The sequence below is a fragment of the Suncus etruscus genome, chromosome 3 (assembly GCF_024139225.1).
Source record: "Suncus etruscus isolate mSunEtr1 chromosome 3, mSunEtr1.pri.cur, whole genome shotgun sequence".
Classification (NCBI taxonomy): domain Eukaryota; kingdom Metazoa; phylum Chordata; class Mammalia; order Eulipotyphla; family Soricidae; genus Suncus; species Suncus etruscus.
This window is the reverse complement of record NC_064850.1, coordinates 19,482,322-19,550,575: the sequence shown is the minus strand read 5'-3', so window position 1 is coordinate 19,550,575 and position 68,254 is coordinate 19,482,322. Positions and strand designations below refer to the sequence as shown.

The 68,254-nt window shown below is 46.2% G+C and overlaps 1 protein-coding gene across 1 annotated transcript; it reads right to left on the bottom strand.

The window, feature by feature from the left end:
• Nucleotides 1-7,704: 7,704 nt before the first annotated feature.
• BATF (basic leucine zipper ATF-like transcription factor) lies at nucleotides 7,705-33,774 on the bottom strand. The gene is made up of 3 exons (XM_049770518.1): nucleotides 33,712-33,774; nucleotides 30,549-30,653; nucleotides 7,705-7,914 (listed from the first exon to the last, which is right to left on the bottom strand). Exons 1-3 carry the CDS (start codon nucleotides 33,772-33,774, stop codon nucleotides 7,705-7,707), a joined length of 378 nt encoding a protein of 125 aa, XP_049626475.1.
• Between the last annotated feature and the right edge of the window lie 34,480 nt (nucleotides 33,775-68,254).

Here is a 68,254-nt window from a genome sequence, read left to right as displayed (position 1 = left end):
GGTTACTCCTGGCTGTCTGCTCAGAAATAGCTCCTGGCAGGCACGGGGGACCATATGGAACACCGGGATTCGAACCAACCACCTTTGGTCCTGGATTGGCTGCTTGCAAGGCAAACGCCGCTATGCTATCTCTCCGGGCCCTCTTCTTTGCAATTTCAACCAGCTGCCAGTCAATCTGCACCCACAACTTTTAGTCAAACTTTTTATTCAAACTCTACCTCTAAGTGTCAGTCTTAGTTCATTGGCCTCTTTCCCCCTAGGAATTCCTTAGCAGACCTGCTGGGAAGAAGGGCTTGTTTACCCCTGGAAGAAGTGGGGTGCTGGGGTTCATTTCACTTACTGGAAAGCTGCAGCCGCAATTGGGTCATCAACTTGGAGGTATTAATAGACACTGCTGGTAAGTTTGGGTCCAGGGGACGGCAACCCCCGTCTGCGGGACATGCCTGCCTTCTCTCCCCACCCACACTTTCTCGCTCTAAATACAACAGATCTGGCTTTCCTGTCATTGGTTCTGGGGCCAAGAAGGCAGCAGAAAACCTTGAGCATAGCAAGTGGCTAAAACCAGCAACCCAGTGCCTGCTCAGTAATGGGCTGTGTTCTGGGCTTTCCAGGGAGATGCTGAGTGCCTATGTCATTTACAAAGCAGCATATCTTTCCCTACCATGCTCAGATTTGGAATAAACACTCCTTGCTCAGAACTCTGTTTTTTTCTCTCTCTCTTTTTTTTTTTGGGGGGGGGGCACACCCAATAGCACTCAAGGGTTACTCCTGGCTCTGTGCTCAGAAATCGCTCCTGGCCGGTACGTGTGTGTGTGTGTGTGGGGGGGGGGGGGGTGGGGGACGACCATATGGGTTGCCAGGATTCGAACCACCATTGGTCCTGGTTTGGCCGCTTAAAAGGCAAACACTCTACTGCTGTGCTATCTCTCTGGCCCATGGAATCTCTGTTTTCTCAGGGCCAAAGCTCTTCCTGTTTGTTACAACCTTCCCATCAGGGCCAGGAGGCCTCAAGCTTGAGGGAGGGCCTGTAGAGCTTCCTCCTTCCTTCCATTCTTTCTTCTTCCTTTTCCCTCCTTCCCTCCCTTCCTCCCTCCCTCCCCTCCCTCCCTTCCTCCCTCCCTCCCCTCCCTCCCTCCCTCCCTCCACTTCCCTCCCTCCCTCCCTCCCTCCCTCCTTCCCTCCCTCCCTCCCTCCCTCCCTCCCTCCCTTCCTTCCTTCCTTCCTTCCTTCCTTCCTTCCTTCCTTCCTTCCTTCCTTCCTTCCTTCCTTCCTTCCTTCCTTCCTTCCTTCCTTCCTTCCTTCCTTCCTTCCTTCCTTCCTTCCTCCCTCCCTCCCTCCCTCCCTCTCTCCCTCCTCCCATGATGTTCAGATGTTCAGGACTTACTCCTGGCGCTGCACTGAGGAATCTATTCTGGTGGGGCTGTCTTGCTGGGGATCAAACCCAGCTTTGTTCAGATGCTAGGAAAGTGGCCTATCTGCAGTGCTATCTCTCTGGTCCTTTTATTTTGGTGCTCAGGAGACACAGCAGCCCCTTTTCCAGGGATTCAAATGGGGCCAATGTGAACGCCTATGGATGCAGTGCTGCTTGGCCCTAAATGCCAGGCTTTACTGAGGCCACCCCTGAGGAGGTGCTCAGGGGCTTCCAGGGTCACATCTCAGTGCTGGGAGAGGAGGGAGAACCTCCAGGGCTGTATCTGATGATGTTTAGGATAATCTGTAACACCAAGAATGAAACTGGAGTGGTAATGTGAAAGGCATACACCTTAACTCTATTTCTCTCCAGTCCTTCTTCCCTCCTACTTTTTTCTTTCTCTTTTCATTTTTCCTTTAAAAAAAATTTTTTTTATTTTTGAGCCACACCCGGCAGTGCTCAGGGGTTACTCCTAGCTCTGCACTCAGAAATCACTCCTGATAGGTTCAGGAGACCATATAGGATGTCGGGGATTGAACCCGGGTCCATCCCAGGTCAGCCGCATGCAAGGCAAATGCCCGACTGCGCTGGTTCCTTTAAATATTTTGTTTGTTTTGGGGTCACACCTGGTGGTTCTTGGGCTAACTCATGGCTCTACCACTCAGAAATCACTCTTGGGGGGCTAGAGAGATAACATGCAGGTAAGGCTTTACATGCAGAAGAATGGTGGTTTGAATACCGGTATCCCATATGATCCTCTTTCTTTTTCTTTCTTTCTTTCTTTCTTTCTTTCTTTCTTTCTTTCTTCTTTCTTTCTTTCTTTCTTTCTTTCTTTCTTTCTTTCTTTCTTTCTTTCTTTCTTTCTTTCTTTCTTTCTTTCTTTCTTTCTTTCTTTCTTTCTTTCTTTCTTTCTTTCTTTCTTTCTTTCTTTCTTTCTTTCTTTCTTTCTTTCTTTCTTTCTTTCTTTCTCTCTTTCTCTCTTTCTTTCTTTCTCTCTCTCTCCCTCCCTTCCTCCCTCCCTCCCTCCCTCCCTCTCTTCCTCCCTTCCTTCCTTCCTTCCTTCCTTCCTTCCTTCCTTCCTTCCTTCCTTTCTTTCTTTCTTTCTTTCTTTCTTTCTTTCTTTCTTTCTTTCTTTCTTTCTTTCTTTCTTTCTTTCTTTCTTTCTCTCTTTCTCTCTCTCTCCCTCCCTCCCTCCCTCCCTCTCTTCCTTCCTTCCTTCCTTCCTTCCTTCCTTCCTTCCTTCCTTCCTTCCTTCCTTCCTTCCTTCCTTCCTTCCTTCCTTCCTTCCTTCCTTCCTTCCTTCCTTCCTTCCTTCCTTCCTTCCTTCCTTTCCCACAATGGTGGTGCTCAGGGGTTACTCCTGACTGTCTGCTCAGAAGTAGCTCCTGGCAGGCACGGGGGACCATATGGGACACCGGGATTCGAACCAATAGGAGCGATTTCTGAGCGTAGAGCCAGGAGTAACCCCTGAATGCTGCCAGGAGTGGCCCAACCCCCCCCTAAAGAAATCACTCTTGGGGCCAACCATATTGGGGGGGGATGCCAGGGATCAAACCTGGGTCACTTATGCGAAAGGCTTTACCCACTGTTCCATTTCTCCAGCTCTAAAGAGATCACTTTTTTTTTTGGTATTTTTGTTTGTTGTTTGTTTTTTGGTCACACCCAGTGATGCTCAGGGGTTACTTCTGGCTATGCGCTCAGAAATTGCTCCTGGCTTGGGGAACCATATGGGACACTGGGGGATAGAACCGCAGTCCGTCCTAGGTCAGCCATGTACAAGACAAACACCCTACTGATGCCACCACTCCAGCCCAAAGAGATCACATTTTTTGTTTGGTTTGGTTTAGGAGCCACATCTGGTGGTGCCCGGGGCTTACTCCTGGCTCTGTGCTCAGGAATTACTTTCAGCGATACTTGAAGAACCAAATGGGATGCTAAGGGCTGAACCCAGGTCATTCATATGCCTTACCCACTGTATTCTCACTCCTGCCCCTTCTTCCATTTTTCTTTTCTTTTCTTTTTTTTTTTTTTTTTTTTGGTTTTTGGGCCACACCCGGTAAAGCTCAGGGGTTACTCCTGGCTATGCGCTCAGAAGTTGCTCCTGGCTTGGGGGACCATATGGGACACTGGGGGATCGAACCGTGGTCCGTCCAAGGCTAGCGCAGGCAAGGCAGGCACCTTACCTCTAGCGCCACCGCCCGGCCCCTCATTTTTCTTTTCTTTTCTTTTCATCTTTTTTGTTTTTATTTTTGGGTCATACCCGACAGCACTCAGGGGTCACTCCTGGTTCTACGTTCAGAAATCGCTCCTGGCAGGCTCGGGGGACCATATGGGATACCGTCCTTCTGCATGCAAGGAAAATGCCTTACCTCCATGCCATCTCTCTAGCCTTTTCTTCTATTTTTCAATGCTCCCTACACCAGGACGTGAGAACAGAACACTCCATTCTAAGTGACCCCAATCTGCTTCTACAGGCTTCAGTCCTGTCCCTCCCCTGGAGTCTGAGTGTCAAGGGCAGATCAGAGCGGGGCTCCCTGACTGACTGGTGTTGGGGAGAAGAGGGTGAGGACAGCGGGGCTGTGATAGGGGACAGGGTGGGCGTGGATCCAGAAAGGAGTAGCCAGATATCATCATTCAATGGGATCTTTCTCCCCTGGCTGCTGGGACTAACGAAGACTTCTTTACTCTTGGGGCTGTGACCAAGATGCTTTTGTGGGGACTTAGGAAGGGCACAGATTTTGTTTAACCGATGAAAAGATTTGAAGTCTTTTTTTTTTTTTTTCTTTTGGTTTTTGGGTCACACCTGGCAGCCCTCAGGGGTTACTCCTGGCTCTCTGCTCAGGAATCACTCCTGGCAGGCTCAGGGGACTGTTGTGTATGTAAATATTTTTGGGATTGTTATGTTACTGACCCTATCCTAAACAAATGGGGGAATTGTTGTGTATGTAAATATTTTAGGGGGATTATTATGTTACTGACCCTACCCTGATCGGTGATTGTACCCCCACCATTGGGTGGTACCTGATTCTGGGGGATAAAAACAAGGGTCTGAGGAAGGCAAGTGGCTTTTAGCTGGAACTTATGCTGAGTCTTTGGACTTCAGTCTTGTCCACTGAATAAAGCTAATATTTCCACAAGCCTGACTGTCTGCGAGCTTTTTACCCACTGTTTTACCTCAGAACTGTCGGCTGGACAAGGTGGCAGACGCGTGCTTCAAGCTGGAGGGGAAAGATCTCATCCTCCATCCCTCCATCAGTCAACCTCTTCAGGGGCTGACTTGCAATATAATGGCGCCAGAAAAGGGACCCTGTCCAGCCAATGGTTCTGAGGTGAAACAGCAGGTAAACAGCTCACAGACAGTCAGGCTTGTGGAAATATTAGCTTTATTCGGTGGACAAGACTGAAGTCCAAAGACTCAGCATAAGTTCCAGCCAAAAGCCCCCCACCTTCCACAGACCCTTGTTTTTATCACCCAGAATCAGGTACCACCCAATGGTGGGATCAGATACCACCCAATGATGGAAGCAGAATCAGGTACCACTCTAGGGTGGGGGCAGAATGCCAGGTCAAACCCTAGGTTAGGGCATAATCACCGATCAGGGTAGGGTCAGTAACATAATAATCCCCTAAAATATTTACATACACAACAGGGGCCCATATGGGATGTGGGGATTCGAACCACCGACCTTCTGCATGAAAGGCAAAGGCCTTACCTCCATGCTATCTCTTCAGCTAATTTTGCATTTTCTTGGGGGAACTAAAGCCTCCACAAAACCTGGCCTGGATTCCCACCTGGCTAAGATGGGGTAACTGGCTGTTCTGGGCAGGTAATTTTTTACTCCTGGGTTTGCCATGGTCCCCACCATTCCAACTTGTAATTCCTCAGAGGGAACTTGAGAGCCTGCCTGGAAGCATTGGAGGGTGGCGAGACCCTCTCGCCTGGGTGACTATCCCTGGTGTGAACTGAGAAAACCCTGAAAGTGCAACTTTCCATTTAGAGGACATGAAGCTGGTACCAGCATTGACCCAAGGTCAAGCCTTCTGCTGGACCAGGCCGCCCAGAAAAGGGGAAGTAGAAGTGGGAGCTCATTAGAAAGTTTTGACAAAAAGGGGAAGAGGAGTTCCGGTGAGATGGAACCACACACGTGAATGTTGGTCGCTGCCCCCCTGAGATGTATGCACCCTCCACCCGCATCATGTTTCTTCTGGAGGAGTTTTTTGGGGGAAATCACTGTTGGAGTAGGGCAAGAAGAGAAAACTCTGGTAGCAGAGAAGTTGCCCCAGTTTTTTTGGGGTAACCAGGTCCAGGAAGAACTGGCCCCAAGGGAACTGAAGTTCTGCTCATCAATGAATGAAAATGACTTCTGTTTCCTGCAACGCCCACACTCGCCATTGGAACCAGGAAACCCAGAGATAGGGACAAGATCCCCAGAACAGGGCCTGTGGGAACTGGATATGAGCTTTCTTCTTTTTTTTTTTAATTTTTATTTTGATCATATTGGCTTACATATCTTTCACAGTAGTATTTTAGGTACATATTAATATTGAATGAGGGGAATACCCAGGATATGAGTTTTCTTTCTATGACCTCTCACCATGTTCCCAGTCTATACTGAGACCCTGTGCTGGCAGAGTTGACCCAGCTTTCTTTCTTTCTTTCTTTTTTTTTTTTTTTTGGGTCACACCCAGAAGCACTCAGGGGTTACTCCTGGCTCTATGATCAGAAATCGCCCCTGGCAGATTCAGGGACCATATGGGATGCCAGGATTCGAACCAACATCCTTCTGCTTGCAAGGCAAACGATTTACAGCTGTGCTAGCTCTTCGGCCCCCCCCAGCTTCCTTCCTTCCTTCCTTCCTTCCTTCCTTCCTTCCTTCCTTCCTTCCTTCCTTCCTTCCTTCCTTCCTTCCTTCCTTCCTTCCTTCCTTCCTTCCTTCCTTCCTTCCTTCCTTCCTTCCCTCCCTCCCTCCCTCCTTCCCTCCTTCCCTCCCTCCCTCTCTCTCTGCCAAGCACAAGCGCATGTTCTCTCACTCAGTCACATCCCCACTCTCCCTCTACTGAACTTGATGCCCTGAAGATAAGCCTGTAACCAGAGCTATCAAACTGGTCAACACAACAGCTCACGAATGACACCTTTGTTCCTTCTTCTTCTTCTTTTTTTTTTTTTTTTGTTTGTTTGTTTTTGGGTCACACTTGGCAGTGCTCAGGGGTTACTCCTGGCTCTATGCTCAGAAATCTCCCCTGGCAGGCACAGGGGACCCTTTGGGATGCCGGGATTCGAACCACCGACATTCTGCATGCAAGGCAAATAAATACCTTACCTCTATGCTATTTCTTCAGCACCTTTGTTCCTTCTTAACCACCTCCCAAGAGATGCTCATCAGCAGCAGGACGCACACACGGTGTGTTTAAATAGACCCATGTTGAGTGGGGCAGCCTGGATGAAGAGATGAGCCCCCTGAATGGTCATAGTGTAGTAGATAGGGCACTTGCCCTGCAGATGGCCAATTCAGTTCAGTCCGTGACACCATTTATGGTCCCCCATGTATGGCCAGAGTGAGGTGACCTGGAGCAGAAAACTACGAAGATGGGCCAGAGAGACAGGATAGTAAGTGTAAGGCTCTTGCCTTGCCTGATGATTCAAATTTAATCCTCAGCATGTAGAGTTCACCCAGCACTCTAGGAGTTAAGTCCTGAGCACTGTTGAATGTGGCCAAAAAGCTGAAAGAAAAAAAGAAAGATGGGAAACCAAGAAGATGCTGCAGGGAGGGCTGGAGATGCTTTGCTTGGAAAGAGAATCCCACTTCCCAAGCAGGTGAGCAAATCGTGGAGAAGCAAAAGAGGTTGACAGATTCTCTGGAGCAAGCAGGATTTTGAGGGCCCAGCACAAGGAAAGCCTGTACCCCACAGGACCTCAGGTCTCCAGGGGAAGAGTAATGGAAAGAGGGAAGAGCCTTGACAAGTTGGTTTCTTTTAAGACATTTATTTAGAAAAATAAACACTCGTTGTCCTTCTCTAGCTGTGCCATGAGACTTGGGCATTGAGCTTGATTTGACTCCAGATGGGCGTCCCCACCCAAACAGGGGTCCAGCACATTCGAGACAGGCTTTGGGGCTGCCAGAGGGGCTGCTCTCATCCACAGTGGCTTTGTCCTGCACGCCCTCCTCATCCGGGCCTCAGCCTCCTGGAATCCAGCTTGAGGTATGGTCCAAGGTCTGACAGCTGCCTAAGGCCTGAGGCCTGCGGGGCAGCTAGCGGGTCAGGTCTCTGCTCTCTCCTCCATCTCTGGAAGCTTAGGGCTGGAAGCGCGGGGCGCTGAGGTGGGGTTGATGGAAGGAATGGGCGCTGTACACCACTTCGGTAGGCGAGGGCGTGCTGGGGGTGAGGACGGAGCACAGAGGCTCATGGCTGTTCAGCACCGACGTGAAGTACTTCATTTCCTCTGTGAGCTGTTTGATTTCCTTGCGCAGGGCTGCATTCTGTTTCTCCAGGTCTTCGCTTTCCTGTGAGGGGGGAAGAACAAACAGGGACAGCAGATTAATTAATACCTCTGTGGAGAGAGAGTGGGTGGGCATGGAGTTGGCAACAGAAGGATTTGATTTTGGTTTCCACTTTAACAGCTGTGCAGAAAGGCGCCTGGAGCGTCTCTGCACTCACACAAGTTGGTGCACTCTTATTTATAAAGTGGCATGTATGTGCATCTACTATGTGCTTATGGGTGCCTGCAGAATTACTGGGTTGAACCATACACACTTGCTAACATCGCCTCGCTTGACCTGCAAGCACAGCCGTTTCGCACTCACCTCCCAGATACGTCCATGTGAATGCACACGCGAGTGGGGCAGGAGACTGCCCTGTGCCTGCCCGAACTCCCAGGACCTCTGACCAGGCCTGCTCTCTGCAAGTGTGGCTGTGGGTAGCCCAGTCTAAAATGGTCTCCCTCATTTCTACAGGCCTTACCGTGTTTGCTTTCTTGCAGAGTTCATGCTTATTACTTCCATCCAGGTTCCAGAATATTAAGGCTCTTCATAAATAGGAAATGATCCGCCCACCACAAAATTCCATTTTACTCCTTCTATGCTCACCAATGTTTGCTTTCTAACATTCTGGGGTATTCCAAATGTGTGGAGTACCCCAGAATGTTTCTCCTCCCACCATTAACATTTCCCTTATTGCTTAGGGAAGCTATCAAATCTATCCTAACCAAGAAAGAGATGTCCAGGTACAGACCACTGAGTATGGACCACAGGGATCATTGTGTGTGTGTGGGGGGGAGGACTGCATTCTGGGAACAAGTATTTACAGGAAATGAACCCATCTTCATAATCCCAGCATCTTCTTTAAGACATCTTGTTTTTGTTTGTTTGTTTTTGTTTTTGGATCACACCCAGCGGTGCTCAGGGGTTACTCCTGGCTGTCTGCTCAGAAATAGCTCCTGGCAGGCACAGGGGACCATATGGGACACCGGGATTCGAACCAACCACCTTAGGTTCTGGATCGGCTGCTTGCAAGGCAAACGCCGCTGTGCTATCTCTCCGGGCCCATCTTTAAGACATCTTAAAATATGATTTTAAGGTTTATTTTCCTTAAAACGGATTATTGCTGCTACCTTTGGTGTCAACTTGGGGAGGGGACTTGCAGATATGTTTTGGATTAAGTAACAACCTAGTATTTGTAGAGTAGACCTTGTTTTTCATGTTGTATTTGATTTGAGTAATTTATCAATGTTACCAGTCTTAGAAATATTTTGAGGTTCAGTTAAAAATATGATTTCAGGGGCTGAATTGATAGCACAGTGGTAGGGTGTTTGACTCATATGTGGCCAACACAGGATGGACCCCAGTTCAATTCCCGGCATCCCCTGAGCCTGCCAGGAGTAACTTTTGAGTGCAGAGCTAGGAGTATACCCTGAGCACCACTGGATGTGACCCAAAAATACAAAAATAAATAAATAAACAAATAAATAAAAATAATTTCGATGCTGGAGCAGTAGCAAAGCAGGTGGGGCACTTGTCCTGCAGACTTGATCCCCAGCAGCCCATATAGTCCCCCAAATATCTCCAGGAGTGATCCCTGAATACTACCAGGTGTGGCCTCAAAAGTAAAGCAAACAACCAAAATGTTTCAGTCTATTGAAACTTTGAAAGTCTCAGCCCATTCCTGAAATCTAGAGATTTTTAGCTCAGTGGTTTGGAAGTGGGGGTGAATTCTAGAAATTTCAATATTAAACAAAGGTACCAGGTAATTCTAATGATCAGATGACTTTAAAAACAAGGTTTAGAGACTGTAGAGATAGCACAGTGGTTAAAGCGCTTCCCTTGCAGGCACCTGGCCTGGGCCCAATCTCTGGTGCTCCATTTAGTTCCCAGAGCCCCACCAGAAGTGATCCCTGAACATAGTTGGTTGTGACTCTAAACAAAATAAAACTCCAAACAGATTAAACAAGATTAAATTTGTTTTGATTATCTAAGAATTCATTTTTTGGGGAGGAGCAGATTTTGGGCAACATCCAGCTGTGCTCTGGGCTTAACTCCTGGCTCTGTGCTTAGAAATCGCTCCTGGTGGTGCTCAGGGGACTAGATATGGTGCCAAGATTTTGAGCAGGGCCAGTTGCATTCTAGTCAAGTGCCTTAACCCCTGTGCTATCTCTCTGGCTCCCATCCAAGCACTTAATAAACTCCAGACACATACAATGAATGCAACTGTTAATGGACAGGTGACATCAATGCTGCACTAGAATTTGATTGAAAAAAGTCTGGTAGCTTCTAAGAGTACTTGACATTTAAAATTTGGGGCCAGAGAGATAGTACAGAGGTAAGGCGTTTGCCTTGCACACAGCCGATTCAGGGCGGATGGTGGGTTGAATCCCAGCATCCCATATGGTCCTGAGCTTGCTAGGAACGATTTCTGAGTGCAGAGCCAGCAGTAACCCCTGAGCACCACTGGACGAGACCCCAAAACCAAAATCAAAAAAATTGCCTTCACAAAAGTCCACGAGGAGCCTGAGCTGGTTTCACTGCCATTTCCCCCAACTTCTGCACTTGAGGCTCCTGGTACTTTTTGTTTTTATCTCTTTCATTTGGCTCACATGCAACAGTGCTCAGGAGCTACTCTTGGCCCTGTGCTGGGGATTGAACCTGGGCCTCTTGCATGCAAAGTGAGCACTCAGTCCTTTGGTGTTCTCTCCAATTCCAAGGACTTCTTTTTTTTTTTTTTTTTTTTTTTTTTGGTTTTTGGTTTTTGGGTCACACCCGGCAGTGCTCAGGGGCTACTTCTGGCTCTGCACTCAGAAATTGCTCCTGGCAGGCTCGGGGGACCATATGGGATGCCGGGATTTGAACCACCGTCATCCTGGATCAACTACTTGCAGGGAAAATGTCCTGCTGCTGTGCTATCTCTCCAGCACCTGTTTCTTTTTGGTTTTGGGCCACACTTTGGGTTTGCTCCTGGATCTGTGCTCAGGGAACATTCCTGGCAGTGCTCAAGGGACCATGAGACTGTGAGGCGCTGGGGATCCAACCCTGGTCAGATGTGTTGTGCAAGGCAAACACTGTACCTGTTGCAATATGTATTATGGCTCTGGTCCTGGTGCTCCCTTGCAAACCAATGATGGGACCTTCCCTACCAAGCCAGTTTCACCTACAGATAAGATCCTGTTCAACTTCCGGGTCTGATCCTCAAAAAATACCTAGGTCAGTCCGAAGGAACCCCTTTGCCCTCCATAGTGGGGCAGAAACCAGTCGGGTGCCAGCGCCCAGGAGATGGAGACAGACTCTATGCTGTTCGTTCACCTTTCCCTCTGATTTCCAGGCACATCCTGGAGGCAGGGCATCCCCACTTTCCCGAAAGGTAAGAGAGATTAGTGGGGGACGTTGGTAAGACGGGAACTGGGGTCCTGGTCCCTTTCTCTAGCCCTTGTCTTCACCCCCTCTGAGAGTTTCCACTGGTGTCAACATTTACTGTAACCTCTGCTTCTGCAGAGCTTGGGCAAACCCCAGGCACCAGGGTGGGGTGGGCGGACCGGGCCCCACCGCTCAGAGGGAGGCCCCCCAGTTTGCGGGAAGTGGTAGGCTCCCTCCTCCCTCCTCCTCCCTTCTCCTTTCTGGCTTCTCTGTGGCTGCTCCCTGTCCCCCATATGGCAGAGCCAGGCTCTTGCAGCAGTGTGTGTGTCCCTGAAACTGAGCATTGCCTTGGGCTGCACTTGGTCAGTGTGTGTGTGTGTGTGTGTGTGTGTGTGTGTCCCTGAGACTTAGCTCTGCCTTGGGCTGCACTTGGGCTGGTGCACACACACACACACACACACACACACACACACACACACACACACACAATCCCCCACTCCCCCACCCTCAGCTGCATCCCCTTGCAGGAGGAAGTGGCTGCAGACCTCTCTCGCAGTAGCCCTCCATTACTCTAACCTTGGAAGGAATGTCCAGGGAAGCTTTTACCCAAGAGAGGGTGCTCAAACTCCTTCACACCCCCATGGAGACCTAGAACCCTGGACAAGAAGAAGAGAGGGGCCATCTGGGAAGGTGGGATGGACTGCTCATTTGCACTTGGGAACCAGTTTGCATCTGAGTCCCCAGGAACCTCGAGTGCAACATCTGGGGACTTGCTTGTATCTAGGTCCTGCAGTGGTCCAGGAGCCCAGCATGCTGCATATTGACGGCTTCCATGGGAAGACGAAGCCCACTGAGACTCTGGGACCAGCCCTGCCTAGGTGTCACCCCCACAGTCGAGGCCTGGCCTCAGCTGCCCTGGAAACCTGCCTTGTGGAGCCGGTCTCAGGTCTTATTTTCTCAGCTCCGGAAGCAGCAGCGGGGGGCTGCTTAGCGGCCCCTTAGCCCTTGGCAGGAGCAGCTTGGGGGACTTCCCCTTTCTCAACCCCAAGCTCTCTGCTACCGGGAGGGTCGAGTCTTGCAAGGGACGCTTCTGCCTTCCACAGGCCTTAAACTAGTGACAACCCAGGAATCCTGCATTGGTTGCATTTGCCATCTCAGAGCCCATCCTGGCCTTCCTGGAGTGGAGGGCTTGGCTCTGCAGAGAGCTTGTTCCACCACTGACTCTAGGCCAGTCCAGCTGCAGAAGCAGGTCTGGATTCCAAGAGAACCCTGAGACAGTGCTGGGTGACTTTTAGCCACTCGTTTTCTCCCTCTGGAGACCAGAAGGATGAGTCTTCCTTGGAGCAGCAGATCACTTATGCCAGCAGTTGGCTTCTGAATTAGTTTGGGGGACAGCCTGAGCAAGGGGGATCCCGCTGTATGTACACCAAAACAGTTCTATTTGAGTACAGTAACTAGCTAGAGTAATTTCCAGAGAGAGAGAGAGAGAGAGAGAGAGAGAGAGAGAGAGAGACAGACAGACAGACAGACAGACAGACAGAGAAAGAGAGAGAGAAAGAGAGAGAAGAGAGAGAAAGAGAAGAGAGAGAGAAAATTTGGGACAGGGAGATGAGAATATGCAGACTGAATTTTTATTTAGTTAAAAATAAAAAAAATTTTTTTGCAACCACACCCAGTTGTGCTCAGGGCTTACTCCTGGCTCTGCCGGCACTCAGAAATTACTCCTGACTGTGCCTAGGGGACTATATGGGATGCGGGGGGATCGAACCTGGGCCAGTCGCTTGCAAAGCATGCACCCTACTGGCTGTGCTATTTCTCTGACTTACAGACTGAACTTTAGGATCGCTTGACTTCAGGACTATTTCCTCAAATGCTGGTATTTGACCATACTGCAGTTGCCATCATTCCTCTAAGTACATTGGAGTCATACTTTAGTACTTTAGAATTATAATAACATTTACTCTTTCAGCAGTGACCCACTGTGATAGATGACATTCTTGTTTGCCATTTGTGGTGGGAGTGGGGGAACACTCAGCAATGCTCAAGGGTTAATCCTGGCTCTGCACTTTGCACTTGGAGGTGCTTGGAGAACAATGTAATGCTGGGGGTGGAACTGGGGGTAGATGCTGGGGGTTAACTTCGTGCAAGGCAAACCCCTTACTGGCCACAGTATCTCACCTTTCACTGTACTTTACAGTTAATGCTTGTGGTCTGGCCTCAGCAGTGTTCAGGACCTCAGCAGTGCTCTTGGCTCTGCACTCAGGATTTCTCCTGGTAGGCTCCAGGGTCCATATGGGGTTCTAAGGATCGAACCCTGGTTCACCATATGTAAGGCCAGAACCCTTCCCATTCACTGTGCTATTGCTCCAGCCCCTCTCCACCCTCCCTTGCTTCTGACACAGTTTGAACCTTTGCTCATCAGAGCTCCACTCCATTGACTTTCCAGTTTCATTTTCCTTCTTTCCCATTGTATGCAAAATAGATGAGTGTCCCCCACACCTGTGGGGTCCTCTGGTGCTCCTTTCCCCCCTTATTATGAACCATAAGTAGCTTAGTGGTTGGAGGAGGAGGCTTCATGGGGGTGTGGGAACCTGCTGGGAAATTCCCTACTGGAGGGGCCATGGAGGGGGTCACTTCAGAGCTCTTGTAAGATGGGGAATCCCCAGGCAGGTCCCTTACCCACAGGAAAGCCACTGAGGATGAAGGCCAGAGAGGATCTCCCGGCATTCTGGCCTGGGCTTGTCCTCCACCTGGTCGGCCACCTAAACTTTCTCCTCAAATTTTCTTTTTTTTTTTTTTTTTGGTTTTTGGGCCACACCCTGTGACGCTCAGGGGTTACTCCTGGCTATGCGCTCAGAAGTTGCTCCTGGCTTGGGGGACCATATGGGACACCGGGGGATCGAACCGCGTCCGTCCTAGGCTAGCGCAGGCAAGGCAGGCACCTTACCTCCAGCGCCACCGCCCGGCCCTCTCCTCAAATTTTCTAACCATAATTTCTAGAAGGGGGGAAATCAGCCCCTGTGTTATTTTCCTCAAGAGTTTGTGCTGTCATGTGTTGGTGGGGTGACCTTTCAGCTCCCGCCCACACACTCAATAAATGGTGTAGGAAGCTCAGCCCTCAGGCCGGGCTGCCACCAACTCTTCTCTTCACAGTGCAAGTAGAGGGGAGGTCCACATTCTACAAGAGAGACCTGAAACACCTGCAACCTAAGAGGTGCATCTCCAGACCTTTGGAGACTGAAGGTCTCTCTCACCAATCATGGGGAAGCGAGATGCTGTGAAGGAAGAAATCAGGAGAACTTGGGTCTTTGCACTGAACCACTTGCTTCTAGAGAAATCATCACCTTCCTGCCTTCCAGCTTCATCTCTAGGTCTTTAAGGGCCTTATTATCTGTCTACGAGGAGTTGGCCACATCCTGGACTCTGTGGTCTGGAGCATACCTAGGCCATGAGGCCTACTATGACATTGCTTTGCGTTGACCACGTTAGTGACCAATATCTCAACTCACTTCACATGTGTCCTAAGTGCCTCCCCTTGGCAGAGAGAGAGAGAAAGAGAGAGAGAGAGAGAGAGAGAGAGAGGAGAGAGAGAAGAGAGAGAGAGGAGAGAGAGGAGAGAGAGAGAGAAGAGGAAAGAGAGCGAGCAACCATTTTTATTTTATTTTATTTTATTTTATTTTTTGGGCCACACCCGGCGATGCTCAGGGGTTACTCCTGGCCTGTCTGCTCAGAACTAGCTCCTGGCAGGCACAGGGGACCATATGGGACACCGTGATTCGAACCAACCATCTTTGGTCCTGGATCGGCTGCTTGCAAGGCAAACGCCGCTGTGCTATCTCTTTGGGCTCCCATTTTTATTTTCTATACCTGGCATTCCTTAGGGCTTACTCTTGATTCTGCTCTCAGGGATCACTCCTGGACTTCGATGACTATGTGGGGTGCCAAGAATTGAACTTAAGTAGACTGGGTGCAAGGCAAATGCTGTACCCACTCTACCTCCAACCCCCAATGTTGTTTTTTTAGTTTAGTTTAGGTTTTTTGTTTTGTTTTGTTTTGCTTTTTGGCCACACCGGCTATGCTCACTCTTAGCTCTGGGCTCAGAAATCACTCTTAGCAGTCTTGGTGGACCATATGGGATGCTGGGAATCAAACCCAGCTCCATCCTGGGTCAGCTGTGTGCAAGGCCAATGTCCTACCACTGTGCAATCTCTCTGGTCACTAGTTTTGTGGGGTATTTTTTGACCTACCCAGTGATGCTCAGGGGTTATTCCTGGCTATGTGCTCAGAAATCGCTCCTGGCTTGGGGGTCCATATGGATGCCTGGGATTGAACTGAGGTTCGTCCTGGGTCAGCAGAGTACAAGACAAAGGTGCTACCACTGCGCTATCACTCCAGCCCCCTTAGTTTTGTTTTTTAAATGAAAACTTTGCACTATCCCTGTTCTGTACACTTGTAAACATTATGTTATCTAGAAAAAAAAAATAAGCTGGGGGCCAGAGAGATAGTATGTAGGTAAGGCATTTGCCTTTCATGCAGAAGGTCATTGGTTCGAATCTCTGCATCCCATATGGTCCCCTGAGCCTGCCAGAAGCGCTTTCTGAGTGTAGAGCCAGGAGTAACTCCTGAGCACTGCCAGGTGTGACCCCAAAACAAAACAAAACAAAACAAAAAGCTAAACAAATCGGCCAACATGACTTCCCAATGCTAATTTATTACTTTGAACTGAATGCAGCCCTGGTTGGAAATGTTAGTGAGTGCCATTCCGGAAAACAAATAAGCAACAGGTAATGACCATCAGTGCAAAGTCTAAGTTTACATGTTTGGATTGTGCACACAGCCTGTGATGCTCAGGGATTACTCCTGACTGCATTCAGGAGTTACTCTTGGCATGCTTAGAGACCATAAAGGGTGCTGGAGATCGAACCTGGGAAGGCTGCATGCAAGGCAAACAACTTACTGCTGTACTATTGCTTCAGCCCTTTCTATTTCTAGTTCTTTCTATTTCCCTTTCAAAGATTTTTTTTTTTTTTTTTGGTGTTTGGGCCACACCCGGCGGTGCTCAGGGGTTACTCCTGGCTGTCTGCTCAGAAATAGCTCCTAGCAGGCACGGGGGACCATATGGGACACCGGGATTCGAACCAACCACCTTTGGTTCTGGATCGGCTGCTTGCAAGGCAAATGCTGCTGTGCTATCTCTCCGGGCCCCCTTTCAAAGATTTTGAGCCACATCCAGCTTATTCCTGGCTCTGTACTCAAGGTTCACTCCTGCCAGAGCTTTGGATGTCAGGGATTGAATCTAGTCATGTGCAAGGCAACTGCCCTACCCTACTTGCTGTACTATTATTCCAGCTCCTGTATTCACATTTTTTATTTAATTATTAATTTTCGGGGGAGTCACACCTGCAAATGCTCATGACTCACTCCTGAGTCTGCACCGAGGGATGCAGACTTAAGGTTTAAGGTTTCATATGGGATGCTGTAGATTGAATACAGTTTGGAAGCACTAAAGAAAGTGCCCTACTCCCTGTGCTATTGCTCAAATAATTTTATGTAATTGTTTGTTCGGGGGCAACACCCATGCAATGCTCAGGGATTACTCCTGGCATGTTTTGGGGACCATAGGTGGTGCCTGGGATCAAAATTGGATTGGCTAGAACCCTCCCTGTTGTACTATTGCCCTGACCTCATGTTAAAGGCTTGGTTCCAGGCTTTTTTGTTCTCTGAGGTTGATGGTTGGGAGTAGTGATGAGGCCACATGAGAACGCTGTCTGTAGTTTCCAGAGCTCAGGCTTGACTACCCCATACCAAGCATAGGGCACTGAACTATCTGTGGTGCCCAGACCAGTCATTTTGCTTTGTTTTGTTTTTTGGGCCACACCTGGTGACACTCAAGGGTTACTCCTAGCTATGCGCTCAAAAATTACTCCTGGCTTAGGGGGCCATATGGGACTCTGGGGATTGAACTGCGATTTGTCCTGGGTCAGCCGCATACAGGGCAAACACACTACCACTGTGCTATCACTTCAGCCCCACAGACAAGTCATTGAAGCAGTTTATGTTCTGTCAGAGTTTATGAACAACTGAAAAGACGGGCATCATGTCTTCAAGAGGAAAATTTTAGTCCCCTAAAAGATTTCTAGGAAAATGACAGGCTTTCCACATGAAACAAGCAAAAAGAAATTCTCCCTGGAGCTGGAATGATAGCACAGTAGCAAGCATTTGCCTTGCACGTTGCCAACCTGGGATCGACTTGGGTTTGATCCCTGGTATCCCATATGGTCCCGCAGCCTGCCAGGATCAATTTCTGAGCACAGAGCCAGGAATAACCCCTGAGCACTACCACCAGGTGTGGCCCAATAACCAAAAAAAAAAAAAAAAAAAAAAAGAACTTTCTCCCCAATGCAAAACAAAATAAACAGAAAAAATGAACAATATGGGAACTGATACTATAAAATTAAGGCACTTTTCCTCACATGAAGCCATGCCAGTGATTCTGATTCATTCTCTAGCACTGTATAGGGTCCTCTGAGTACTTCCAGGTATGGTGCACCATCCCCCCCCCTTGTATAATATGGCTTTGTTTCTACATTTCCTCTCGTCTAAGTCCTTGGATATCTCAGGGAGATGCTCCCCCTTCTTTTTTGTTTTTGTTTTGGGGCACACCCAGCATGCTCAGGGGTTACTCATGGCTCTGTACTCAGAAATCACTCCTGGCAGACTCGGGGGACCATGTGGGATGCCGGGAACCAAACCTGGATTGATCCCTGGGTTGGCGGCTTGCAAGGCAAACCCCCAGCCGCTGTGTCATCGCTCCAGCCCCATTGTTTCCTTTTTCATAGGTAAGAATTGAAGCAAGATTTGAATTCTCTTTGCTGCCTCCTCATGTTGGATTGCAGCCTCCCCTAGCATTCCTGGGGGGCAAGGGCTCATCCCTCCCTGGCCTTGCAGGCTGCACAGACATCTTGCCACCTTTTGGACATGTTTTATATGGCCCAAGATATCGCTGAGAGCTTCTTTCTTGTCTTTTCCCTTGGCCTCATGTTTCATCTCCTTTGTCAGTCTCCATGCAGTCCTTCCTATAGTCATTTGCAGCATTGCACTGTTTGATATTCTCCCAAGCACACTCCATGGCCTAGGGTGAGTATATGCGTCTACTCTTGGGTCTGATTATCAGTTGAATGGAAGACCTGGGAAATCAGTATTTCAGTCTCTCTTCCTCTGCTCTGTTCTTGGCTCAGGGAACACACCACACTTGACACTAAGAAGATAATTGATCTTTCATGAGTGAAAGAATTGTTTCTTTTTATTTATCCATTTGTTTTTGGTTTTGAACCATCCATGGCAATGCTCAGGGTTTGTTCCTTTCTCTGTACTCAGAAATTACTCCAAGCAAGCTTGGGAGATGATAAGGAATGTTGGGGATCAAGCCTGGATTGGCCGTGTGCAAGGCAAGCTCACCTACTACCCACTGTATGATTGCTCTGGCCCTAGATTTTTGTTTTATAAGTCCAGGACACCCTCCTACACACAATGAAGAAATATAGAAATAAAAATGTCTATAGTGCGAGGGTTGAGAAACCCTCAGTTTATATTCTGATTGCACAATCAGAATAGAAAATGTAGGAAAAATGTTACATCAACTTGCTGTTTATTGCTTCTGCTCACTCACCTATTAGAGGCCTGCTGTTTTTCTTTAAAAGGATATTTATAAAGTATAAATACTAAATCTTTATTTATTTTGTTTGAGCCTGATAATGTTTATTGAACAGGCAGTTGTTAAAAAATGGTATGGGATCTTAAGTATTATTTGGACAGATTTTCTTTTCTTTTCTTTTTTTTTTCTACCTGCCCTCTCTGTCCCTTTCCTGCCTCTGTGGTATTCTGTCTTGGACAGATTTTCTGTAGGGAAAGTCTAGTGTGAACTTTCTTTCCACCCTGCCCCCAACTTAACCGGACTGATCCTTCATTCCTGAGACCAGTGCACAGCCTAGATAGGCTTTCTGACCCAAGTGAAACTAGCCTCGGTTTTAAAAATAAATTTAAAATAATATGCATTTGTCATTAGAATACAGAACATTGATAGAAGTTAAGGTATACAACTCAAACATAGTTATTCAGAAAGAAACATCATTTAATCTCTGGTACTACTGATGGTTTTCTTAAGTCCTACAAAAAAATGAAAGAAAAGAAAGGAAGAAAGAGAAAGAAAAAAGAAAGAAAAGGAAGGGGGAAAGGAAGGAAGAAAGAGAAAAAGGAAGGGATAAAGAAAAAGAAAAAAGAAGGGGAGAGAGAAAAAGAGGGAAGGAGAGGAGGAAATAAAGAAGAAAGGAAAGAAAGAAAGAAAAGAAAGAAAGAAAGAAAGAAAAAGAAAGAAAGAAAGAAGAAAGAAGAAAGAAAGAAAGAAAGAAAGAAAGAAAGAAAGAAAGAAAGAAAGAAAGAAAGAAAGAAAGAAAGAAAGAAAGAAAGGGGCTGGAGGGGCTGGAGAGATAGCACTGTGGTAAGGCGGTTTGGTGTTTTTTGTTTTTTTGTTTTTGTTTTTGGGTCACACCTGGCTTGGGGATTACTCCTGGGTCTGTGCTCAGAAATTGCTCCTGGCAGGCTTAGGGGACCATATGGGATGCTGGGATTTGAACCACTGTGCTTCTGCATGCAAGGCAAATGCCCTGCCTCCATGCTATCTCTCCGGCCGCTGGTAAGGCATTTTGCCTTGTATGCGGCCAATACAGGATGAACCCAGGTTTGATCTCCAGTATCTCTTATTGTCCTCCAAACCTACCAGGAATGACTTCTGAGCTCAAAGCCAGGAGTAACCCCTGAGAGCTGCTGGGTGTGACCCAAAAACAAAACAAAAACAAAAACAAAACAGAACAAAACAAAAAAAGATTGGTTTGGAGCAATAGCACAGCAGTAGGGCATTTGCCTTGCATGTGGCCAACCTGGAACGGACCCAGGTTTGATCCCCGAGTCCCATATGATCCCCTGAGCCTGCCAGGAGTGATTTCTGAGCACCGACAGGTGTGGCCTAAAAACCAAAAAAAGAAATAAAATGAATGAATGAATGAATAGAATAGAAGAGAAAGAAAAAGGAAAGAAAACAAAAAAAAAAAGTAAAGAAAGAAAAATACCTAATAGAATTTGGAGGAAAATTTTCCAGACATTTCTTCACATCCCTCGCCCTCCTTCTCTAAAGCACCTACTATTAAACTCTGGGTCTCATACATGCAAGAAAGATATTCCACTACTGAATCACATCCCTGGTTTCAGACAGCTCTTTATGTATGCAAATATCTCTTTATTCCCCCAATTCACAATTTACATGAATAGGATCATAGTCTGCATTTTCCATGTCATTTGTTTTTTTCACTCAGTGCTCTATCACTGACATCTCTCTGGGTTGGTAAATATAGGTCCACATAGTCTTTTATTGTCAGCATAAAATTCTATTGTATGCATGTCATAATATGCTTCATATTTGTTGATTTACATTTGTCCAATTGTGTATTACTAATGGTTATTATTCACAAATAATAAGGAATTAAGCATCTTTGTGTGGCCTTTTCCCCTTCATATCCTTTCTAACTGAAATTTCTGCCTAAGAGGCATTCTCAGGCAAGATGTTGCTATTTATTTCTATATAGATTTCTGAAAAAATGACTTCTGGGACTGGAGATATGGGTTAAGACTCTTATGTCTTGGGGCTGGAGAGATAGCATGGAGGTGAGGTGTTTGCCTTTCATGCAGAAGGTCATTGGTTCGAATCTCGGCATCCCATATGATCCCCTGAGCCTGCCAGGAGCAATTTCTGAGCACAGAGCCAGGAGTAACCCCTGAGTGCCACCGGGTGTGCCCCAATCCCCCATAAAGACTCTTATGTCTTGCATACAACTGATTTAGGTTCAATCTCTGGCACCACAGGAGCTTTGCCAGGAATGATCCCTGAGCACAGAGCCAAGAGTCAGCCCAGAGCACATCTGGGAGTGGTCACCAAACAAAACCAAAACAAACAAAAAGTTTCAAGGTTGGGGAGATAGCTCAAAGGGCTGATGTACATGATTTGCGTGAAGGATGTCAGAGTTGGTCTGGAAAGCAGTGCCAGGACTGACCTCTTGAGCACTGGACTAGGAGTAGCCCCTGATCATCAGTAGTTGTTAACTTCCCCCAAAAGGTTTTGAATGCTATAGTTATATATTGCATAGAGCTATCTCAACCAGGCCTCAAAATAGAGGAAGTAAAGTTTAAGTTTTAAAGAATGAAAATATGGGGCCAGAGAGATGGTGCAGCAGTGGGGCATTTACCTTATATGTGGCCCACCTGACAGGGACTCGGTTTGATTCCCAGCATCCCATGTGGTCCCCCAGCCTGCCAGGGTTAATTTATAAATGTAGGGTGAGGAGTGATCCCTGAGCACTGCTGGGTGTGGCCCAGAAACCAATCAATCAACCAATGGATAAAGTTAAAAATATAAAAATATGAAAATATGCAGTCTGGAAGAGAAATAAAGAATATTAGGGGAAATGGATAGATTCCCTTCCTTCCTTCCTTCCTGTCCCAATTTTCTTTCTTTCTTTTTTTTTTGGGTTTGAGCCCATACCTGGTGGTGCTTGGGAGACCATGTGCTATTGGGGAGCAAACCTGGGGCTCCCACATGTAAAGCATATTACACTCCAGACTTGGAGCATTCTCACCCTTGGAGCCATTTAAACTCACTTTGAAAACAGACACTTTTCCTGAAAAAGACAGAGTTATCATAGGAAGCAGGAGATGGGTCTTGATGTCAGGCAAATCTATTGATTAACTATACAGCCTTAGACAAATAATTTCATCTATAGTATGAGAATTATAAAAAAAGGGGGTTCTTGTATAAATTAAATGAGGTCAAGTTGAACTCAACACAATGCTTTGTCCATAGTCATATGTTTAACATGTATTTAATAAACTTAAGTTAATAGAAATAGAAACCTGAGCAAAGTGCTTTATTTCACAGGTGGCTCAGTGATTTTACACTTTTTTTTTTTTAAAGAAAAAGGGGGGTGGTTAGCCAAAATGTTCCAATTGCCTGTGGTTGATGTAGTTTTGGGATCATTTATTAAATCTTATGATATGACCTCTCAGAAAACCAAAAAGCTCCCAGGCTGGGAAAGCACCATAAACAGGCTTTTCTTCCAGGCCTCCCTAGAAGGCCAAAAACAACAGTGTCATCCTCAGGAGGTTCAGGAGATCATTTCTGCTCAACTTCCTTTTCTCCAGGACTCAAATTTCCTTCTGTGTGAAGTACCTTATTTCACACAGGATGCTCTGAAAGCTTCACTTCATGCATAATTAACACTCATAATATCACATATATGTCTATATTTTTTTCACAATGCTGGGGGTTGAATCCAGAACTTCATATAGGCAAGGAAAGTAATCTACCAGTAAGCTACACTCCTTGGCCCTCATATTTTTTTAATATATAGCCTTAAAGATTTACCTTGGAACCTGTAATTTCTCTTTCTCTCTCTCTCTTTTTTTTGAGCCACTCCCAGCAGTGGTTAAAGATTACTGTACTTCTAGTGAGCTTGGGGGACCATATGGGATGCTGGGGATTGAACCCTGGGTTGGCCGCATGCAAAGCAGCTGCCCTCCTACTATACTATTGCTTCAGCCCCTCTTTCTCTTTTCTTGAATGAGTGTGAGACTTTCTCAGGAGCTGCCTACAGGCAAGCAGCTGCCCTCATCTGCAGAACATCTGAAATCCCAGCTGCTATTCTACTTTGTTTTCAGTTCCATCTTCAAAGCGAAATTGGACCTGTTAGACATATGAGCTCTCCTACACTCTCCTCTGTGCTTGATATATATATATTTTTTTGGTTTTTGGGTCACACCCGGTGGTGCTCAGGGGTTACTCCTGGCTATCTGCTCAGAAATAGCTCCTGGCAGACACAGGGGACCATATGGGATGCCAGGATTCGAACCAATCATCTTAGGCCCTGGATTGGCTGCTTGCAAGGCAAACGCTGCTGTGCTATCTCTCTGCCCCTCCCCCCCCCTTTTTTTGTTTTTGGGTCACACCCGGCAGCGCTCAGGGGTTACTCTTGGCTCTAAGTTCAGAAATCACTCCTGGCAGGCTCGGGCACTATATGGGATGCTGGGATTCGAACCACCATCTTTCTGCATGCAAGGCAAACATCATGACTCCATGCTATCACTTTGGCCTCTGTGTTTGATATATATATATATATATATATTCAGTTTTTGGGCCACACCCGTCATTGCTCACGGGTCACTCCTGCCTGTCTGCTCAGAAATAGCTCCTGGCAGGCACGGGGAACCATATGGGACACCGGGATTCGAACCAACCACCTTTGGTCCTGGATCGGCTGCTTGCAAGGCAAACGCCGCTGTGCTATCTCTCCGGGCCTGTGTTTGATATTTTGAGTACTGTTTCTTCGTCGATATCAGTTCTATTTTGTCCTGACCTAGACACTGACTCAAAACCCTTCTGGTTACAAGGCTACTGAGAGGCACTCCAATTAGCCAGGATGCCCATACAATCAGTTTTCAATCAAAACTCATCTTCCATCCCTCCCTGAGGTAGCACATCTTGCACTGTAGCTCTTACAATTCTTCAAATCCCTACTGACAATTGGACCTCCCAAAGGCCAGAGATGGTCATGGAGGATTAGGTAAGATATTCTAGGGATAAAGCATCACAGATGAAGGCTATTTTGTGTTTCAAATCAAAATTAGGAAAATCCAATGAAGTGATGGTTGACATTGAGAATTTGATTACATAGTATGAATATAAATAAGAGTGGTTTTGGAGCCACACCTGGTGGAATTTGGGGGTCATTCTCAGCACATTGCTCAGAAATAGTGGTCTCAGGTGATCAAGCAGAATTCAGGGCTCTTGTAGACAAAGCAGGTGCTCTATATTTATGAGTGCTCTCCCCAAATTAAATATTTATGTATATTAGAAGATTTGGGGGAGCTGAACCTTGCCCTGCAGTGCTTAAAGTCTACTTCTGGTTCTGTGCTTAGGAATTTCTCCTAGAAGTGCTCAGGAGATCATATACAGTGCCAGGGATCAAACCCTGGTTGATCATATACAAGGCCAAGTATCTTAACTTCTATACCATCTCTCTGGCTTCTACTTTTTTTCCTGAAATATAATCGATAATTTTGGATCCTATCCTGTTTGTAGTATTGGAGGAACTTTATCTTACTTGAAAAAAGTCAAGCTTATACATATGTGCTTTTGCTATTTCTTTGCATTACACCTAGTGATAGCTCAGTTATCACTCTTGGGGAACCATATGTGGTGCTGTGGTTTGAATCAGTGTGTGCCACATACAAGGAAAACATCTTACCCCCTGTACTGTCTCTGTAACTAGACACATAGCTCTTAAACAATGCAGAGGTCGCATACATGTGTGCCTCTTGGTTCAACCCCTGGCACTGCCAGAATTATGCAGAGGACCAAATTGTATACCAAGTTTATGCTTCTTTACTGAAGGAGTTTGATAATCTTTTAAGACTAAATCATTCAAATGTGACTCATATTTTATGGACTTCATGTTATTCTACTGAAGAGGCAATTTGACAATTTACTGGAAGGGTGGGAGAGAAAGAAAAAGAAAGAAAACAGTTTTCTTGGTTGGTCTATGACTGATTGGTGCCTAGCTTATTTTTATTCTTTGCTACAACAACAGCAATAAAAAAAAGCAGCAATCAGAGTCTGAGTGATAGTACAGCCCATACGATGATTTTCCTCATGAGACCAATGCAGGTCCTATCCAGTGGCATCCTATATTGTCCCCTGAGCACAGCCAGGAGTAAGTCCTGAGTGCAGAGCCAAGGATAACCCCTGAACATTACTAGGTATGGCCTCCCCCAAAATGCAGCAATAATGATCTTACCTCAATATAATTATATATATATATATATATATATATATATATATATTGTGGGTTTGGCTGTTACAGTGGGCAAGACTTTGCATGTGATTGACCTGAACTTGAATTGCAGCTCCCCATATGGTACCCTGAGCTCTGTCAGGAGTGATCCCTGAGTATAGAGCTAGGAGTAATCCCTAAGCACTGCTATGTGTGTCTAAAAACCAGTAATAACAATGAAAAATAGACTCTGAGAAGTGAAATTGCAAAATTTCACAGTGTGTTGTGTACTTAAGTTGCATAGATCTAATCCAATTGCCCTGTGGTCACTGATACTGATTGAGATGACTATTGGCAGTGTGTGATGGCAAAGTGATGCCTCTTTACTTTGGCAAACTTTATATATATATATATATATATATATATATATATATATATATGTTGTTTTTTGTTTTTTGGCCACACCCAGTGACGCTCAGGGGTTACTCCTGGCTATGTGCTCAGAAATCGCTCCTGGCTTGGGGGACCATATGGAACTCTGGGGGGATCAAACCGCAGTCCGTCTAGGCTAGCACGCACAAGGCAGACACCTTACACCCCGCACCACTGACCAGTCTCTTTTATTTATATTTTTTAGTTTAGTTTTTTTTTTTTTTGGTCACAGCCTGGCAGTCTTACTGTTGCTTTGTCATGTTTTCCCCTATTTCCTTTTCATTTTCTTTCTCTCCCACCCTTCCTGTAAATTGTCAGCTACTAATCATTACTCATATTTTCTTTTGAATTATTATTATTCATAAGAGCTCACATGTTAAGTAAATATGCTCTTTTCGGAGCATATGTTTTATAGATTTTTTTGCAGTCTGTCATTTATTTTGACTTTGATATACTTTCCTTTGGGGACAGGCAGGAGTTGGGTCACACCTGGGTGTGCTCAGAGCTCACTTCTGACTGCACAAGAGATAGCTCCTGGTGGTGTCCTGGGGACCATATGAACCAGAAATAAACTGGAATCAGCTGCATGTAAGGGAAGCTCATATTCTCTGTCCTATCTTTCCAAGCCCGATATACTACTCTCAGTAACTCCTGACCCTATTCTTCAAGTTATTGGACAATGACTCTAGGACTCTGTTTGAGGACTGTAGAATGGTTCTAGAGGGCCCGGAGAGATAGCACAGTGGCATTTGCCTTGCAAGCAGCCGATCCAGGACCAAAGGTGGTTGGTTCGAATCCCGGTGTCCCATATGGTCCCCCGTGCCTGCCAGGAGCTGTTTCTGAGCAGACAGCCAGGAGTAACCCCTGAGCAACGCAGGGTGTGCCCCCCCCCAAAAAAAAAGAATGGTTCTAGAACTTCAGTGTGTGAAGTTGAGTAGGGAAGGCAAGCAGGAAAGAGTTGACCCAGCACTCGCCCTACTAGGTAAACTATTGCCAGTATTCAGGAAGGTTTTCTATCCAAATTACAAACATAGTAAAGAGGATTGTGGATGGGTGATGATTGTCTGAGAGGAAATAAGCTAGTCATATCTCAAACTCTCTGTTTAATGGTGACTGTTCTGTGTTGTTACCCTATACATCTAATCAAGGCCCTCAAAAAATATTTAGTTGCCTTGACTACAACCATTGAGTTTGCTGTGTAAACTCAGTCTCAGCTGTGCCTGTTTCTCGGTTGCAAGGTGAAGAGAGAAATTAGGGGCTCCAGAGAAAGGAGAGGGGAAGAGGAGTTTATTTACCCAATCAGGGGAGATAGAATATTCTAGAAAGCAGCTGGGGTTGGGGAGAGCCCTCCAGCTTCAGAGGCGAGTTCAATTTGGTTGTAACTGGTGAAGTGAATTAGAGGGGCTAACTCTGGTTCTAAGTCGTGTCTCTCTGGAGACATAGCTGCACCAGAGTGTGGAACCTAGCCACAGCAAAGAAGAATTATGCATTAAAATGTCCCCGAAGGGTTGAAGGAACACCAGTGGGTGGAATTTTCGGGGAGACAGTGATGCGTGTCAGAATAGGGATAAACCTCTGCTCATGAGGGAAGGAAGGAACTCTCCATCATTAGAATTGGCCAAACATACCCTGCGGACCATGTCTCAGCTATATTTGCTTCAAGCATCAAAGTGAGTCTGAGAGCCAGAGAGATAGTACAGTAGGATTAGGTTCTTGCTTTGCATGTGGCCAATCCCTGATTTATCCATGGCACTGCATATGGTACCCCAAGGACAGTGCCACGAGTAGCCCCTGAATACTGCCAGTGTGGTCTAAAACCATCTCCCCTCAAAAAAATACTGCATTTAAAATTTCCAATTTGTGGGGCCAGAGAGATAGCATGGCGGTAGGGCATTTGCCTTGCATGCAGAAGGACTTCGGTTCGAGTCCCAGCATCCCTATTGTCCCTGAGTCTGCCAGGAGTGATTTCTGATCAGAGAGCCAGGAGTAACCCCTGAGCGCTGCCAGATATGACCCAGAAAACAAAAACAAAACAAAACAAAATTTCCAATTTGTAAGAAATCCTTCAGCCCTGTAATTCTAGATATGATTATTCTACTTCTTATAATAAATGCTAAGAACTGTTTTTAATATTATTCATTCTATGTGATTTTTGAATAATCATCATATTCTAGGCCCTTACTTCTCTGTATGCTCTATTCATATTTTTTGTTTTGTTTTGTTTTGTCTTGGGGCCAACCTGGTGATTCTCAGGGGTTACTCCTGGCTATGCACTCAGAAATCACTCCTGGCTTGGGGGACCATATGGGACTTCGGGGGATTGAACTGCGGTTTGTCCTAGGTCAGCCCGTGAAGGCAAAGACACTATCACTTGTGCCACTGCTCTGGTACCATGTATACTCTATTCATATGAAGTTGTGACTTATCCCCACTTTTTTGTAGGGGTCTTACCCAGCAGTGCTCATGAGCCAAATTGGCTCTACCTGGAGTTGCTTAGGTGCCAGGGATGGAAGGTATATGCCAGACACGTTCTCTGTCTTTTGATCTATCTCCTCAACTCCTGTCATCTCATGTTTGATCAAGAAGAAAACCAAGACTTGGCAGGCTAAGAACATCTAATTAAATTCAGTCACACAGATAGTGAGTGACAGAGCTGGGATTCAAACTCGGACTTTTAGTTTACATTTATTTCTTTATTTTGCTTACAAAGTTATTTATAAAGAAGCTAGAGCAGTTTGCCAGTCTCAGGAGATTGCCAACTCGTATGAAAAGAGAGGCTTAATCTTTTTTTTTTTTTTTCTCAGCTAGTCTATTTGCTGGCTCTAAAAAAGACTGGTTTAGATCAGACTCAAGAGTGAATGAGCAGAATAATTTGGTTTGTTTTTGGGTCACACCTGGTGGTGCTCAGGGTTTACTTTTGGTTCTGTGCTAAGGGATCACTTCTGGTAGGCCCAGGAGATCATATGGGGTGCCAGGGATTGGACCCAAGTCAGACACAAGCAAGGTGAATGCCCTACCCACTGTACTATTGCTCTGCCTCTAGATAGCCCAAGACTAAATAGTAACAGAGAATGTGGTCATCCCCTCATTCTGTGCTATCCTACAGAGCTAGCTATTGGTAGTAGGGTTACCAACAACTTGGGCTGCCGATCATAATTATTAAAGGAGTTATCACTGATGCACAAATATTTTCTTTTGAATCAAACAGGTAATTTATGAACTTTAAATGGTGTTAGACTGCAATAGAGAGGATAAATACATTCTAAATAAATCACAAGCATCTAAGTAGAGAGATTAGTATAGGATTCTCTGCCTCCTTACGAAGTTAAAAGCAGCATCTCTTCCCAGAATCTACATATCTTACCTAAGATTAAAACTTAATTGGGGCTCATAGGGATAGTACAGTGGATATGGCATTTGCCTTGCACACATCTGATCTGGGTTCAATCCCTGGCATCCAATATGTTCTCCTGAGTGCTGTTAGGAGTAATTTTTGAAAGCAAAGTCAAGAGAAATGCCTCAATATGGCAAGTGTGGTCCCAACCTTTCTTCTCAAAGATGCAAAATTAAAGATAAAAATTAAAACTGTTGGAACTTGGGGCAGGGAAGGTGGCGCTAGAGGTAAGTTGTCTGCCTTGCAAGTGCTAGCATAGGACAGGACTGCGGTTCGATCCCCCGGTGTCCCATATGGTCCCCCCAAGCCAGGAGCTATTTCTGAGCGCATAGCCAGGAGTAACCCCTGAGCGCCAAATGGGTGTGGCCCCCCCCAAAAAAAAAACTGTTGAAACTCTTTGATTGCTATTTCATCCTTTTAAAGATATAAAAGCTCTATTATTGATGATGCCAATTTCCAATTTACCATTAAAACCATTATGGATGTGGGGGGGTCAGAGAGAAAGAAAGATTGAGAGTAAATACAGTAGTAAGGCATCTTCTTTGCATATGGCCAACCTTGGTTTGATCCCTGGCACCACTTATGGTTCCTTAGAGCTCCATCAAGTATAATCCCTAAATACAGAGCCAGAATTAAACCCTGAGCACCACCAGATATGCTCCAAAAATAATAAATAAATCTATTAGCAGGGTGCTAGAGGGCTGTACTATGTCAGGTAAGTATACTTTTCATAGATCCCTTGAGAAAATATTCTGGATAAAAATATTTATGTCTTGGAAGGCCTAGAGATAGTACAGCAGGTAGGCCACTTGCATTGCATATGGCCAACCTGGGTTCAATCTCTGTATGGTACCCCAAATTCACCAGAACTAATCCTTGAGCAAAGAGCCACGAGTAAGCCCTGAGCTTAAGCAGCCAGATAGCCACCCCCCCCCCAAATCAAGACAATAAAAATGACAACAAACAGCAAATAACCTCAAAAACCAACAAAGGATGCTTAGGTGTGAGGCTCTGGATTTAATTACCAGAACCACCAAAACATTTTCAAAAGGGCAGAAATTTCCAAAGCCAACCTGCCTGGTGTTGAGAGGAGGAGTCTCATGTACACTCTGTTCCTCTCTTGGACCACCTTGGGTCAAGGCAGGACCCAGTGGGTGGGTGGGGAGGCTGCCCCATCTGCTTTTCAGAGCTGGGACTGTGGCTAGAGGTGATCCCAGCACAGGGATGGCTTGGAAAGGCACTGACCTCCCCCAAAGCACTGAAACCTCCTTAATTTCTCCTGAAGACAGGCCTGCCTTTTGCGGTGTAGTTGTCTCTGGCTCCCCCTTTCTTGAGTTTTTTCAGGCTCTTGGGCTTCCCACACTCAGTGCACCTACTCCTTGCCCTCTTGGGCAGTTAATCCTGGTCCAGCCTCTTAACCCAGTCCGTCCCCCTGCAGAGTCATCTCAAAGCCTCCCTCTCCACCTCCATCCCCACACCCCTCACCTCTTCCCAAAGATTCAGCCCTACCCAGGTCAAATCCAAAGCTCAGACCCCAGGGTCTATGGTGGGAAGCAGAGTACTACTGAGGCCACAAAGAAAGGCCTGGCACTCACCAAGTGCAGGGTGTCAGCCTTCTGTGTCTGTCGCTGTCGGCTCTTCTGGGCGGCAATGCGATTTTTCTCCCTTCTCTGAACCTTTCTCACATCATCTGATGAGTCCTGGAAACAGGGATGAACAGAATAAGACTATCTTGCTCACTGCTGCTGGATTAGAGTCGGCTCACAGGGTGTTTGATGCCAGTACCAGTCCTTCCATTTCATCCTCTTCTTTGCCCATTCATCCTACTATAAAAGCCTGAACCCCAAAGAGTGACAGTCTTCTGCATCAGTAGCATTTACCTGAGTCTCTAATTATTTTATTTTATTTTATTTTATTTTGTTTTTGTTTTTGTTTTTGGGTCACACCTGGCGGTGCTCAGGGGTCACTCCTGGCTGTCTGCTCAGAAATAGCTCCTGGCAGGCACGGGGGACCATATGGGACACCGGGATTCAAACCAACCACCTTTGGTCCTAGATCGACTGCTTGCAAGGCAAACGCCGCTGTGCTATCTCTCTGGGCCCTATTTTATTTTATTTTGGTTTTAAATGCCGCTGTGCTATCTCTCTGGGCCCTATTTTATTTTATTTTGGTTTTAAATGCCGCTGTGCTATCTCTCTGGGCCCTATTTTATTTTATTTTGGTTTTGGGTCACACTCGGCGGTGCTCAGGGGTTACTCCTGGCTCTGTGCTCAGAAATCTCTCCTGGCATGCTTAGAGGACCATATGGGATGCTGGGATTTGAACCACCATCCTTCCTGGGTTGGCTGCATGCAAGGCAAATGCCCTACCACTGTGCTATCTTTCCAGCCCCTAATTTTTTTAAATTGATATTTAGGCCACATCTACTGATGCTCAGGGGTTACTCCTGGCTCTGCACTCAGGCACTGGCTATGTACCCTCTGGTAGTGCTCAGGGTACCATAGGGGATGCTGAGGATTGAAGTCAGATGCAAGACAAGCATTCTACCCACAGCATTATCGCTCCAGCCATCTCTAACTTTTTTGGTGATGGTGCTGGGGTTGTTTTCGAAATAATATTAAGATGCTGAATGATGAACTTTGCTTTATCAGCTTTCAAAAGCTGTTCTACTTTCTCACTTTTGGAACTAGAACCTTTTCTCTCTCTTTATCTTGGGGCCATACTTGGTGATGCCCAAGTCTTACCTCTGCACTCAGGATCTATTCCTGACAATGCTTAGGGAACTAGATGAGATGCCAGGGACTAAATTTGAGTCAGCCAAGTGTAAGTCAAATGCCCTAACTACTGTATTATCTCTCTAACTCTGAATCTAGAACCTTCTTGCTATGTTTTCCCAAAATTTTGTGGTTGAGCCTACATTATACCCACTCTGGGCAAGTGATTTTAGAATGCTCTGAAGTCACACCCAACTAGGTGAGGTTGATATTATTATTTCCATCTTATAGAGGAGAGGACAGAAGCTGCCAGAACATAGCCTTTGGGGAGCCATGCTATTTCCAAGGCTGCATCTAATGTTGCCCCCCCCCCCCCCAAGCACCATCATCATTTCCAGCACCTCACTGCTTTGTACACCACATGTCTTCTGCTCCACTTCTAGGAGTGGTCTCCACTTAGAGTCAGCCCTTTCTCTTTTCCATATCAATCTGAGATCTTTGTTAGCCTCAAATTTTCTGTCTCTCGGTACAGTGCCAGGTGCAAGGCAGAGGCAAGGCCTGGCACTTCAGCTAGTGGATGGTGTGAGAAAGAAAAGTGAGGGATCTCTGGGTATTCTTTGAGAGAACCCCAGAGATGGGAATGTGAACTTCTCGGGCAGAAATAGCAGCTCAGCTTCCTCCTGGCCATTGTGCAGGAGGCTACCACTCTCTGGTGGTGCCTACCCCATGCCTCTGATAGCCCATGCTGCCCCAAATAGACTCATCTTCTGTTGTGCCCTTCATGCATACACCCAGTGCACCCAGGCCCCTGGGTAAGAGACATTGGGTTAGCAAGGAAGGAAGTGCTGTTCCTCTCGGGGGCATGGGGAACCCAGTTACCATGGAGGCCATGAGTAATTTCCTTCCTAAGAAGAGGGGCAGACTTCCAGGCAATGTAAGTTGCCCTGATACCATCTTGAGCAGAAGGGACAGGACTGTTTTCCCTCTAGTGGTCCCCACTAGACTGCTTCCAATCCATGCTCTCCTGTTCAATCTTTGTCACAGGTCATGATACATGCTTTCATACTCCTATTTGGGCTACAGCATTTTGAAAGCCCTGTTGACTTTCTGTGCAAAGAACACACTTTCCAAAGCATGTGTAGAGACAAAAGCTCAGCTCATGGATGAAGAAGACAGACTCTTCCTTTAGATGACATCTAGAGATAGATGCCCAGGAAGATGGCAAGGAGAAAGCCCAGAAGCAGGGAGGCAGGCAGGAGGCGCTGCTTTTATGACAACATTCAGGTCGAAAACTTGGAAGGCCCAAGAGAGACCCCAAGTATTCCCAGTCACCCCTAACTCTCTGATTTCTCCTGACATGACACAGTTAATATGAATATCTCCAGCGCCACCTCCTGAAATTGTGTTCCTCCTTTTGCTCAGACTCTCACGACAAAGCAGTATTGACTGTGCCTGGCCAGGTGGGAGAGTATTGGGGGGACAGTGCCCAGTCAATGAAATTAGACTTTCTGTGCTGTCCAGGGCATTTCCTCCATCAAATTTTCTTTGAAAATGTTCCTTTTCTGATCCCCTTTCTCTCTTGTCCTGATGTCGCTCTCTGGAGAAGAACCTATCCAGGTTTTAAGGTACGGGGTGCAGGCAGACTGCTCTGGCACTCCTGCCTCATTTTTTTGACTGCCAAGAGAAAGGCAAACACCTTCCTCCAAGAGACCTTTGAGAGTCCTTTGATGTTCTTTCTCTTCTGTCTTCCTAGAAAGCTTCCTGAGGTAGGAGGCAGCTGAGGCTGAGGCACTGGGCAGTTTTGAGGAGCTGGGGTGAGAGGTGGCTATGGTAGTGTGCAAGGGGGGCCGGAGATGAGGGTCTCCAGCATTCAGCACCCATGAGCTGTTCACACCCTGTCTGAAGTCAAGTGGAGTTCTTACCCCCAGGAGCCCCGTGCCCTAGTCTCCTGGGCTCCCAGGGCAGGACTGGACACCTGACTCTCTTCCTGTCCTCCCTGCCAAGAGAAACAGAAGGGCAGGGAAGGGGATTGTGGGGGCTCTACCTGTTTGCCGGGTGGAGGAGAGCGGCTGAAGCTGCAGTCGCTGCTGTCAGAGCTGTGAGGCATGGCTGTAGTCTTCCGGGCTCCCCGCGTTTCCACCTCCACCGCAGAGGCCTCTGGGCTTGCGTGTCACCAACAGGCCTCTTGCTTCCCAGGCTCCTGGGACACCAGCCAGGCGCCTTCCACAGGTGCCCGCACAGGTCCTTCCTCTGCCTGCTCTGCAACCTGTGTCCTCCTTACTCGAGGGTGCAGACACTCTGCTCCCCACAGGGACATGTCGCTAGCTCTGGGGCTCTCTCTCTCTTGTGGTTTCTGGTAACTCAGGCTGGAAGTCACATGGGCGGAAACTTCAAGTTAGAAGTTAATTTGAGAGAAAAGACATCTCTGGGAAAAGACCACAGAATTTTGTGAAAAACGTGAAAGAAAGGGGGGAAAAAAAAGTACACAAAAACCCAAGATGCCTTCTGACAGTTTGAAGGGCAGAAGAGGGCTCTTCAATTGATGGAGATAAAAGAGAAAAACAGCTCAGGGAGGGAAAGCCCCAGCAGAGTGAGCAAAGCCTTCTCCTGTCAACAGAAGCAGAAAGAAGAGGACAGCAGGGAAAGAGTTTCCATTGTCACCCACCGCCTTGGTGTTTTCACCTCCAACAGAGCAACTAGTCTGGGGTATCTTTCTGCTGGCACTCTGGACTCTGACCAGCTTCAGGGTGGGTTTACACTCCAGTGGCTCAAAAATCTGGTGTCTCTTGATACCTCCTGAGGAGGCATGGCTCTGGAAGGGATGTGCTTAGAGTTAACTCTCATCTGATTCTGGAAGAGAGCTTTCTTGAGAGCAGAAGCCTGTTTTGTCAAGTGTCTTGAGTAGCAATGATTTGGAAAATGCCCCTATCTGAGCCCAGAACAGAGGAGCAGCAGCAAAGAGTGAGTGAATGAGACAGACAGACAAGACAGACAGATATCAGTACTGAGCATGGAGTCAAACTAGCTCTGGAAATCTGTGTGTGTGTGTGTGTGTGTGTGTGTGTGTTTTCAGAAGCAAACATTACTGAGAACATCCACCAGCAGACAGTTAAGCAAGCTCCAGACATGGCTGCTCTCTGCAGGACAGCTAATAGGTGGTAGAGCTGCCCTTGCCTCCAGCCCCATTGTGAGCATGTTGGCAGGGCTCTCAGGGTGCCAAAGCATAATGTCCAATGGCATTCTGCAGCACAGTGCTGACCTTGCTCCATTTTGGAACTGACGAGTTAGGACCTTGAGAGGATTCCACACTGGCTGGCTGATTTTCTTAAGCAATATTATCCGAAGGTAAATGGAGAGAAACAAAATGCCCTCTCTTGAAAGGTGTATTGGAGTTGTGGTAGTGAGGCAGACGGGAAACCAAGTGTCTCTGGAAGTCACCAACTGGAGAGAGATAGCACAGGCAGGGGTAAGAGGTTATGGGGCCTAGTAAGCTGCTGTTTCCAGGGGAAGACCAGGCAGGTCCCCTGGAAATGAGGCCCTTTGTGCAGAGCAAGGCAAAGAGGGAGGAGTGGTGTTGGTGCCTGAGGGAAGAATATTTCAGGCAAGGAAATCAGCCAGCACATAGTGTGCATTTGTAGTGTTTGAAGGGACCATAGGGAGGCTAGTGTTTTGAGTAGGGAGGCAGGGGAGGAAGTCAGCAAGGGGCAGGGGACAGAGCTACCTTGGGTCTTTAAAACCACTATAGGATATGGGGATTTCTCCTAAAAGCAATGAGGAGCCCTCAGAAACGTACTTTTTCATGTCCATACCACAATTCTCTGCATCAGCCATTTTTTGGTTACCTTTCATAACACTGTTACTTTCATAACATCTTACTTGGTTTACTCTTTGTTTCTCCTATGAGACTATTAACTTCATTCATTAATTTGTTTTTTCATTCAGCAAATGTTTATTGAGCACCTGCCATGTTCCAAGCAATATTCTGAGAACATTGGGGGGATTCCGTAGGACTCAGGTGAATCAGTTAGCTTTTGCTACTAAACTAACCACTAGAATCTCAGTGGTTTATTTGTTTAGCTTGTGAGTCTGCCGGTCATCTGGAAGGTTCTTTTGGCAGAGGCTATTCTGAATGGGACTGCATAGAGACGATGGGTTAGCAGAACACTGGTTCATGTTGAGGACCCTCCTGGAGGATTCTCTTCCACCTGGTATCTCCATAACCAGTTCCAATTTGTCTGGGCTTGTCCGGATAGCAATAGAACTACTCCCAGAGGAAGAGTAGAAGAATAAAGAGAACCAAACTTCACACAATGGTCCTTTGGCCACATTCTATTAGAAAGAGCAGTTAGAAGGCCAGTCTAGACTGGCCAGTCAGTGGGTTGAGAAATAGGATATTTTTTGAGAGTAAGAACTTATTTTATTCTTCTTGCTTTTATTGTAACATTTGGTGATTAATCAGGGATAACTCCTGACTCTGCACTCAGGAATTACCCCTGATGGGGCTCTGGGGCCCTAGGAAATGCTGGGGATTGAACCCAGGTTGATGGCATATAAGGCAAGCAACTTACCAGCTGTACCATCGTTTCAGCCTGAAAAGTAAAAATTTAAAGAACAATGACAGTTTTTGCCATGTCCCATAGGTGAAAAGCTACTGACAGCCCTAGAGAAGAGGTGAGAGGAGCTCAAAGTTCTGTCTTGGCGGGATGGCTCTGGCTTCAGTTGAGATTTGACTGTAGAGAAGCAGAGTAGTTTGGATGATGGCATTAGATTCTTGCAATGATTCAGGTAGAAGGATGATATAGGCCTGTGAGCAACAGGCAAAGTGATGATCATATAAAAATTAAGGACCATTTTTCTTTTATTTACCGTTACCTATCCAACATCCCATCAATGCTTATGAATAATTGAAAGGATAGATTGACTATGTGAATGACTATGTAAATGTCAAGTGACTATATAAATGAATGTGCATAGAACTAGAGTCCTAATTTATGGTGTATATTTTTATTTGTTTTGAGGGCTACACCTGGTTGTGTTCAAAGTTTTCTCCTGCCTCTGCACTTAGGGATCATTCCTGGAGGGCTCCGAGGACCATACGGGGTTCTGGGTATTAAAACCAGGTTGGCTGTGTGCAAGGCAAGAACCCTGTCCACTGTACTCCATTGCTCCAGTCCCTATATTTTCTATTTCTATAACACAATCTATGGTCATGGCAGACTTGGGATTCATGCATTGAGGCTCCTTGGAAAACTCAGCAAATTCAGAAAAGATGCCAGCATTAATCCATCGCCTAAGGACTGTCTTAAGATTCACATCTGGGGGACTGGAGAGATAGCACAGTGGTAAGGCGTTTGCCATGTGTGCATAAAGATGGTGGTTCAAATTCTGGCATCCCGTATGGTCCCCTGAGCCTGCCAGGGGCGATTTCTGAGCATAGAGCCAGGATTAGCCCCTGAGCGATGCCAGGTGTGACCCAAAAAAAAAAAAAAAAGATTCACAACTGGGGACACATACATCCCTATGCTGACAGATGCCACTTATATTAGGATAATTGTTTAGGTTTATGTGGTTAGAACAACAATGCCACCTCTTGGCAGAAAATTCCAGACTAAAGACATGGACTGGTGAGGCTGCCTTTGATTTCTAAGGTGGAAGCTCCAAAACTGTACCTTTTGTATAACTGTACCCAGCAAGCTTGCTATACCACTTGCCTTGTCCCTGGCATCTAAAAGGGCTCTTTTTATTCTCACAATAGTCATAAGACATTAGGTATTAAGTTATACCTTATTTTACCTAAAACAAAGATCATCCCTGGTTCCTTTGTATGTTTGTTTGCAACCTGAATTTACCCCAAAACAGAGACTGTCTTACATGTAAACTTGGGTGGAACTGGCTCAGGATAGCCTGAGTTATCTGTCCCAACTGCTCCACACAGGGGTGGTCTCTGTACTCAATGAAAAATGGCAATTATGGCAAACAGCCTGTTCTCCATATGAGGCTGAAGACTGCCATATTACACATGTTGCACCCTCAGCCTGGTTTGGATTATTTCATGCAAGACCCTGATTCAGATTCGTTCACCTGGGGTTGAGATACGGCATGTGGGGTCATTTTAGAGTTAAAAACCTACTACCCCCCATATTCTGTGGATGTGGAATGCACATGAGAAAGCTACTGCTTTTTTCTATTCACTAGAAGTGAAGCTTCAAGCTCAGTGCACACTCAAGGGGAGGTGAATGAGACTCCAGCTTTAGAGGAAATGTTAAAGAATTGGTGGGTTTTTTGTTTTTTTTTTTGCAAAATCAATACTCTTATTTCTTATTTATTTTTGGGTTTTGGGCCACACCCAGTGATGCTCAAACATCCTTTTCTCTCTGGGATCCAGTTTATCCAAGTGTAAATGTGTGTGTGTGTGTGTGTGTGTGTGTGTGTGTTTTGTTTTTGGGCCACACCCGTTGACGCACAGGGGTTACTCCTGGCTAAGCGCTCAGAAATTGCTCCTGGCTTGGGAGGGACCATATGGGACTCCAGGGAATCGAACCGAGGTCCATCCTAGGCTAGCGCTTGCAAGACACCACCACTCCGGCACCCCAAGTATAAATTTGATGTAAGGGGATGGTAGAGAAGTTGTGCCCTTGTGAATATAAGTTTAACCAAGCAAAAATAAATAAATAAATAAATACAATCTCACTGTTTAATGTTTAATGTAAGTTTCTATAGTTGTTTATTTGTTTTACTTTGTTTAGGGGTCACACCTAACATGCTCAGGGCATACTCTTGGCTCTGTGTTTCAGGATCCCTCCTGAGGTTCAGGGGGATGGGATCATGGGTTCATATGGGATGCCAGAGATCAAACCCTGGTCTGCCACATATAGGGCAAACATCCTTCTTATTGTCCTATGGCTCAGGCCCTGACAGTTTCTATATTTGAGAGAGTATCATACTCTGCAGTCAGACTGTCCTAGAAGCCCTGCTTTCAGCTTTTTGAGCTATGTGAATCCTTGCAACTTACTTACTTTCTCTGTGCCTCCATTTCTGCATCTGTAAATAGAAGAGAATGTGGCTGACTTTTTAAGATTATTATATAGATGCAATAAGTAAGTCAGCATGGTTTTTGTTTGGTTGGTGTGGTTGGTTTGGTTTTGGGGTCACAGGAATCAAAGGAATCAAACCTGGGGCAGGCTGCATGCAAGGCAAGAATTATTGTATTATCTGCTGTATTTTCTCTCTGGCCCCAGGAATAAGTTAAATTTTACAAACTTCTTAGGACAGTTATGAAATTATGAAATTTTGTTTTAAAACAAAACCTTAGGCTGGGGAGCTGGCTCAAAGGGCTGAGCATGCACTTCCTTTGCAGGTAGGAGGCCCCGGGTTCCATTCTTTGCACTGCCTGGTACCCTGAGCCTGGCAGGGGAGAGGCAATCTAGCATCAAGGCAGGAAGAAGCATTCCCTAGAACCTCTGGGTGTAGTCTAAAAAATTTTAAAAATAAAAGCAAAATCTCATAGTGCTCTAATTAAATGTGATAAGCAAGGAGCCTTGGGATCAGCTGCTTTCATGAATAAATTGAGATGATTTTTTGGGGGGTGGTTTGGGTCAGACCCGGCAGTGCTCAGGGGTTACTCTTGGCTCAGAAATCGCTCCTGGCAGGCTCAGGGACCATATGGGATGCTGGGATTTGAACCACCGTCCTTCTGCATGCAAGGCAAATGCCCTACCTCCATGCTATCTCTCTGGCCCCAAACTGATTTTTAAATGGAGTGACAGGCTTGCTCATCTGCCTTTGATGAGCTTCTGATAAGCTTGCTTTGTCTCTTGAGCAAATAACATGCAAGGTGCTGGGGGTCAAAGGAGACTTCTAGAGAAGAAAATCTCCAAGGATTTAGGGCTTGCTCTTCAAGCCTCCTCTCTTCCTTGAACACTTAACTCTCTTCCTTTTGTCTGTTTCTTTGCTTGTTTATTTCCATTCTTGAGAAAGCCTGTGTCCTTCCTTGAACACAGTTCTTCTCTTTCTTTCTTGGTATCTTTCTGAGCAAGCCATTCAATAAATAACTCCAAGCATTTAGGACAGCAGTGTCTTACAATCTGTATTTCAGTAGGTTAGTCAGCAGTGCCCTAAACCAGGCCCCACAGGCTGGGCTGCAATGGAAGTGGGCCAGAGGCTGGCTGTGTGCTTAACTGAGTTCCTTCAGGGTGTGGAACAGAGATGCTTCTCCACCAAACCACAGTTCAGCTTTACGTGATGTGTCCAGTAAGGACCACATGTAAACCTCTTAGGCTTCTCTTTCTCAAGCCTAAATTTCCCTGTCCCAAGCCATACCTGACCATACCAGGTAGCCAATCTGGAAAGGACACAAAGGAGCAATAGGAAGGTACCCTAGGCAATAGCCAATCGTTTTAAAGATCATCAGAAGCTAGAACCTTCCTAAATCCCCTTCTTATAGAATCTGATTTGTGACTTTGGGTGGGGTCATCTCCTCTGGGAGATGGCCCTGACGGGGTCAAATGAAGCTTGTGGCTGACAGAATAAAGTTTTATTTAGCTTTACTCCAATTGTGGTTTCATCCTAACTGAGACAATGAGAGCTTCTTTCTCTGCTTGCTCAGTCAGTCTTCAAGGCACCCCAGAAAACTTCAGAGGAAATAGGTAGAAAGGGGAACAGAGCAGAAACCTCCTGTCTGAGTGTGGGATGTTTTGGCCTGGTAGTGAGAAGGGTGAGGTGAGAAGAAAGACGTCTCTGGCTGTAGAACCAGGTACTTCTCCTACAGGGAGTCATTTCAAAAGTCAGGTTTCCCTCTCTGGAGAGAGATACAAACTCTCCTAGGACCAAAAAGACGGAAGAAAAATGCTCCCTTGGCAAACCCCTCTCAGACATTTTCTTCTGGGTTTGGGAGCCTGGGTGTTTTTTATATAGTCCTGGCAAGGGGCATGGGTTCTAAGGAGGACCAATAAGGAGAGCTGGGTGGGGGTGGGCACTCAGGGGTACCTTTCACCAGTGAGGGTAATTAAGTCCAATTCCCAGTCCAGAAGGAAGAGCCCCCCCACCTCCAGGTTTTCTTCCCCCCACCCAACCATTTCTTCTTTCTAGGTGCCTGGCACTGGCCCATTCCCGATAGACAGGGGGGTTAAGTCACTTTCTTCATAGGTAGTTGCAACCCCTGGTTTACTGGCATATGGTCTCCTGAACACTTCTAGTGATGGTCCTTGAGCAACACCAGGTGTGCCCTCACCCCAAAGAAAAGCAAAGTAAATGAAAAGATGGATTCCATTTCAAATCTCTGCAGCTCACTCCAGGTGGTATCGCCCTCACCCTATTCGGCAAAATAGGTCAAGCCTCCACTGGTGCTTATTCTTAGGCTGTGCCTTATTACTTTTTTGTTTTAGTTTTTGTTTGTTTTGGGCCACACCTGTTTGATGCTCAGGGGTTACTACTGGCTATGCACTCAGAAATCGCCCCTGGCTTGGGGGGACCATATAGGACACAGGGGGATCAAACCTCAGTCCGTGCTACGCTAGCACTTGCAAAGCAGATGCCTTACCTCTAGCGCCACCTTTCCGGCCCCTTATTATATTTCTTAAGTTGTTTTGTTTGTTTTTTTTTTTTGTTTTGGGGCCACACCCAGTGGTGTTCAGGGGTTACTCCTGGCTCTGCTCTCAGGAATCACTACTGGCAGGCTTGGAGAACCATAGTGAGATCAAGCCCACTGCAAGGCCCTACCCACTGTACTATCTCTCTGGCCCCTAAAGTGTAACTTTTTCAGAGTCTCCACTGCCTAAACTGCTGCCCTGCCCTAAACAGAGTAGAAAACTTGTAGCTGGGAGGCCAGTATAAAAAAGACAAGAGTTGATTTGAGAAAAACAGGTTTATTCGGGGACAGCCCACCTGAAAAGATAGAGAGATTATAGCCCCCAAATGCACCTGGTCTTCCCAAGAAACAGTTTTATAGGAAGAGATTAGGGAAGTGCATTTTTAGGAAAGATGAGTGGGTTACAGGCTGGTACCCCCTTTTATTCTTCTCCATCCCTGCACACTTAAGCATGACCACAAATAAAGATTTCTGAGGAAGGTTTGTTTATCCTTTAGAATAATGTAAGGAATTCATTCTCAACACTTTCAGTTATCCCTAACCAGACAGGCTCCCTGATTTCTAGTATTAAATTCACTCTTTCTTTCTTCTTTTCTTTTTCTTTTTTGTTTTTTGTTTGTTTGTTTGTTTGTTTTGTTTTGTTTTGTTTTGGGTCACACCCGGCAGCACTCAGGGGTTACTCCTGGCTCTATGCTCAGTAATCGCTCCTGGCAGGCTCAGGGGACCATATGGGATGCCAGGATTCAAACCACCATCCTTCTGCATGCAAGGCATACGCCTTACCTCCATGCTATCTCTCTGGCCCCATCTTTCTTATTCTCTTTCTTTCTTAATTTTAACTGTTGGTTGTGCTTCAGATTACGTTCTAGGCCACTGAGCCTTTTTTTCCTTGGAAATAGCCTCTTTTTTTTCTGGAATATTCCCTAATGCCTGCTGACAGCTGTCCTCGATCCAGCCAACTGGGCCAGAGGCCTAGCTTGTTCCCCTCCCAGCCAGCAAACCCACAAACTCTCCACAAAACCCTCTCATCCTCTGCTCCCTACCACCCAGTCTGGCTGCCCTTGGAAAAGCCAATAACTAGGTTGCTGCCGCCTTTTACATGTTAAAAGGTATTCACCACTTTTCTCATTCTTTGAGTTAAAATAATAAAAATCCCCCTCGCTGCCTTAATTCTTTCTTTGGGCAGAAAATGTTAAAGCACTGTATAATAACAGCTTCACTGCAATCAAAGTGGCTGAAGGGGATTTTTCTAGAAGTTTTCCAAACCAGTAGGGAAAACAGTTACCTGAGGGCGGAGCTCTTAGGCAAAGGAGGGCAGAGTGGGAGGCCAGGTGAAGACCGGGAAATTCCCACCTAGGGCCCACTCCGCCCAGTGACTTGCGGGAGGTTTCCATGAAGGGCTGTTGGCCCTCAAAGGGTTAAATCAACCCTTAGGCATTTGGGTGTAGATGGTGTTTTGTTCTGAGGGTCCAGGCTGTGAACTGTGTGTGTGTGTGTGTGTGTGTGTGTGTGTGTGTGTAGAGGGGGGTGTTGGGGTTTAGGAGGGTGCCTATGTTCTACTCAATATATGCTGGTAAAAACTATTGTGATTAAAAAAAATTTTTTTTTAAACATTTTTAGATCTTGCCAGATGTTCCTTGGGGAACAAGGAATTAAAAAATATATGCATCTTCAAAAGCACTCATTTAAAGGATAGATCTAGGGGCTCTCTTGTGAAACCCCTCAAAGTTTAGGAATCTGGAAATAGCTGAACTTTGTCCCACACAGCTGAGTCCTCAGGGTTTCTGTCTGCTGACTTCAACTCCACAGTTCTGCACAGTTCTGGAAGCAGAACCAGTTTTCCACACACCATACCCTCCCTGAGCCTCTCCAGTCCCCTTCTTGCAACTCCCCCCATCTTACCAGCTCCTCTTGGGGAAGCAGAGGGAGCAAGAGGCCTCCCAAAGGTCAAGAGAGAGGCCATTCCACTTCTCAGTTTCCCATCAACCTAGGAAAAGAAGATGTGTCAGAATGAGGAGGGAAATGTCTATTTTCAAAGTTATGTGCTTATAATTAAAGGGCATTAACAATCATTAGTTCCTGGCCCAGTGGAGGTGGTACCCCCAGATAGTGAGAAATAGTTTTACAGCTGCGGGGTACCCCTCGCTCCTCTCACTATAGGGACACCCCCTCTTCACTTAGTCAGGCTTGGCAGGGTATTTCAACAGCATTCAGAGCAAAGGTGTTTCGGAACGTATTTTTTGTTTGTTTGTTTTTGTTTTTGGGTCACACCCTGCAGCACTCAGGGGTTCCTCCTGGCTCTATGCTCAGAAATTGCTCCTGGGCTCGGGGAACCATATGGGATGCCGGGATTCAAACCACTGTCCTTCTGCATGCAAGGCAAACGCCTTACCTCCATGCTATCTCCCGGCCCCATTCTGAATGTATTTTTTGTTTTGGTGCCACACCCAGTGTTGCTCAGGGCTTACACCCTGTTCTGTACACAGGGATCATTTCTGGTAAGGCTCCAGGGACCATGTGGGTTCGAGGAATTGAACCTGGTCAACAAGTCAAGTGCCTTATCCACTGTCCTATCTGTCCCACCCATGCTTTGGGAATGTAAAGGCAGAAGCAAAAGACTTCTTGGCACCCCTTCCTGCTGTCCCCACCCTGACAGGACTTGGAGAGAAGTGAGAGAAAGTGGAGTTGAACATATTATGCAGTCAAATGTTCCACCTCTGCCCCTTAGTAATGATACTCTAAAGAAAAGCATATAGGGAGCCAGTGACAGCATAGTGGTAGGATGTTTGCCTTGCATGAGGCCGACTCGGGTTCGATCCCCAGCATCCCATATGGCCCCCTGAGCCTACCAGGATTTCTGAGCACAGAGCCAGAAGTAACCCCTGAGCACTGCCAGGTGTGGCACCTCCTCAAAAAAAAGCTTGTATATATACATATCTGTTTCCTAATCTCTGTCATGGGGCCTTTAGTCCCCAGTCTGCACTATTGAATGTGTGACCATTGTTCTGCACTTGGCTGTGAAGACATACAAAATCCCATACAAAGTCCGTAGCTATGGTTAGTTCATGCCCCCAGTTTGAACTGGGTTTACCTTTCCCAGAGTTTTGTGTTAAAGAAACATTGAGACGAAGAAATTGGGTGGGAGGGCACTGGCAATGAGTTTAATACAACGGTGAAGCCAAGATAGGATGTAAAAGAGTTAAGTCATTCTGTTCCTAGCTCTTTGGTTCAGCAAAAGTAAGACTGGATCTCCTTTGGAGATTCAGAAATTTGGGTCCAGGGGGCCAGAGACATAGCACAGCAGTAGGGCATTTGCCTTGCATGCAGTCGTTCCAGGACAGACAGTGGTTCAAATCCCGGTATTCTATATGGTCCCCCATGCTTGCCAGGGGTGATTTCTGAGCACAGAGCCAGGAGTAACCCCTGAGCATTGCCAGTTGTGATGCAAAAACCAAAAAGAAAAAAGAAAAGGAATTTGGGTCCAGTGGACTCTGAGCTATGCCAGCACCAACCTGCAGGAGAGGAGCTTCAGCAAGAAAAGGTGGGAATAAGAATGTGCCTGGGAGGAATGACATGCTGTGTCCTTGATTCTCAAGAGTAGAACAGGGCAGGAGCATGACAGGAGAAAAAGGAACAGGAGGAACATGAGATGCTGGGAGAAGCTCTGAGCACTGGTTTAGGAAGTTGGGAGCAATACTAAACACCTGTATAGTTTATTTTTTTTATGTCTTTCCTTTGTTCCAATATCTGGCACTAGGGCGACGGGTGGTCTTATTTTCTCAGGAGGCAGGTAGTCCCTTCTACCCCAGGAAGAACTACCTGTAAGTCTTGATATGGGGCTTTCTTGGACTTGAGATCCACTTGAGATCCCAGGATGCCTTGATTTTGGACAGTTTCCCTACCTCTGGGAATCTGGGGGCCCTGGGAATCCCTTCTGATTGTATTACTTCTTCTCTATTTATGCCTAACTCACCAGCTCCTCTGGCAAGAATATGAAAGAATACCCAAAAAAGACTAAAGTCTTTCTTCAATAGCAGCTTCTTGGGTGCAAGAATGCCAGGACATGTTCTCAAACCAGCCGTATGGTCCCTCAGTTATTCCAAAAGGACAATGAGTAAAAATAATGTAAATGGGGGCTAAGGCAAGAGATTAGGATTCAAATGACAGAACAGTGCACCACAGAAAGGAAAGGAGGTATTGTAAGGGGCTCACAGGAAGGAAAAAAGTGGAGAAGCACTGGTGCTGACCAAGCCAAATTGGAGAAAGTCTATCTCTTATCTCCTCTGCAGAAAAGTGCACATTCTCACTTAAGCACATTTTCTTTTTCCCCTTGTGTCACAAAAATTTTTTTTTTTTTTTTTTTTTGGTTTTTGGGTCACACCTGGCAGTGCTCAGGGGTTATTCCTGGCTCCAGGCTCAGAAATTGCTCCTGGCAGGCACAGGGGACCATATGGGGCGCCGGGATTCGAACCGATGACCTCCTGCATGAAAGGCAAACGCCTTACCTCCATGCTATCTCTCCGGCCCCCAACACAAAAATTTTTTTAAGTAAAAAGCTTTTATTAAAAAGGAGGGAAAAGAAAATGCTCAGAAGAGATTGTGAGCTTCTTCAGAGAGGAGAGAGTCCCATGAAGTAGAAGAAAGGAATCACATGTCCTCACAAAATTTCTTTCCTCCAAGCTTTGTCTGACAGTGTTAAGAGTGAACCTGAAAAACTGGATGGAAGTTAGGACTGATATTTCTTTCTTGCAAAGAAAAAACCCTTGTTTCTGCCCAAGATAATGCTCTCTGAAGACTTGAATGGTGGGGACCAATTCCCATGCCTTTCAGATCAAGTGGACCTCAGTCTGACGACTGGCCTGTGGGATCAGGGACCCTCTTGTCTGTGAGGTGCAGGTGGTCATGCATATTTTACTGGTTCTATATAGAGGAAATGGTGGGAGATGAGTAACGTGAGGGGCTATTGAGACCACCACCTCCCTGGCTTCTTACACCTCCTTCTGTTACTTATAGCCATCATTCTAGCAGCTATACTGTAAAGCCCCTAGGATTTCCTCAGATGACTATGTTGACTGTGAATTAAGACAGTTCTATTTTTTTTCTTTCCAGTTTGCCTTTTAACTCTTTTGACCTTCATGGTTATGATTCTAGCCCAAAGACTTCTAGGAAGAATTAATACTTCAGAGAGAAAATGCACTGTTGTATCTTGAAGGCAAAAATACAGGCAGGAATAATTATCTTGCTTTCATAAAACCAACCTAAAAGGGTCATTTTTTCTGTTGATTGGGTGAGACCCTCTACATGTATTAACCATAAGTATTATAAGTTTTCTCATCAAGTTTTATTTTTTTTTTTTTTTTTTTTTTTTTTTTTTTTGGTTTTTGGGCCACACCCGGTAACGCTCAGGGGTTACTCCTGGCTATGTGCTCAGAAGTTGCTCCTGGCTTGGGGGACCATATGGGACACCGGGGGATCGAACCGCGGTCCGTCCAAGGCTAGCGCAGGCAAGGCAGGCACCTTACCTTTAGCGCCACCGCCCGGCCCCAAGTTTTATTTTTTTAATAAAGCTCAAGGGTCCAGAGAGATAGCACAGCAGTAAAGTGTTTGCCTTGCATACAGCCGACCCAGGACTGACAGTGGTACAAATCCTGTTATCCTATATGGTTCCCCAAGCCTGCAAGGAGTCATTTCTGAGCACAGAGCCAGGAATAAACCCTGAGTGCTGCTGGGTGTGACCCAAAAATAAAACAAACAAACAAAAAAGTGAAGCGCAATATGGCATAGAGATATGGTCATTTAAGAATGGATTAGAGTTTAGAAATTTCCTACTCAGAAAAAGATCATGGAGAAATTGGAATAAAATTTTATTATTTTTATGTTGTGGAGCAAATAAGCAGCCTGCCTTGAGGGCCTATATACCGGAGAGGTCCAGGCAGAGAGAAATAGGGTGGGGTAGAGACTTCTAGGTCCATGTATGAAGTGCTTTGATGCTCCCAGGCTAACACTGGATCACCCAAATAAAAGCCCATTGAACAGGCATTTCAGAAGGCCCAGGAGGGCTTTATCTAAGAGGGTGCACAGAGGAAGGCTTCTTAGATAGTCTTCATCATTGAGGCTGGTTGGGAGAGCCATATCAGAAACTCATATCTCTTATGCTTCTAGCTGGGTTATACTCTGTTATGAGCAGATTAATTCAATTTAAGGACCACACAGACCACTTGACCCAATCCAAAGGATTCAAGAGGAACCTCTACAAGGGTGCTACCTACTCTAGGGCTTGTCCATCTCTATGCAAGACATTTTTTAAATTTTGTTTTGTTTTTTTGCCATAACTCATTGTTGATTTCTGGCTCTGAGTTCTAGTGGGCAGGAGAGATCATATGATGTGCTAGGGATTGAACCCTGGCACAATGGTGGGTGAAATCTAAAACACGGTGAAGGGATTGTTGTGTTAGTTCTGCAACTAAAACACACTGATACATCTACAAAAATTATTATTCCTTCCTTATTTTATTGATTGGCGATACTTGATTCATCCAGAAAAACAATAAGGGAAAGAATAAAGAGAGAAGGGAAAAATAGAAGCAGCAGTGGGTTTTCCAATCCTATTACTTTCAAAAGATTATTTTAAAATTGTGTTTCAGTAGGGGAAAGGACTGAAAGGGCCTGGACGCTTGCTTTGCATGAGGGAGGCCCCAGGTTTAGTCCCTTGATCTCCCACTTAGGAGTATGTAGCCCCAGAACATACTGAGTGTGGTATCTGAAGCACATAAACAGATCAAATAAGGCTGCTTCCCCATCCCCTTTGTTGTTTCTGCCATGATCCATTTCAAAACATTTCCCTTAGTCGTGGTCCTTGTGTCTCTCTGGCTGCATTGCGTGCAGGGGACATACACTGGTTGTGATGCTTGATATTCTTGGGGAGGGGACTTATCGGACTACTCACTGGGAGTTGGGGGGCACACACTTCAGATGTAGAGCCCCTCTACACTTTGCTATTGCTCTAGGGATCCCAGACAACTACTGGGATTATACCTGGGCATGTGGGATGATGCCAGGGATCCTACTTGCAGTCTCACCTGCATTGGCTTCACTGATAGCTTCTTTAGGCCCTTAGAGATCCTCATCACCACCACCATGTTCAGGGCCAGGAGAACTCAGGCTCACATGTGTGATGCCAGTGTCTTACCATGAATCACATCTCCTACCTCAAAAGATTATTTTTTGTTTTGTTTTGATTTTGGGTCACATCCGGCAGCGCTCAGGGGTTACTCTTGGCTCTACACTCAGGAATTGCTCCTGGCAGGCTCGGGGGACCACATGGGATGCCAGGATTCGAATCACCATTCTTCTGCATGCAAGTCAAATACTCCACCTCCATGCTATCTCTCCGGCCCCAAAAGATTTTTTTTTTAAATTATCTCTCACACTTTTGGTCCAAGATGAACCAAGCCCACGTGCTTACTGAAAGTACCCCCACAGAAATGTCTTTTTAATTACCTACTCTGAGCAAACTCAGATCATTATCAGCAGAGGAACTGGTGATGTGAATGTGTGTGTGTGTGTGTGTGTCTGTGTGTGTCTGTGTGTGTCTGTGTGAAGAACAGCACTAAAGGTGACATAGGGACAGGGGAAGAGGGTATTGAGCACTTTATGTGGTGTAGGGAGAGGTACAGTAGATTTGTATGTTGATACCATTAATGTCCACACTCCTATAACCATGTAATCTACTATAATAAAATAAATAATAAAAAGAATCTAAAAAATGCCTTAGAGTGTGAGCAAGAGATATTGCAACAGAAAAAAAAATTGTAAAATTCAACAGACTAAGAAATACAAATTTATTAAGAATATTACTTGGAAAAAAAAAAGAATATTACTTGGGGGGCCGAAGAGATAGCACAGTGGTAGAGCATTTGCCTTGTAAGCAGCCGACCCAGGATCAAACGTGGTTCGAATTCTGGTGTCCCATATGGTCCCCTGTGCCTGCCAGGAGCAATTTCTGAGCAGATAGCCAGGAGTAACCCCTGAGCGCCACCGGGTGTGGCTCCAAAACCAAAAAAAACCAACCAAACAAACAAAAAAAATGAATACTACTTGGGGGGCCAAAGCAGTGGTGTAGCAGTAGGGCATTTGCCTTGCAAGCGGCTGACCTAGGAAGGACCACAGTTTGATTCCCCGGCATCCCATATGGACCCTCAAACCAGGAGCGATTTCTGAGCACATAGCCAGGAATAACCCCTGAGTGTCATGTCACCGGGTATGGCCCCAAAACCAAAAGTAGAAAAAACAAAACAAAAGAAAATTACCTGGCGACCAAAAGTGATAGTACAATAGAGAGGGCATTTGCCTTGCATGCATATCACTTGGGTTTAATCTCTGGCACCCCAGAGCTTTCCAGGAGACCCTGAACTCAGATTCAGGAGTAAGGCCTGAGCACTGCTGGATTTGGCTCAGAAACAAAACCCACACCAGCCTTGATCATTTTATTCTGCTTTCCCTTTCCAGGTCAGAGATTATCCGACATGAAGTTTAGCTTATATCACCCAGAGAGGCCAACAGGAAGACATTAATTATTTGATTCTACAAGTTTCACATTTCTCTTCACTATTCTTGAACCATAGCTCCAGATCTCAGAGGAAAGTTAGGAGGAGAAGGGGAAGAAAGAGGAGGGGAGGAGAAGGGGACAGAAGGTAGAGAACAGAAGGGAATGGGGGGGAGAAGGGAAAGAATACAGGGTTAAGTCAGCCTTGCATGTAGCTGTAGCTGACTCCAATTCTATTACCTGAGCACTGCCAGAAGTCCTTTAGAGCCACTAAGAATTAATAGAGAGATATGGAGAAAAAGAGAAAGAGATTGGGTACACATCCAGAATTTGGTTGGGAGATCATCAGGCACAGGGCTTCAGGGAATCTATTTGAGACCATGCAGGGCTGAGGCTTACTACTCCAGTTTCCTGATCTTAATCACCCAATACTGAGGTTACTGGCTAAAGCTGAAACAGCTCAAATCACAGTCACACATTTGGCAGGTCCTGGTGGGTGGGAAGATGATGCCCCAAACCCTCTAAAGCCTCCTGGATACATCAGTCCATTAAGCAATTATCCATAGGTGCTCTAAGATGGGCAGAGTACCTTAGAATATTGGTGTATTTATTTTTTATCCAAAAAACAAAGATGAGAATTAAACTATGATTATATTTGACCTATTCTCATGAGAGCAAATATCTCTAACCTGTAAATAAGTACTATTGGCTACTTTGTAAATATGTATTAATTTTATATTTATGCTATAAATGCACAAACATTTTGCACACTTGAAAAAAACCCAACCCAGAGCATAGACTGTTCAGACCCAGAGATGAGAGGATCACAGCCCTGCAGAGAAAAATCTCAAAGTTCCCTGATAGGTTTTCATTTTTTTGTTTTGTTTTGTTTTGTTGTTTTTTGTTTGTTTTTGGGCCACACCCAGCGGTGCTCAGGGGTTACTCCTGGCTGTCTGCTCAGAAATAGCTCCTGGCAGGCACAGGGGACCATATGGGACACCAGGATTCGAACCAACCACCTTTGGTCCTGGATTGGCTGCTTGCAAGGCAAACGCCGCTGTGCTATCTCTCCAGGTCCTCATTTTTTTTCTTTTTGGTTTGGGTGCCACATCTGACAGGGCTCAGGGACTACTCCAAGTTCTGAGCTTGGGGTTATTCCCAGAAGTGCTTGGGGAACATACAAAATTAGGGACTGAATCCTGGGGCTCTTGTATCAAAACATGTGCTCCAGCTTGTTCAGGCTCCTTCATGGCTTTAATTTTTTCTATATTTTTAGTAGAGCTAAGGACTGGGAGTTTGGACTACACTGGGTAATGCTCAGTATATTTGAGATCACCCCTACAGAAGCTTGGGACCATATGAGATGCTGGGAATTGAAGCTTAAACTGAAATGGCCACAGCAAGGCAAGTGCCCTGCCCACTGGACTCTCTCTTTAGCTCAGGGTAAGTGTTGTTTTGTTGTTTTTGTTTTTGTTTTTTCCAGATCCAGGAGACTTGAATATGCCACACTTTAGGCTGCATCTCTCTCTTCTCTCTCTCTCTCTCTCTCTCTCTCTCTCTCTCTCTGTCTCTCTCTCTCTCTCCCCCCTCTACTCATATATCTTCCCTCTTCACATCATCCTTTCCCTCTCTGGTCTGATGACTTGCCTTCACCTTTTAGGCCCTTCAGGTTCCTTTCCTGTTGAGAAGCATTCTCTGGTTTCACCCACACCGCAGGTTGAATATTCTTGGGAAATGTTCCTGCCAGTGCATTTCTTGTTCTTGCACTGACACCTCATTGCAGTGTGATTTTGTCTACTTGCCATGAGGCAGGAAAGCCTCCTTTCTCTGCTCTCTGGCCACAGTGCTCAAGTAAGTGACAGCTGGGGTCTCCCCACCCCAATTCTGGCACCATGAAGACGGCTGACTAAAAAAGGAAAATCTTGAGGTGGGAGGTAGAGAACTTCTTCCAGAGTTTCATTCCTTCTGGAGCACCCTCAGATGGCGATCACCTTCAAAAAAAAAGAGAAGAATCCCCTTCCAAAACATGCTCTTCCGCTCCTCCTCCCCCCCCTGTGGTTCCTCCAGCATGAAGCATACCCCAGGACTTCCCCTGGTGACTCTTTGAGGGAGCTGGCTAAGGGAGCTGCTTCTGCAGAACTCGATAACATCGGTTGGGGTGAGATTTCTAGTCAATAGTGTCCTTCTCACAGGGAGGAGGAGGCTGCTAAGAGGTGAAGGCCAACCCTGAGTCTTGGATCTCTCAGGCACAGGGCATTAGCTTCTCAGGGCCTTCTCATCACTGCTGTACTTCAGCTTCTGCTTCTTCCATTCCTTCTCTGTCAGGGTGTTCTCCTTGTATGAAGACAAGCATCATCCACTTCCTGAATAGCCCATCTCAGTTCAAATGATCAGAGAAGAGGCCCCCATCACCATCAAAGGAAGATAGGTACTTATGGTTCTGTTTGACTCAAGGGTCTACTTCTGTGCCAAGGAGTCTCTCACAGGAGTTTAGGTCTGGCAAACATGGCAGCCAGTGTTCACTTCATGGGGGGAGAGCCGGTTCGCTCTGAAATCTTGACTGGTCAACACCCTACAAATGCACCCACTGTAAAAAAGAAGAGAAGGAAGCAGAAAGTACTGAATTTCTATCCAGTGTCAGTTGCTTTGGAAAATGTCCCCTCACACACGGAGATAATTCTGAGAGGAGGTAGAAAAGCCTCACCCAGTGTTCTGGATATGCCTTTTATCAGTTGCAGGCTGGAACTCTAAAATGGAAGGAGGAGGATACAGAACCTGCCGCCTTCAGGAGATACCTGTCGCAGTAAGAAAGCACAAAGACACTAAAGTGGCACTAGGAAGTGATGCCCCACATCCCAGTCTGCCCACATGTTCCTTCCACCCAGTCAGGCTTCAGAACCCCTCAGTCAGGGAAGCTTTATCTGAAAGCTAGTCTCAGCAGTGAGGTAGGATGAAAAGGAAAAAAAGTCAAGAACATACTCAGTCACCAGCATTCCGGGTCTGCCTCTGCCATTTGCTGCCTCAATGTACCATTCATGTGGTCTCAGTTTTGTGTGGAGGATGCTTTTTTCACCTTTAGGAAAGTCTTGTTGGAGCTTAGAACCTTCTCCATGACACTTAAGATGCTAGAGAATTTGATTTTATTTGTCAGTTGGATTTTGATTTGGGGACCACATGTGATGGTTCTCAGAATACTACTCCCAGCTCTGTGCTTGGGGACAAAGCCTCAGGGATCAAACCTGAGGCTCCTGGCTGTAAAGTGTGCACTCGTCCTCTTGAGCTGTCTCTCCAGCCTAGCATTTTATTTTATTTGGGGGGATGGAGCTCCTCAGCAGTGTTCAATGTGGATCTAATTGTTCAGTGCTCTGGCCTGTGGTGCTCAGGGCTATGCTCAGTGCTCAAGATGGGGATGAAGGGCATAGAGTATTGGGGATCAAATTTGTGATCTTTGCTCGCAAAGCTTGCACTCTAACCTCCTTAACCAGGCCCCATTTCCTTTTCCCTCCAACTCCCTAAAACATCTCTTAGATATAAAAATGGATGTGATAGGGCCACGGCAATAGCAGCGGTAGGGCATTTGCCTTGCAAGGGACGACCTGGGACAGACCCAGATTTGATCCCTGGCATTCTATATGATCCCCCAAGCCTGCCAAGAGTGATTTCTGTGTACAGAGCCAAAAGTAACCCCTGAGTCCATTGGATGTGGCCCCAAAACAAACAAATAAATAAAAAGGATGCAATAGATTCCTTTGCAACTGTTTTACTCTAAACTATGTCAAGGTGCAAAATGCATTATGGTGCAGGTATAAAGAGCATGGTCCCTGGGGATATTCTGGGCCATGCTCTGCATGCTCCTTCCCTTGCACAATAATCTGGAAGGAACTGCAGCTGCTTGCTGGGGCAATGTAGCCATCGAAACAGAAAACCTCCCATGTCCAGTGGTTGGCACACCAGGATATGCATCGATCCTCTAGATGGTCCCATAATGATTCGTATTTTTTTGTTTTGTTTTGTTTTTTTGTTTTTGGGTCACACCCGGCAGTGCTCAGGGTTTACTCCTGGCTCTACGCTCAGAAATCACTCCTGGCAGGTTCAGGGGACCATATGAGACGCCAGGATTCAAAGCACTGACCTTCTGCATGAGAGGTAAATGCCTTACCTCCATGCTATCTCTCCGGCCCCCCCATAATGATTCATATTCTCTCTGGGAACTTGGCTGGCATGGTGGAAATGTGCGCTGGTGACCTCCGTTGCATGTAACCAGGAAGGCTGTCAGACGTGGGCTATGTGAGGCCAGTAAGGGCTGGGACTGCTGTGGGATCAGGAATCTGCCTACTTCTCTTTTTCTAGTGAGGAAGAGAAAGGAGAACCAGGTCCTTCATAGCTTGATAGTCTATAAAAGAGGAAGAGGAAGAGAGGAAAGGGGTAAGAAAAGAGAAGAAGGCAAAGGGGCAAGAGGAGGAGAATAAGAAGGTGAGGGACCAGAGAGATAGTATAACAGGTAGGGCACTTGCCTTGTATGTGGACAATTGGGTTGATCCCTGGTGCCATATACCCGGTACCCCAGAGCCCCACCTCTACCTCAGCACCTCCAGGCATGATCCCAGAGAATAGAGTCATGAGGAAGCCCTGAGCACAACTAGGATGTGGCTCCAAAATAAGAAAAAGCATCTTCCCAAATGAGAAGGAATTAAAGGAGGGGAAAGGAGTAACAATAAAGGAGAAAATGGGACTGAATTTTTGGAGGGTAGATGGGCTGGCATTGTTCAGGGATTGCATATGACGCTTATGCTTAACTATTTGAGCTCTCTCTCTTGTCTCTCTATCCCTGTCTTTGTCTCTCTCTGTCTCTCTCTGTTTCTGTCTCTGTCTCTCTTTGTCTGTCTGTCTGTCTGTCTGTCTCAGGCTCAGCCCTTAAATCTGAGACAAAGAAAAAAAATGATATTGATGATGATGTACCTGCAGGACCAGGCGGGATGCTCACAACTCATCGCTGCATCTCCTGTTCTTTGCTCTGATGAGGCAGCTACTTTCTGTGTCTGGAGATAAAATCTTAAGGTGTCAACTATCAAATGTCAGGCACTGAGGGGCCCGGAAACTATTCTGAGGACCAAGGAAAGGCGTGAAAGGAAACCCTTTGATACTGAGATTTGAGCTCTCCCTGGCATTCCTCTCTGCACAGAATGATTTTGAAAGGGTGTTAAATGAAAGTAGGGAAGTTTGATGATTACCTGCCTCATACAAAAATAAATAAATAAATAAGGTAAGAAAGAAAAAGAAAGAAAGATAAAAAGAAAGAGAAAGAAAGAAAAAAAGAAAGAAAGAAAGAAAGAAAGAAAGAAGAAAGAAAAAAGAAAGAAAGAAAAAGAAAGAAAGAAAGAAAGAAAGAAAGAAAGAAAGAAAGAAAGAAAGAAAGAAAGAAAGAAAGAAAGAAAGAAAGAAAGAAAGAAGAAAGAAAGAGGACTGGAGAGAGAGCATGGAGGTAGGGCATTTGCCTTGCAAGCCGAAGGACGGTGGTTCGAATCCTGGCATCCCATATGGTACCCCGAGCCTACCAGGAGCAATTTCTGAACATAGAGCCAGGAATACCCCTGAGCGCTGCCGGGTGTGACCCAAAAACCAAAAAAACAAACTAACAAACAAACAAAAACAAAAAAAACAGAGAGAAAGAAGGAAGAAAGAAAAGAAAACTGTATGTGTAGGGTGGGGTGAGGTGATATTGAGTCAGACTGACTAACTGGAAGGGCGATTCAGATTCTTGCTAGCTTCATGACTTAGGACGAGTGATTTCCTGTTTCGTTGCCTTCATTTTCTCACCTGACAAAGGAGGTTACCCAGTGTGTCATGAAGTTCTCTGGAGGAATAATTGGTTTTGTATTCCATGCACTCAATGAATTGTCTTTGCTACTAAGCCCCAAAACAATGATCTATCAAAAGAAAAAAAAGTCAAAAGGAAAGAAAAAAAGATCAGGGACCAGAAAGATGGTGCAATGGGTAAGGTGCTTGCCTCTTGTTCAATCCGCAACACCACATGGTCCCCCAGTGATCTCTGAACAGGAGACAGCCCAAGTGTGGCCTACCTCCCCACTACCAAATAAAAAAAAAAAAAAAAAGGTAAGGTCAGAGAGATAACCCAAGGACTGAGTCTTGCATGGTCTGACCCTGGTTCAATTCCAGCACAGTGTATGGTTCTCCATCATCTCAGGAGTGATCCCTGAGCCCAGAGCCAGGAGAAAGCTCTGAGCTCTGGCTAGGTATGGCCCCAAACCCTTTCTAACAAAAGACCAAAAATTCCCCACAGACAATATCTTCTTTCTTCTTCTAAATTTGCTGTGTGCCCAACAGGTAGGAACCCCTCAGAATCATGACTGCTGCCCGAAGCAATACCTAGCACACACAGTGATGTAATTTAATGATGGAACCTTGGGCTGAACTGCTCTGCCCTGCTGTGGGCCCCAGTTTGGATTCTGAGAGGGTTAGGCATTTGTGTTGTGGTCGGTTTTGGGAGCAGACCTCCAGGGCTTCATGCTAATTCATCTCCACTCCTAGCTGAGAATAACAAAACTCCGACACTGTTCATTGTCACTGAGTTTTGAGAGGGCAGGAGGTGTGGCTGGCATCTTCTATTTCATTTCTTTTTTTTTTTTGGGGGGGGGGGCCACACCCGGCGTTGCTCAGGGGTTACTCCTGGCTGTCTGCTCAGAAATAGCTCCTGGGAGGCACGGGGGACCATATGGGACACCGGGATTCGAACCAACCACCTTAGGTCTTGGATCAGCTGCTTGCAAGGCAAACGCCGCTGTGCTATCTCTCCAGGCCCTATTTCATTTCTTAGTCTATCTTGCCTTTTAATATCCCTGTTCCCCCCTAGGAGGTCGGGGAACTCGTAAACACTACAACAGACATTTCTAGGGAAACTCAAAGAAAGACTCGCTTTATTTTAAGAAATATTTTTAAAACTTTATTTATTGATTGGTTGTTGGGCCACACCCAGTGGCGCTAAGTCACTCTAGGCTCTGCACTCAGAAATCACCCCCGCAGGCTGGGGGACCATATAGGATGCCAGGAGTCAAACCAGGTCCCTCCCAGTTTGCTCACATGTAAGGCAAATGCCCTACGACCCCGTGAGACTCACTTTGAAGCAAAAAAAAACAAAAACAAAAACAAAAAACCCCACAAAACCCTGCCCCACCTTACAACCAGAAGACACACCCACTCAACAGCTATCCCAGATGACCATTCTCCCTGGCATGGCAGAAGCCAGGCACCTGACCCCTTTCCCCAAGGACTAGAGGTCTCTTTCCAGAATTCATCTTGAGTGGGACAAAGCCCACAAAGCCTTTTGGTTTCCATTCCATTCCATTCCATTCCATTCCATTCCATTCCATTCCATTCCATTCCATTCCATTCCATTCCATTCCATTCCATTCCATTCCATTCCATTCCATTCCATTCCATTCCCAGATCCTCAAGGGAGCACAATGGCGTGGTGGGAGGTGGGCTCAACCTCACTCAGACAGACCTTTGCTGCTAGGAGACTTTCAGTGCCAGTGTCACTGGTCAGAGTGTGTGGGTGAACCCTGATGGGGGCCCCTGAACACCTGGGTTTCTTTTTGTTTTCCTTCCCCTTGTTGTGGCAGTGGTTGTGGTGACTTGGTAGCACAGTGTGGCCATGGTGCTTGGGTACAGACTGGGGGTCCCCCACATACTTACTGGAGACCACAATGGTTCTCCCACATGTACCCACTAGGGGTCACACCCCTTTAGTTGTGGTGCTCACACACACCAGGCTATGTTCCCTGGTCAGTACCATATGACCGTGCAGGGGCTTCCAGATGGCTCAACCAGGCTTTCAAGTGGGAGGCTACAGGAATCGAACCCACAGTCTCTCGTACTTGCCATGGAGTTACCTGGAGTCTCTATCTGTACCTGTGGCGATATTAAAATATTTTAAAATTAAAATAGAAAAATTTGATTTAATTTTGTTTGTTTGTTTTTGTTTTTTTGGGCCACACCCAGCGGTGCTCAGGGGTTACTCCTGGCTGTCTGCTCAGAAATAGCTCCTGGCAAGCTCGGGGGACCATATGGGACACCGGGATTTGAACCAACCACCTTTGGTCCTGATCAGCTGCTTGCAAGGCAAATGCCGCTGTGCTATCTCTCCGGGCCCAAATTTGATTTAATTTTAACTGAAATTTAAACCATTAGAATTTTAATTAAAAATTTTAAATGTTTGGGTGGTGGGGAGGGTAAAAAAATTTTTAAGTTTGTGGCTGGAGCAATTGCATAGCAGTAGAGCATTTGCCTTGCACGTGGTTGACCCAGGACAGACCTGGGTTTGATCCCCGGCATCCCATATGGTCCCCCAAGCCAGGAATGATTTCTGAGTACATAACCCCTGAGCATCACCGAGTGTGGCCCAAAACCAAAAATAAATTTTGAATGTTTTAAATTAAATTATAATTTAATTTTTTAATTGAAAAATTAAAAAATTAGTTTTGGGGCCGGGGAGATGGCATGGAGGTAGAGCGTTTGCCTTGCATGCAGAAGGACAGTGGTTTGAATCCCGGCATCCCATACCATAGGGTTCCCTGAGCGAGCCTGCCAGGAGTGATTTCTGAGCGTAGAGCCAGGAGTAACCCCTAAGCGCTGCTGGGTGTGACCCAAAAACGAAAAAAAAAAATTAGTTTTAACATCTGACTGCTCCACGTTCAGTGCTTAGGGGCTGCTCCTAATGGTGCTCTGGGGGCCATGAGGTATCACGGATAAAAGCCAGACTTTCAGCATGCAAAGCCTGTGCTCAACCTTCTGAGCTATGCCTCTGGCACCTTGTAAATCTTTAAAAATCTAAGTATATGAGTGATCTTACAGCTACCAGGCCTCTTTTAGAATCAATCTTCTGAATTTTCTTATTGCAGTTATATCTATAAAGTGTTGAGAAAAATATTTTTTGGGTGGGGAGGCATACCTGAACTCTATGCTCAGGGATCACTCTTGGTGGTGCTTGCAGACCATTTGAGATTCTAGGGATGGAACTTGGCTTGCCTTCATGCAAGACAAATGTCCTACCCGCTTTGGCCTCAAGAGTTGAGAAATACTAATTGATCAGAAGGACGCACAATAAAATCCAGAAAGATGCTTCCAGAAGGAAAAAATAATACCCATTCATAAGCAGCGCTTGCACAACTGGCCCCTTAGAGCCGTGATCTGGGTAAAAGTTTACACCCTCAAAAGATCCTGCCATACAGATGAGGAAGGGAAACTTGCCTGAAATCACCCCCACTTTGAGGCAAATTCAAAGTGAGTGTCAGCAGCAGGCAAGCCCAGGTCAATTCTGAAGCCCAGGATGGAAAGAAGCCTCCCTTCCCGAAATAAAAATTATTTGATGGGTGATGAGGTGATGAAGATTATTCCATACTGCACTCATTTCATGGGACTGCACTGTACTATAACATACATAGAATCTGATTCCATTCTCTCTAGGTGACTGCTAAAGGTCGGCCAGATACTCCTGAGTCCTGAAATGCCAGCCTGTGGGTAAATGGTAGAAAGGAAAAGCACCCTGCTCAGTGCCTGCCTCCCCTACCCCCCAGCATTTCCTCAGCAATACTTTGAATTGCTGAGTGAGCACAGGGAGAGTTTGGGGGAAATCCCTTTTTTCCACTCAGATTGGCTTTGGTTCTTTTTAAAAGAACTCACTGCAAATCAGCTCCTTTGGAACTTGGGTGTTTTTTTTTTCTTCCCTCCTCCCCTTCCCTTTTATGAATCAGCACAGAATTGGCCTGTGGGGCCAAAGAAGCTTTTAGAATATGAGTCTTGCTGAGACACAAGTGCTGCAGGTTCTGCAGACTCTCTCTGCCCTTGAGTTACCAGACCATTTCTTTTTTTTTTTTTTTTTTTTTGTGGTTTTTGGGTCACACCCGGCAGTGCTCAGGGTTTATTCCTGGCTCCATGCTCAGAAATTGCTCCTGGCAGGCACGGGGGACCATATGGGACGCCGGGATTCGAACCGATGACCTTCTGCATGAAAGGCAAACGCCTTACCTCCATGCTATCTCTCCGGCCCACCAGACCATTTCACAGTGCAGCCCTGGCTTGCTTCAGCCCAGGAGCAAGGCCATCTCCCACCTCCCTGCTTGCAGAGCCAGAGACAAGGCCTGTCTTCAAATCCAGCGGTGATCTGGAGGGTCCCATCCTCGAGAATCCTGATGAAGAGAGAATCCTGGTTCCTTCATATTAACCTCACTTCCCCTGGAGTTGAACTGGCTCCCCTGGCCTCTGCAGGAAGGAATCCAAGCCAGGCCTCCCCAGTGTCTTTGCTCCTCTCCTCTAGACTTTCCTTCCCCACACATACTGAGGGCAGCATCTGGTGACACTTGCCTTAGGAAGGTGTTCTGCATCAAGGGCCCATAAAACAGCCAGTAGGTCATTTGCCTTGAATGTAGTCAACTCAGGTTCAATTCCTGGCTCTGCATATGGTCTTCGAGTCTGCCAGGAGTGATCCCAGAGCTCAGAACCAGGAGTCAACACTGAACACTACTGGATATTCCCTCCCCCAAAAAAGGGTTCTGCATCTTCTTGAAGGCATTTTGTCTATGAAATACCCTACCCTGCCCCCAACCCCGGTGCCAGGGTGTGTGGGCTCCACCACCCTGTTTCATAAATGAGACAAACAACGGAAGCTCTAAACACCTTAAATGGCTGCTACCAGAAGTTTCCAGGCTGAAGTCTTTTGTCCCAGTACCAGGCCCAACCAGCTAAGTTGGGGTTTTTCATGTTACAGGAGAGTCCCGGTATCTCAGCCTGGCTTTGAGCTTGGCGGAAGGTCAGATTGTCGAGGGGATTTTTAGCAGGGGAAGAGGAGGGAGGAGCTGCCGAAGCTGGAGCTACAGAGGAGTTGGACGCCAAGCATAGAGGTCTTGAGCCCTTCGTAGGCCTTTTCCCAGTCATAGACTCAGCTACAGGCCAACACTCAGATATACAGGTCTTGATAGAGTATCAGGGGAGACTAAACAATAGTCATCATTTCAACAACTGATAAACAAAGCCATCAATGGATTAAAAAACAACAAATATTGGGGCTGGAGCAATAATACAGCAGGTAGGGTGCTTGCCTTGCATGCAGTCCAGGTTTGATCCCCAAGCCCATGTGATCCCCAAGCCCACTAGGAGTGACCCCTGAGCACAGAGCCAGGAGTAAGCCCAGAGCACTGCAAGGTGTGACCCTCCCCCTAAAAAATAACAACAACAACAAAACCTAACTATTGTCCTAAAATGAAGCAGAGTGGTATAGAAACACACATTGTGATGTCCAGAATTACCAGTTTTTCATCATCTATTAGCACCTCAACTGGCTTTTCCATCACTCTAGTTTCTGTCTTCCCATGTTCATCATGTAATCTACTGCAAAGCTGTTAAAAAGGGTTGAGTGATTCTGAGAAGGGCTTCAGGCCCGGCCACTTGTCTCAGTGATTCTTAGTCAAGCAGGCTGGTTGGTTGACTGGAAGGGCCTGAGCTTGGGGTGCTGCTCCAGCCCTGAGGTGCCCAACACTACCTGACTCCTGGAGGTCTGGAAGACCCAGGGCCTACTTGCTATATCCAAAGTTTGGGAGCTAGATCTCCTGCAGGGATCAAATCTGACAGGAGACTTGATGCTGAGCTCTCTCTCTCTCTCTCTCTCTCTCTCTCTCTCTCTCTCTCTCTCTCTCTCTCTCTCTCTCTCTCTCTCTCTCTCTCTCTCTCTCTCTCTCTCTCTCTCTCTCTCTCTCTCTCTCTCCTGCCCGCCCTACTACTGCAGAGACTTTTGGGAAGTGGACAGAACAGAAACCTCTCGGTTCAAAAAAATATCACTAACAGGTAAAATACCATTACCCATTAAGGACGAAATAATAATCCCATTCAGGTTAGGCAACATAAACGTTTGATCAATAACGTTCACAGCGTGTTTGTGAGTTCGGAGCCAGGCCAGGGGTTGGGACAGACTGAAAGGAGGTGGGGTGCCCGGTGCTCCCCCGAGGCCAGATGCAGAGGCACAGACAACTGCAACCACACACAGCATCTCAGTTCCACTCTTGAAAGGACGGATGCCCCAACCTCAACCTCAGAGGGCTTTCCAGCCCTGTTCCTGGACAAACCGTCCATGGTTCTGAAACCTAGTGATGCAGGGTGTGAGGGGGGAGGGGAACGGAGCCCCAGGAATCCCTCCCAACCACTTCCTCCACTCCCTCAGCTACATGTCTCCAAGTTTGTTGATCAGCAAGGAGCCCCTTCCATGCAGTCCAGATTTGATCCCTGATTCCCATGTGATCCCCAAGCCCACTAGGAGTGACCTCTGTGACCTCTATAGTGACCTCTATAGGAGTGACCTCTATACGCCTCTATGGCACCATGGCAGAGCTGGAACTCAGTAGCCAGGGCCAGGTTCTAGGGCAGCACAGGGAATTATGGGGCAAGAATGAAGTTCCTGGGGCCAAAGAGATAGTACAGTGGGGAGGGCTCTTGCCTTGCACTCAGTCTATCAGGGTTTGATCCCTGGCACCCTGGAGCACTGGAAGGAGTGACTCCTAAGTGCGGAACCAGGAGCACCCCCAGAGCAAACAAAGACTGAATGGCTCCAGTCACTGAGCCACAAGAGGAAGTGGAGAGTAGAGCCCCCAGGTCAGATTCAAGGTGTCAGCATGTCCTTCCAGAGGAGTAAAACTTGCAGCCAAGGCCTCACATCTCTAAGAAGGCATGAGGTAGGCCTGGCTAAGGCGGTTTCCTCTGCCTGCCAAACCAGACTGCATTTTCTGGCCTCCCTGCTGTGAGGTGAGTGGGCTTGAAATTCAAGGAACAGAGAATTGGTCAGTGCCAGACCCATAGTCTGGACCTTGGCACAGAGAAGTCAGAAATTTCAGGAAAGACTGGAAACCCCTGGAAAGTGTGGGTCACTGAGTCACACTGCGGTAATCCTGCCTCCTAGATGGGAATTGAGTTTTAAATAACTCAGTTGAACTATAACTATGCAGTATCTGCGAGTGTAATCCTGGTGCCAACCCCCCCAAATAATAAATTTTTATAATAAATTAATAAATCAAGATAGGGAATGGAGGCATCATATTCTTTAATGTCAAACTATCTTACAAAGCTATAATGATAAGAAGAATGTGGTCTTGGATAAAAGCAGATATAGTTCAATAACATAGAATTGAAAACCTACAAATAAAGTCTCATATATATGGACAGTTCATTTATGACAAAATTTAGAAGAGCATAAAGTGGAGAGAGGAGATTCTTTTCTTTCTTTCTTTCTTTTTTTTGGGGGGGGTCACACCCGGCAGTGCTCAGGGGTCACTCCTGGCTCTACACACAGAAATCGCTCCGGCAGGCTCGGGGGACCATATGGGATGCCAATATTTGAACCACAGTCCTTCTGCATGCAAGGCAAACATCCTACCTCCATGCTATCTCTCTGGCTCCAGATTCTTTTCAATAAATGGTGTTAGGGAAACTGAAGATCCACATTCAAAAGAATGAAACCTGATACTGTGGACAAAGTTAGCTTGAAATAGATTAAAGACAGATATTAGGCCTGAAATCACAAAATACAGTCATGTTGTTCAATCATGTCTTCAGGTTTGAATAACATCTTAGGGGATTTGACTCCATAGCAAGAGAGTTAAAAACAAATAAGCGAGTAGGACACAGGGAAAGAAATGATCGTTAAGGGCCTCGTGAGATTCACAGGGATGAAGGTGCATGCTTTGAGCGCAGCTGGCCTCCATTCAATCATCAGTACCACGGGGTTCCCTGAGCATTCTCAGCTACAGCCTTGAGGCCCAAAAGTACTGTCTAGGTGGCCTAAATAATCCCCAGAATTACAGGGTTGGCACTGAAAAGACTTCTTTATTTCAGTTTAATCGTTTTCTTTATTTCAGTTTAATCGTTTTCAATTTCATATTGGATAGGAGAAAATATTGGAGGGCTGGAACAATAGTAGTGTTTGTCTTACACACAGCTTACTTGGGTTTGATCCCTGGCACCCCATAGAGTTTCTCAAGACCATCAGGAGTGATTCTTGAGCACAGACCAGGAGTAACTCCTGAGCACCATCGAGTATGGCTCCTAAAATAAAACAAAAAAATGGGAAGAGAGAGGCTGGAGCAGTGGTGCAAGTGGTAGGGCATTTGCCTTGCATGTGCTAACCTAGGATGGACCTTGGTTCAATTCCCCAGCATCCCATATGGTCCCCCAAGCCAGGAGCAATTTTTGAGTGCATAGCCAGGAATAATCTCTGAGCATCATCGGGTGTAGCCCCAAAGCCTCCCCAAAATGGGAAGAGAAAGACACTTTATCAAAGAAGGCATACAGGAGCTGGAGAGAGAATATAGTGGGCAGAAGTGCTTGTCTTACATGCATTTGACTCAAATTTGATCCCCGGTACCCCACATGGTCCCCCAAGCCTCTTCTAAGAGTGATTTCTAAGGGAAGAGACAGGGGTAACCCCCAAACCACTAGATGTGGTCCAAGAAACCAAAAGCAACATCAACAAAAGAAGCCATACAGATGATTACCAAGCACAGGGAAAATAAAATCTTATCATTACTTCTTTTTTTATTATTTGGGTCATACCCAGGGGTTACTCCTGTCTCTGCACTCAGAAATCTTTCCTGGTAGCTTGGGGAACTACATGGGAAATAGGAAGTCAAACCTGGATTGGCTGTATGCAAGATAAGTGCCCTATTTACTGAACTATCTCTCTGGCCCCTCATTATTATTCTTTTATCAGAAAAATACAAATCAAAACTACAACGAAGGCTCAGCCTCACACCCCTGAAAATGACATCTATGAAAAGTATTCTAAAACAATAAGTGTTGGTGGGGATTTGGAAAAAAAGGAACTCTTCTATACTGTTGGTTAAATGTAAATTGGCCCAGCCTCTTTGGAAAACAGTATGAAAATTTCTAAAAAAAAAAAAAATAGGTCTACCACATGATCCAGCACTCCTTGGCCTTTATTCTAGAAACCCCAAATCACTCATTTATCTGAAAATTGTGTACACTGTGGCAGCATACAATAGCTAAACACAACATAAAAGCTAAGTACAATAAACATGATCTATAAACAACTCAAGTGCTTACATGACAGAATGATTTTTTTTTTTTTTTTGGTTTTTGGGCCACACCCAGCGGTGCTCAGGTGTTACTCCTGGCTGTCTGCTCAGAAATAGCTCCTGGCAGGCACGGGAGACCATATGGGATGCCCGGGTTCGAACCAATCACCTTAGGTCCCTGGATTGGCTGCTTGCAAGGCAAACACCGCTGTGCTATCTCTCCGGCCCCGACAGAACGATTTTTAAAAGTTGTGGTTTATATTCACAATGGAATACTAGGTGTAAGAAACGATGAAATGCTCCCTTTTGCTACAACATGGGTCAGGGCTGAAGAGATAGCACAGCTGTAGTGTGTTTGCCTTGCACGCAGCTGATCTGGGAATGACCCGGGTTCGATCCCCTGTATCCCATATGGTCCGATGAGCCTGCCAGAAGTGATTTCTGAGCACAGAGCCAGGAGTAACCCCTGAGTGCTGCCAGGTGTGCCCCCTCAAACACACACACACACACACACACACACACACACACAAAACACCCTATATTTGGAATTGAGTAGTGGTTGAGAGCCAATGTGAAACAAAGCCCAGAAACAGGCCAAATGCAGGTTGATCTTGCTCATCTGTGAAACACAGAAAAGCAAAACAAGAGAACAAAGTCAAAGCAAAACAATCCTTTGGACTGCAGAACTGAGATTGTTAGTGGAGAAGAAGGGGGATAAAAAGTAAGTAGGAGTGCTGGGGAAGATGACGAGTCAAGGAGGGGATGATGAGAATTATAGGGTAACTTCCATTTGAGGGGCCACAAAACTCAGCTCTTAAGACATAGACAGTGGTGCAAACTGATGTTTCTTCAGTTATACAAAAAAAGTAAAATCAAACCAATTCAGGCAGGCACGGTTACGATTCCCATGATACAGATGAGCGAACAGAGAGGTGACACAATTTGCCTACCGCCACCTAGCTTAGGGGGCCCTGTACCAGCCATTACTTCCTGTCACTCAAAGGGAGCACAGAGCAGTTTTCTCAGGCCAGATGAGTAGCACCAGGCCCCTGTGTGTCTTTGCAGATGTGGCAGGGCTGTGGCAATAATGATGCTGACCCAAACCAAACCCTGCTCTGCATTGTGAAAAAAACAGCAGGCCAGCCCCTGATGGGGAGGTTCAGCTTCAGGACCTTGGGCTCTTACAACAAGAGAATTATGTCCACGTGTGTTTTAAAGGAGCAGATACTGGAGCAAACGGCAGAATTTTAGAGGATGTTCAACTTCAGAGGGGAAAAACAGAAATGAGACTTAAGGCAGTTCAGAAACTGACCGAGAAAGGCTTGCTGCGTTTCCCAATGACCACTAGAGAGCAGCAGAGACACAAGTCAGAAAAGGTGGAAAGGAAAAGGGGATCAGGGTTCCCTCCCCGCCCCCAGGACTTTTGAGCTCTTCCCTAGGGTTGGAATTGCAGCCACCAGCTCTTCAGGTCCTGTAAGGAATGCGAGGTAATGTGGAGAACTTGAAACATACAGAAACAAGTTAATAAAACCGTTTTAATCCTGCCATATAGAGAAAATGTCCTCTCATTAATAGCATGATGAATATATCCTTCTGGTTAGAGGCAAAATAGAGGCTAGAGCAGAGAGATAGAAAGAGATATACAGGGCCTGGAGAGATAGCACAACGGCATTTTCCTTGCAAGCAGCCGATCCAGGACCAAAGGTGGTTGGTTCAAATCCTGGTGTCCCATATGGTCCCCCGTGCCTGCCAGGAGCTATTTCTGAGCAGACAGCCAGGAGTAACCCCTGAGCATTGCCGGGTGTGGCCCAAAAACCAAAAAAAAAAAAAAAAAAAAAGAGATATTCAGATGTATTGTTAATTTGTTTTGGATTAGGATCCACATCTGGGTATGCTCAGGGCTCACTCTGGTCTCATACTGGGACCATCTGGCCTGGGAATGAATCTGGGTTGGCCACATGCAAGGCAAATGCCCTACCCACTGCACAATCTCTCTGGCCCCATAAACATATTGTTTGACTCGATGAAACTGACTACCCAGTATCTTATGCATAGTACGCTGGAGGTCTGCTTTGAAAGCATAACTGAAGCATGCTCTATGGAGGTGGTGCAGCTCTTGCTGTGTGTTTTTGTGGCTCTCCTGTGAGCTCTCACACCATGGAAAGACCCTCAAGGTCCCAAAAGGGGAAGATAGCACCTTGCCCCTGCCCCATGAGGGATGGTTAGGTAGATTCACCAGGTCCCATGAGGCTTGCTGCTCATTGCTGCGTTTCTTTACTCTAGTCTAGACAGAGCTTCCTGAAATCCTGGGGGGGCATGTGGGCTGGGGGAGAGGGGCGGGGAAGGCCATGGAGTCTTCCAACTAAAATAGACACCGTTGGGTGAACAGGTGGTCAAAGTTCGTTGAATTTCGCCTCAATGAGTCACAGCAAAGGTGTGAGGAGAGAAGAGGTTTGTTGAATTACCACTTCCTGGTTCCACAGTGCTCTGTCCTTCCCATGCAGGCCCAGGCCACCTCCCCAGCCGCCACCGCAGGCCCCTCTGGTCCTTTCCACACACAACTGCACATCATATTTCTTCAGGGGGTAACTGGCCTCTTCCCAGGAGAGAACACCCAAATCCTCCTGATGCAAACTCCCACACTGTTGTTCAGCAAAATTCAAAGCTAAAGGTCCCTTGAAAGGGCTCAAGGGCATTTATTTCTACTTAAATATTTTAAAATTGGGACCAGAGTGATAGCATTGTGGGTAGGGCATTTGCCTTGTATGTGGCCAACCCAGCTGGATCCCTGGCATCCCATATGGTTTCCGCCCCAAGCCTATCAAGAACGATTTCTGAGTGCAAAGCCAGGAGTAATCCCTGAGTGCTGCTGGGTGTGGCCTGCCCCCAAACCAAATATATATACTTATATACTATATATCAATATTTATTTAATAATTGATTTTTATTTAGGGGCCGGAGAGATAGTAGCAGACAAGGCACTTGCTCTACACACAGATGACTGTGGTTTTATCCTTTGAACTTAGGTATCCCATGAGGTGCCCTGTACCCCTCCAGGAGTGATTCCTGAGTGCAGAGATTGGAGTAAACCCTAAGCATAGTTGTGTATGGCCACAAAACAAATATTTTTAGGACCAAAGCAACAGAACAACAGGTAGACACGTGCCTTGCGTGTGGTTTAGTGGGGTTTGATCCCTGGTATCCCATATAGTGGCAGGAATAGCCCCTGAGCACCACTGGGTGTGACCCAAAATGAAAACAAAAATTTTTTTTTGGTTTTTCAGCCACACTCGTTTGATGCTCAGGGGTTACTCCTGGCTAAGCACTCAGAAATTGCCCCCTGGCTTGGGGGGACCATATGGGA

Excerpts from the sequence above, each read along its gene's own strand:
- BATF (XM_049770518.1), bottom strand. The coding sequence starts at position 33,774 with ATGCCTCACAGCTCTGACAGCAGCGACTGCAGCTTCAGCCGCTCTCCT. Across the intron at positions 30,654-33,711 it reads CTCCTCCACCCGGCAAACAG|GACTCATCAGATGATGTGAG; the intron begins GTAGAGCCCCCA and ends CCCTGTTTCCAG. Across the intron at positions 7,915-30,548 it reads AGGCTGACACCCTGCACTTG|GAAAGCGAAGACCTGGAGAA; the intron begins GTGAGTGCCAGG and ends CCCCCCTCACAG.